The 72089-nt window shown below is 37.0% G+C and overlaps 3 protein-coding genes across 7 annotated transcripts; all 3 read right to left on the reverse strand.

Moving 5' to 3' along the window:
* Nucleotides 1-526: 526 nt before the first annotated feature.
* Nucleotides 527-18536, reverse strand: LOC115629239 (neprilysin-3). Of its 3 annotated transcripts, none has more exons than XM_030525655.1 (9): nt 18332-18536; nt 13689-13805; nt 5978-6137; nt 5793-5913; nt 5416-5730; nt 4854-5348; nt 3960-4789; nt 3741-3883; nt 527-1730 (listed from the first exon to the last, which is right to left on the reverse strand). In XM_030525655.1, exons 1-9 carry the CDS (start codon nt 18341-18343, stop codon nt 1554-1556), a joined length of 2370 nt encoding a protein of 789 aa, XP_030381515.1. In that variant the 5' UTR covers nt 18344-18536; the 3' UTR covers nt 527-1553. The 3 variants fall into 3 exon arrangements, with proteins under 3 accessions (XP_030381515.1, XP_030381516.1, XP_030381514.1); XM_030525656.1 differs by lacking the exon at nt 18332-18536 and adding an exon at nt 17881-17956; XM_030525654.1 differs by lacking the exon at nt 18332-18536 and adding an exon at nt 15765-15902.
* A 7422-nt stretch (nt 18537-25958) lies between these two features.
* LOC115629254 (rho GTPase-activating protein 26) lies at nt 25959-48682 on the reverse strand. Of its 2 annotated transcripts, none has more exons than XM_030525671.1 (12): nt 48505-48682; nt 38726-38883; nt 38496-38669; nt 33396-33611; nt 33260-33331; nt 33148-33199; nt 31387-31673; nt 30980-31310; nt 30806-30911; nt 29007-30383; nt 26122-26201; nt 25959-26059 (listed from the first exon to the last, which is right to left on the reverse strand). In XM_030525671.1, the coding sequence occupies exons 1-12, from the start codon at nt 48680-48682 to the stop codon at nt 25959-25961; spliced, it is 3132 nt and encodes a 1043-aa protein (XP_030381531.1). The 2 variants fall into 2 exon arrangements, with proteins under 2 accessions (XP_030381531.1, XP_030381530.1); XM_030525670.1 differs by having other exon boundaries at nt 31387-31700.
* Nucleotides 48683-56894: 8212 nt separating this feature from the next.
* Nucleotides 56895-68263, reverse strand: LOC115629302 (clathrin heavy chain). Of its 2 annotated transcripts, none has more exons than XR_003995876.1 (8): nt 68078-68262; nt 66903-67138; nt 65200-65407; nt 60052-64353; nt 59828-59994; nt 59197-59283; nt 58671-59131; nt 56895-57658 (listed from the first exon to the last, which is right to left on the reverse strand). XR_003995876.1 is itself a non-coding variant. In XM_030525749.1 (8 exons), exons 2-8 carry the CDS (start codon nt 66942-66944, stop codon nt 57637-57639), a joined length of 5046 nt encoding a protein of 1681 aa, XP_030381609.1. In that variant the 5' UTR covers nt 66945-67138; nt 68078-68263; the 3' UTR covers nt 56895-57636. The 2 variants fall into 2 exon arrangements, 1 of the variants encoding a protein (XP_030381609.1); XM_030525749.1 differs by having other exon boundaries at nt 58914-59131; nt 68078-68263.
* Nucleotides 68264-72089: the final 3826 nt, after the last annotated feature.

The raw sequence follows: 72089 nt of genomic DNA on the forward strand, positions 1-72089 counted from the left end.
TTCTATGTACATACGGGCATCCGGTTTTATTATATCACTTCGCAGTAGAAAGAATATCGAAAGTTTAATTCATTTTCCAGTTATAGCGCACTTCGTACAATAACAAAAAATGTAAGTAATTGGTTTGTTTACCTTTATTAATAAATACTGTGTGTTATGGTATCTGCAGAACCGACAGGACAAGATGCAGAACCGATTATGTACTTTTTATCGGTTGGTGCAAATAATTGCTGGTGAGCTTTGAGCTAAGATCGGTACAAAATCAGCTTGCCCTAAGATTCCACATCAACACTGCACTGATCGCTGATCAGGTGTCCCTGGCGAATGCGCCCACTGAGAAACTATAGCTAATATTGCAAGAAAAGTATTGTTGTTTATTATCTCTTTATTACTTAGTTTGATGCTCTTTGAAATGGTAATCGCTTTTTTAGTATCTCAACTCTATCTCTCCAAACACTGACTAAAAGGTGTGGCTATAGTTATGCACCATACCTTATATCGGTAAAACGTAAAAAGAGTTGAAAAATTCACAAAAACATTCAGTTGGGCTTTTTATTTCTGAAGCATACTTTATGATTAGGTCTCAGAATTTGGGACTTTCCTGCTGATCCCAATTATTTATGTATATACTACAAGTATTTCCTCAAATATGGTGCTACTTACACATATTGTAGCTCCACGACTATGTTTGGTTAAACAAGTATCTTTAGATTTTGTTTCGTTTAGGCACAATTACAGAAACTTGTGGAATACGAAATCAAAATATAATGTGCTGCACATTATTTACATTGCAAACTGGTCGGAATTCCCTTATTTTAGGCAAAATGTATAAACTCAAAGATGTTGTTACGACGACTTTTAATGCCGTGGTGGTTAATTAATAGTGAAGCAAAGGTATGTAGTAACTACATTAAAGTTACACGTATAACCTCTTTTGTAATTGTTGTAAATGCTCTCACACACTTGTTCTCATTAGTCGATTTGTGGCCAAGAAGGAATTGTTTTCCATAGATTAAACTATTGATGGCACTCGTTGCGACTGAAACTCTTAATGTTTTAGTCATATTTATATGTATATGTATCTATATTAGAATTCTGCCGCTAGACAATTAAGCAAATGTCCTGCTTATTTACTATTTATGTATGTACCATATTTATTGGATTAGAAAAAAAACTGGTACAATTGAAAAAAGGTAAGTCCCTTACTATTTCAAATACATACGTTTTACATCTGCTACTTACATATACAAATACTAAGCCCATTTATATTTTTTTTTAAATACTTAAAATACATAAAATTCATTTATGTGTTTGTATACAGGCGGGAGAGGGTCTAACTTAACAATATTCTTTGTTGTTTTTTAACTAAATCAACAATTACCTTAAAGAGTACATAGGAAAAATTACAAAGCTCTGGCTTTGTTTTCGGTTATTTTTTTGTTAAGGGCACTTCCGACCACTGTGCATTTGACACTAAAAATAAATTCATTATAAAGTAAACAATAACCACATTTTTTTCTTGTTGTTATTATTGGTGTCGCATGGAAGAATTTTTACCAAACTTCACATTTGTTGGTCGGATTCATGCGTTTTCCCGGTTTACATTGAAAAACATCCGCAAACTCTTTCATGTTCGATAGCGTGCCTATAACTCGATATTCGGATGGTGAGTGTGGATCCTTTTCCAATTGCAGCAGATTGGTTTCATCTGTAGTGCTGGAGCACCATACCTGTAATCGAAAAAAGATATAAATGAAAAATTATTTTTTGATGGCTGTACTGGTGCCCAAGAAGAAAATGAAATGTAACTCTTAAAACAATAATTAGATAATTCTTTAAAGTGCAAATATGGACAGTACTTCTAATACTCGTATCGTATGTACATAAACTTTGATATCTAGTATCACGTTCTATTTTCCTGTAGCTGCAGAGGATTCGAGAGTTAAGAACTCTTTGGAAAACTTTGCGTTTCCCTGGACATAGGAGATCTGGCTCTGGAGTCTGAGTTCGGTTATTTTAGCACACAAATATTACCAGGATTTATGGCTATAAATGACGAAATCTTTAATTATTTATTAAAATATATTTTATTTCCTGGAAAGTAATCCTTTCCAGATGCAATATACGTATGCCAATCCTCGAAGCTGTCAAAAAAGCCCTTTCTGGAATGCTCCGCACCTTCTTTGATTTGGCTTAAATCTTCTCAACTGTTTCAAAACTGTGTCTTCAATTTCTCATATACAAGTAGCTATAATTTCCATCCGTTTTGTTTTTGGCGAAATGCTCATGGAAACTAGTGCAGTGTTGCAGCGTTTTTGAAACCAAACGACACTTGACTTTAAAGAGGCTCGAAAGGTAATTTGAAATAGTGTTGACTGATCCATAAGAAATGCCAACCGCATCAACAATGTCTCTAGTTGTCAATCGACGATTTAGGAGCACCAATCCTTTTGATTGTTTAACGTGTCGCGAATCACTTTATGTTCTTGGTCGACTTGGACGTGGTTTGTCTTCAACGCTTTCTCGATCCTCCTTAAAAAATCTTAACGTTTTTATCCTTTACAAAAAAATGTGACAACATAAAAATACAGTATAACTTGCTTAGCTCCATCGACAAGATAGCTGTATGAAATTTTCTTTAAGCAGCATAAATGGGGGATGTCGTATGAAAATAATTACATTTTGTGGCATCCAAGTTAACAGCCTTTTGGACTTAAGCGCCCCATATCGGCTGTCGTTTTTTGTCATTTTCTAAAAATATTTCTTGTTTTTATCGTGGCTTTGGTCTTTCAGTGCACACATACATACTAGACACCTGAATGAATGGCAAAAAAACCACATTCGAATGCACAATGCTGATTGAATGAATGAGTATACACACGTACAACTCAGTCGCACTCAGTCGAAACGTAGAAAAATGAATTGAATGGAGTGAGAATACGAAAAATTTAGACGTAGATCTCGAATGATTCGAATGACAAACCGGTAAAGAAGAAAGGGGGGGGGGGGGGGGGGGGGGTGTGTATCAGAAAAAAAACACAAACTCGTTCTGCCTAGGGCTTTGGGGAACCTGAATGCCAAGTTTGGTTATCCTAGCTATTGTACTTGCTGAGATCGTTGCGCTCATACAGACAGACGGACGGACGGACAGACGGACATAGCTATATTGACTTGTCTTGTCATCCTGATCAATAATATATATACTTTGTGGGGTTTGTCACGCCTCCTTCTCTGTGTTACATACATGCGCACAAAACTAGTATAGCCTTTCACCCTTTGGGTGTAGGCTATAAAAATGTGTGGGACCCCCACAACATAATAAAACTTCATGTACATACTGTATACAAACCGCAGGAGATACAAATTTTGGTTAAAAGATAAAGGTACTTGTATGTTAGTTGCCTTTTTAGGATAGCTGCCAAAAAAGTCTGGGCACAGTATTGAAGGCAGCAAGCAAATTATACTGCTTTTTCCGTATCGTAACACCCGCTCGACTTCAGGGCATATTTCCCGGTTATACAAGTAAATACTTGTAGTTGTGCACAGTATAAGCATGTTTAAAATTTGAAAATAAATGCATATTCCGAAATGTTTCAACACCATTCGATTGATATGCATATTCGCCAATAAAATCTTATAATTAGCTATAACAGTGCTCTCACACCATGTGCTGGTGAAGACGTTATCTGAGACATCATGCCAGTATGTGTGTAAATAGGCCTTTTATCATTGGAACTTACTTGGGCAAATGAAACGAAAAACAATTGTGGATGCGTTAAATTCAGACCAGGCAATTTTAGTACGTCTGCTTCCTTTTCGGGTTTAGTGCGCAAATAGGCATGATAGGCTGCTTTTAGGCCGCCATTATCCGCAATATTCTCACCTGTAACAATACGGTAAATTAGAGAAGGAAACTTTTTACTACAAGTAGCTCTGCCAATCGTTATCAATCCACTCACCTAACATTTGCTTTCCATTCAAATTGCGCCCGTTCATCTTATAATTGCTATATTGCTTCGCAATGCATTCCGATTTCTCGTTGAAGCGTGCAATACTTTTTTCATCCCACCAGCGGTTGATGTTGCCATATTTGTCATATTCACGTCCCTGATCGTCGAATGCATGCGTCAACTCGTGCCCCATAACAACTCCCATGGCCCCAAAATTTAGGCTCTTGGGGTTGTTGATATCAAAAAAGGGGGTCTGCAGTATGCCAGCAGGAAAAACAATTTGATTTTTCGTGGGTGTATAGTAGGCATTAACAGTTTGCGGTGTCATGCCCCAGTGGGTCTTATTCACCGGCTGATCTAAACGCTGCAGGTTACTCTTCAAATTATAGATTGCCACCTGTATGTTATTTTCAAAATACGCGTTTGCTGTGATAGTCAAGTCAGCATACTTCCGATCCAGCTCCTCATGGTTAAGTATATAATCGGGAAAGCCAATCATGTCCGAAATTTCGTTTGCTTTTTCGATAGCACGTTCACGCGTTACTTTGTCCACCCAACTGAGGTTCTGAAGGTTGAGCTTAAAGGCCTCGCGGATCTCGACAATCATTTGCTCAGCGGCGGGCTTGCTCTCTCCATGAAAGGCTTGGCGCACAAATATAGCGCCCACTGCGAATCCGACTACATTATTGGTATCAGAGACGCAATACCGCCAAATTTCCTCGCCGCCGTCCGACCCCATCAACGCTTTTCGTACGCCCTTGTACGCATCTCGAAAGGGCTTGGACAGGCATGAAGTGAGCGTTCGCACAGCTTGCCAAATTAAATAGTTGTTCAATGTTCTGAAATGTAGTTAGCTAATATGACCATTCAAAGTTAAACCATCATGATAGGGGGCATACTCACATTTTGCCTGCCTGCGTCTGCCCCATGGCCTGAATGATATGTGAAAGATTCTTTAGAAAATCGGGTGCATACACTACGACTACCTCCCGCTCAGTCACGCGCCGATTAACCAGCTGCAGAGCATCGTCGAAATGCTCTGTCCAGTTTAGAAAAGGCGAAAGCACTCCCAGCTCCTTCAATGTCATTGGATGATACATTGCTTCCTCATTCCGTCGATCTTCCAGTGGTATCGTAATATTGGCAAGTTTCTTTTCAAATTCAATGACCGCTTCCATTTGAACACGTGCATCCTTCTCGTTGGCCCCCAGCAGTACACATACCTTGGTCATATATTCAATATACTCACTTAGCACCTTGCGATGTATATCCGTTTTGTTATTATAATAATCAGCAGTTGGCAATGTTAGACCACCCTGATCTATTTGTATAACATGGCGAGATGAATTCTTGTCATCCTCGCCTATGGCCCAACCAAAAAGGCAATTGAAATTGTATCTGTGAAAGCACAAATATTTTATGACGAACTTAATACGCGTGATAGGCGATAATTCGCAAGTCTTACTTATTGTGCAGTATTTTCAGTGTATCGCCCAAATTCCATTTATCCACATTGTAGCCGCTTTGCGTAACATTCCATCCACCAATTTGGACAAGCAAATCGGTCATGGGCTTGGCACCCAGTTTTTCCATATGATCTTCTGAATCTAGGCATGACTCATAGTAGGTTTTAGCCTTACGCTCAGCTTCCGATTTGAAGCTCTTTGCTGGCCTCTCAAGAACATTTCGTATGATCAGCTGATTCATTTGCTCCAATTTGCCAAAAGTTCCCCACGTAGACTTCCCCTCCGGTATTGGATTATTCTTAATCCATTGGTTACTGCGAAGCGCAAATGCAACGGGCTTATTGACTTTTACAACTCTGTTCGCCTTCAAACATACCAAGCATATCCATAGAAGTCATCGCAGGGATCAACAGATGCATCAATGGACTTAAGTATCTCACTAGACGCAAATATGCAGTGCCCGTTGAGGCAGGGCAACTCATTGGCGCTCAAGCAGTCTATTCAAAGAGTAAATTAGTTATTACAAGTAGCTCGATGTGCTACGCAATACCTGACACTCACCCTTTTTATGGGGTTGTACATGTAGCACGTGTTTAGTCTTATCGTTTGATCCATTAAAAAATATCACTATAAGCAAGTTCAGAATTATGATGAACATGACAAAGGTGGTTATAAGCAGCCATTTTTCCGTTTTGTTGCGCGAACGCCAATTCCAAGTGGCCTGAAAATAGCAAAGTGAATAAGAAATATGTATATACAAGTACTATATGTAATTGTTTAACTCAATCCCAAATGCTCGTACATGAAAACTTAGTTGTTTGCGCAACAACCCAACATTATATCAAGGACAGGTCTAAATAAAAATTATTCAACTCCCGAAAGTGGCAATGCGAAAAATCAGCATAAATAGGACCGACCTAAGGAAAACCTACCCAACCCTATTGGCTGCAAATGTGGCATGGAAAGATGGGGGCGAAAGGGATACTACGCCGTAAATGACAGTAAATGAGAGATACCGAACAGTTGTCCAGATTCACTATTACTTTTATGCGCAATACCCTACTAGCATTACGCGGTAAATTGGTCATCTGTGCCCAAGGCTTAATCCGCCACAATTTTGTTAATAACATTTAACTTTCTCCTATGCCAACAATTTCATAAATACTACCTACGAATTCGATCCAAAAAAATTTTGTACCCCTTATCGGTAGTTCCTTAGACCTATAAGACATGTACTGGTGAGTTAGTGGCAGGAATGCTTCCGTTATTTAAGTTTTGATATTTTTACTCTGTACATGAAATGTACAGAAGTATATTAGGTTTGCGGGAGCTGAAAAATGTAGCAGGCTTGATCAGCATGACAAGACGAGTCGATCTATGTCTGTCTGTCTGTCTGTCCGTCTGTCCGTTCATATGAACACCTGGATCTCAGAGACTATAAGAGATAGAGACACCAAATTTTTCACAAAGATGCCTTATGTGTGTACGCTATACGAGTTTGTTTTATTTTTTTGATTTAATATGGGCGTTTTCCCGATTTTCGATCCAATTTTTTTTTTTTAATTTTCTTAACTTTTTTAAACTCTATAATTATTGTAAACATATGTACAGAGTATTTCAAAGTCGGGACACCCGACTTTAGCTTTTTTACTTTAAGATGTTTTTAAGAGTTTAAGATACTTGTAGTAGTAGATAGTTTTTAATATTATAAAGTTTAATATATATAGTGTATTTTAAAATCATAGAATTTTACATACATAAAACAAAAGTAGAGAATTACATATACATGTATATACTTGTATGTATATATTAATCGTGTCTGCAAATTGTTGTTTATGAAATATTATTAATGCAGTGTTGACAATATTATGTAGAGGGAATCGGGCGAAGATCTCAACAAAATATAATAAGCTCGTGTTGCCTTCCGAAAACCAGACAAATGGAAGGACGAACTTTTCCAGATCGATTCCTCTCCTTATGTTGATTAGGAATATATACTTTTGGGATAGGAGATGCTTCCTTCTCCCTGTTACATCCTTTTTAATCTTCTGGTACAGGGTATAAAAAGGGTTTGTACTTAGGAACAAATCTGTTTAGTTGCAGCATAAATATTTCAAAATCAAATTGGGCATTGAAAAGTGAATACTAAGGAATTTAATATTGATCGATTCAAATTTGTCTGTATACTCGTATATGAATGGATATACATTTGTATATAGTACTATATATGTACGACTATATACTTATGTATTTGAATGTGTGTACGTTTATTTTTCTGTACTAAAAATACCGCTGTCGTTAATAAAATGCTTATACATACAATTAAAAGAACCACAAGGAAATGCTATGATCTTTTAATCTTAAATATCACGCATGCTCCGCTTATAATTAATTGTAATTGCCCGAACAGTTAACCAATATCGCAAAAAATGATCAGAACATCAGACTCTCAGGACACCAGACCGCCACCATAGAACCAAATCTCCCCAGCACCTTTCGCTAGATTAGATAAATTATGCTACGTAACATAATATTTCACTAGATGCGAAAAGGACTGGGACTAGAGCTAGGCACCACCATTGCGACTACCTCTGCGTTGATTTTTCCCTCATCACAGACCCGCCGGGAGCTTCCCAAACCACTTGCTAGCCACCATGCACGAGTCGAGGTTAGTGTCTCTCGGCAGCAAATCTTATTGGATGCACACCACCGTGACAGTCATCGCTAAATTCTACATTGTTTCCCCTTCCTCAGCACGCGATGCTCATTTTTTTCTCGCTGCCATAAGACTCGCTGTGGCATAAAACGCCAAGCCAGGGCTTCACATTGGATGATTGATTTTGATTTACAATTCCCGGTGCAATAATTTAAAGCTTTCTCACTAACAATCGCCATCTGGATATCTACTTAAGATATAACAATTCAGCGAATGCCAGTTTGTGCTGTTTCTGCAACCAAGACATCGTATGTTACCACCAGATCGTTGCGATTCCACGATAGGTCTGCGAGACTATTCAGACTCGAATAGAGTTTTATAGTATGTACTGCTAAGACATCTATATCTTTCTCAATGCTTCTTGTTGCAACATTCATCTCTCATTCATGCTCTCCCTAAAGCTTTTCATCAAAACGACCAGCTTATATAATTGTGGCCGAAATTAGCTTGAGATCTTACTTGGGGCGTTTTGGTTCTGTTACCATATTTGCCATTGCTGTTCATGCACTTCGTTTGTTACTGTTGAGGTTGTAGAAAGGTCCTGAAAACAGATATAACGGTATTATGTTACTTAGGCCTAGAAATGAAAATAAGAAAGACGGATAGATAGATAGCAGGATAAATGATAGTCAGGCATGTTGAAGGGTATAGGAGCTTGAAATGCACTTGGGGTGAGTGGACTAAGCAATATGTTTTCCAGCATAATTTGTATTGAGTTCCATGAATGCTGCTGCGACTGGATCAGTGTAGCGCCGAGGAGCAGTCAAATCAATCAAAAGCCTGTGTTTCGGTTTTTTCGATACAAATACTAGGTATACCGGCTTCGTCAACCAGATGACAGCTTGGCAAGGGTTGAGTGGCCTCCAAGTACACTGTTGTCTTTCAGGATCTGTACTTGTATGATACAAGCAACACATATGTTCTGGATTTGTTTTGTGCTCCTAAGCTGCCTGGTAGGTGATCGATCTGTGATTGGAGTAGTCGACTTTGGCGCAGCCGTGAATTATTATTTGTTATGTTGGACGACGATTCCAATCTGGGCTTCCGTTTAAAAGTGGTCTGTACATGACATATTGCTTATTCGGATGACGGAACCTTGGCCATTTCAGGTTTATATTAATCCACATTGTAAGGAAGACGGCATGCGAACGGATGATAGGATATTGCTTAAGCTCACGGAAGAAAATTGCTAGAGGGTCAGATCCTTAGTAATTCAGAATCAGAAGAGAGTATAATAGCGTGCAAGACTATCTCGACTTCACATGGCGCTTGAATACATAAAAGTCAATTAGTAAAAGAGACAATAACCTCCTAAGGTATTTATTTTTAATATTGAAATGGATCTGCCATAGCTGAACTCAACTTATATCTGGGGTCATAAAATGCACCCCTGGTTAAGCAATGTTGTTGATGCCAAAAGGTCTGCACCTTCACCAAAAAGATATCATCGGGTGCGTGTTTATATAACCGATTTGGATCTGTAAGAGCTGCTCGTTGTTGGACTCCTCCCCTAATTCCGCCGTACAGGCGATTGGGTCGGGCGTAAAGCGATGGTTATATTGTTGGATCCCAGTGTTGGCGATTTGATAGTGGCCTGCATCTTGTTGGAGCAGGAGCCCTGCGGGAAGCGCTGTTGGCTTTACATACCTTCGAATTGAACCTGTCATAAACCTGACTCAGTCCGTTAAAAAAATTAAATAGCGAGATTATTGATAAAGTAGAAGCGCATGTTCGCTCTAGATTAAGATTATCGCGTGCTACTGCACTTGCGGGTGCAGCATGGGCTTTTGACCTTCTTGACGTTTCCCCTATTGTCGCCATCACTGGCAAATGCTATTAATGGCTCCAGGCTGTTTTTGTTAAATTCTGAGTAGCGAATTCCGATAGCAAGCCATATATATTTTGACTGGCAGCGGATGGGTCTTAACCTACTTGGCCTTTCGACCAGTTTGCGCTGGAACTTTTAATAAGAAAACAAGAAAGGAATGCTAAAGTCGAGCAGGCTCAACTCTTAAATACCCTGTACCACCCCATAAAAAAGTATTTAAATTAATTAATTAATTTAATTTAAATAATTAACTAAATTAATTTAATTAATTAATTAATTAAATATAAAATATTCCATGCATGCATACATACATTTACATTTACATCAGAATCGTGCCTTATGCGTGTTTGTGTATGCATGTATGCATTGGGCCTGGTTATATGGCTATAACTTTCTTTCCGATCATTCTATCATAATGAGAATTGGTATACGGTTATATAATAACTAACCTAATATGACTACCAAATTTTAGTTCAAAATTCTAAGAATTACGGGAGTTATAGAAAATCGGTAATTGGGGGGGAGTGGGGGGGTGGATCAGAAAAAATGAACAAACTCGTCCTTTCTCGGTCTCAGGAGAATCTGTTTACCAAGTTTGGTTATTCTAGCTCTTATACTTTCGGAGATCCTTGCGTTCATACAGACAGACAGACAGACAGACGGACAGACGGTCAGACGGACAGACGGACATGGCTATATCGACTCGGCTTGTCATGCTGATCAAGAATATATATACTTTGTGGGGTCTACCAAGCCTCCTTCTGTGTGTTCCATGTGCACTCGCACAAAACTAATATACCCTTGTACCCTTTGGGTACAGGGTATAACAAGAAAGGAATGCTAAAGTCGAGCAGGCTCAACTCAAAATACTCTGTACCACCCCACAAAAAATGAATAAAATAAAATTAAATTAAATACAAAATATTCAGAATATATATACTTTATGGGGTCGGAGATGCTTCCTTCTGCATGTTACATACGTTGCACAAACCTAATATACCCTTTTTACCCTACGGGTACAGGGTATAAAAAGTTTGATCCTTTGGTATTCGAACTCACATTTACATAGGAATTGTGTCTATGTGAGTGTATGCATGTCTAGGCGTGTCTATTCGTGCCTGTGTAAGCATGTGTGCAGTACAAAGTTGAAGCAAAACAACAACAACATTTCCTGGCAGTACTTGGGAGTGATTATATGCATGGCTATAACTTCCTTTGAAATCGGCCTATCATGCAACTTATATATACTTATATATACGGAGAGAAATTCCAAAATACACATTTTTTGCGTAAGGCATATTGGAAAAAATTTTGGTGTCCCTAGGTTTTATAGTCTCCGAGATATAGGTGATTATCAACAAAATAAAAAAACTCGTATAGCGTAAAATTTGAAAGTATGCGTCGACATTTGGAGGACGCCTAAAGCTGGTCTACAATATATTGAAAAGTAAATGATTATTTTCATTTGAAATATTATGGAAAACATCAACTCAACGAATAATTTGTGTGCGTAAAAAAGTGTTAATTCTAAGGTTCCCAGTAGCTCATGATTAATTGACAGTAAAATATATTAATAAATGACTGGCATCTTAAAGCTCTGCACCAATTTCTGATGATTTCTGGTGTCCCTAGGTCTTATAGCTTTCGAGATATTATATATATATTATACGAATGGCGTTACGGAAAAATCCCCATAGGAGGAAGTGGGGGGGGGGGGGGGGAAAGGCGAAATCAAAAATATAAAACAAACTCGTATAGCGTACACACATAAGGCATCTTTGTGCAAAATTTGGTGTCTCAAGCTCTTATAGTCCCTGAGATCCAGGTGTTCATACGGACGAACAGACGGACAGACAGACAGGGCTAGATCGACTCGTCTTGTCATGCTGATCAAGAATATATACACTTTGTTCGGTCTGCCACGCCTCCTTCTGACTGTTACATTTTTCAGATCGCGCGAACCTAATATACTTACTCTTGTACATTTCATATACAGAGTATAAAAAGAGGTTTGCTGCAAAGTTTCATCACGATGGTCTACAACTTTGGTTAGTATTACAACGTCATCCATGACAACATGGGCCTCCCCGCTGACATAATCGATCAAGGCATAATCGATCAAGATTTTTTGCATTACAAATTTTGTTTGAAATTTATTTTTAGCTTCTATAATTATTGTTCTCTTAGGTTACACGTATTTCAAAGATGGGACACCCGACTTTTCCACTTGGTGTACCCTGTACCTGAAGGGTATATTAGGTAAATGCAAAGTGTGTAACAGGGCGTTCCTAGGGCTCACCCCCTTTCCACGCTACAGAATTTCAATAATAAAAACACAATTCCTGACTCTTCTTTTAAATTTCATTAAAATTTAAATGTTACTGTCGGGCTTGCTCGAGTTCAACGTTCACTCTTTTTTTAATTATTTTGTATGTATATGTATCTTCTGTATTGCTAATGGTAACAAAATACTAAGAAGTGCCGTTAATTTTTACCGATATGACTAAAAATAGCTTGCCAGCGAAATAAGTAGAATAACGACAAATAACAGAAAACATTTATTTAATATATTCAATATTTTAAAATACTATTTTTAAAACCTTACTACCGGTTCAATAAGGGTTTTTAAATCGAGCCGTTATTATTATTTATACCCATAATTATACCGGATTCCATTGAATTCATTAGGTTTTGAATAACTTTTCGATAAATTTAAGCCCATTATATACAATCTTTAAGGGCCTTTAAAGTATTAAGCTGCCTTCTTTTGACATACAACTTACTACATTTGGTTTTATAGTAAGTCTGGGCTGCGAGCAGTCCACTTGAACACATCAATATTTCATTCAGCAAAGAATATTTAAATAAGAACAATGAATTGAATATGTAAATATTTATTTGTGTTATGCAATTTGTTTCAGTGTCACTATTACGGGAGTTTAATGAAATCACTAATTGCGGTATGTATAGGGAACAAAATTCTGAAATACACATTCTTTGCATATTCATATAAGGTACATTGGAATAAAATTTGGTGGCCCTAGGTCTTGTAGCCCCTCCTCCCAGTCATCTGAAGCAAAAATGGGTCAATTTCGGAATTTGAGATAATAAGCTGAAAATTGATATACACCTTTTTTTGGCGTTCTATATGTTTCATAAATTATCGTGTCCGCGTCTTAAGATATTCAAGATTTGCTGCAAAGTTTCATTACGATAGGCTTACAGCTACGGGCAGTTTTTGAACAGGCAGATAGACAGACGAACCGAGTCATTACGGTTGATTGTGATTTGGATTCGTCTCGTCATGCCATGTCAAGTTATTAAAAATATGAAAAATACTAAGTCGGGCATCGTTTGCGCTTTAAAAGCAACAAGATCGTTCCACCGTCTGAACAAAGAGTTAATCTAACCTTTGCCTGTGTGGGTTTGCTTTAAATGTCTTTAATTTTAGTTCCTTGTAGCTTTTGAGTTGTATTATTTATTTTAATGTGCATTTTTTTCATAATACTATAAAAGAGCATATTTGAATATCAGATGTTCCAGATCAAGTTGCTTAAGGGCAATATGCAAGCAACATGTCTGACAATACAAGTATGTACGTGAATTGTTTCACTTTTTTATTTGCTTTCATTGTTAACATTGAGCCGAATAAATTCTGATACTAGAGCTGCTTTTTAGGTCACTGCCATGGGAATTGAGTACACCTCCAATTATTCTTATTTACTTACCCGCGCTGTATGGTATCTTATCTGAATACCAGTATGCCCAGTCGCTTCGTTAAGCTGGATGCCGCCAATTGAACTTGAATCATCTTCCGTAAATTCAGTTTGTTTGTAGCGAGTCATCTGCAAGATTGTTTTTTTGTATTTTTTGCATTAGACTCTTGATAAGCTGTGCATGTATATGATAAGAATAATAAAAGCTTGTGCATTGCGCAGGTCCATAATTTGGCAATAGGGGGAGGGTGTTTCAAAGCGACAACGCAAATAGAGAATTGCGTCAATCTCCTTCACCCTAATCCACTTTTATTAACAAATTTGTGCACATGTGTCGCGCCAGCGTAAATAAATGCAGATTAAAACGAGTATCACGGTACCCTGTACCTGCCCCTCTCTCCACTAAAGCATACTTTGTTGCACCAATCGCTCATATGAACTAAAAGGCCTACAAATACAAATGTTTCTGGTACTGGTAATGAGCTTTTAATACTACTTGTATAAGTGATTCACTAACCAACCTATAGAAAATATAGCATAAATATACCAATAGCAAAAGCCAAAAATTAAAAAGTATAACCGTCTAACAAGTTTCAAAAACGTATAGTTTCTACACAACACAACATTTTATAATGACCTTTTTAAAAGCTTTTACTACCTATGAATTATAGGTAGTGATTAGCTTGGTCGACATTTTTCGTATATAAGTACATATCCCTATATAAATATAGCTTTCCTCTACTTATATTTAAATTTCGACATAGATTTATTTATAAATTCGCTGTAGCATCCGAACAAAAAATGTCTATCGAAAGTGGAATAAGCAAATTGTCCATTTCCGACTTAGGATAACCTGTATAAAAAGGTTGGTGACTTTAGCTTTTGTACGTTCGGAGATGCCTACACTCATACACACATAAATCTTCCAATATGATACTTTTGGACAAAGTTAAGTCTCTAAATTATTTTTTCCCATGATCTATATGTTTCTATGAAAAATAGTCTTTCGGTGTTGAAGTTATCGAACCGAAAGATACATCTATCATCAGCATGACTAGACAACTTCATATAAACATTTCCGCCTATACTTCTGTCCGTCCATATGAACATAGGGAACTGTTAAGCTACAACAGCTAAGAACATCAAACTTCGTTTGTACTCCTCTCTTATTTATCAGCAGATCGAGCTTACCTACCGACCAAACTATACTATATATAGCCTCAATATTTTATATATGTACTTAGGAATGATCGGTGCAATGTATCTTTTAGTAAAATAACTTTTACCATTATTGTAACACCATTTGAACCCCAGTAATCGGAATCGGTGCACTATGCAACCACAATACAATAATGTCTTAAAGTTGTCAGATACGGGAAAAGATCATATACATATACATATGTATAAGTATCGAGCACTCACGACCTGAACGCTGCCTCCTTTTGCCTGCAATTAGCGCTTGGGCTTTCTAGTACGAGTTCATAATCCATATCGGGTCTACACTTGGACTAATTCGAAATGCAATAAAATAAGATTGTTTAATTTAGTTTGTGGTGTACAGTTTGAAGTCTATCGGGAGAAAAACACCTATTAGTTATGCAGTACTTAAGGGAAAATTTAAACCAATTATGGCAATTCTGTCCCCAATGCTTCGCCAAATGATGATGGATCAAGACATGGGTCCACCATGCCTTCTACTTGATATTGTATACATTGTAGCCCCTAGGATAGCTAGTTGTCCCTTAGGGTACAGCGTATAATTATTGCCGCGCTTAATAAGAACTCAGAAGGACGGGGGAAAATCAACAAAAGGCGCAAAAACAAAAGATGCGAAAAGTCCATTAAATATGCATGCATTTTTTCTTCCAAGTATAATTCATTTCACCCATTATAATCCGAATAATACATAAATATTTTTGGTCGAATTCCGACTACTGGGAAGTACCAGCGAGAAATATTCTATTTAAAGAATTACAATAAGCAAACAAGCAAAATAGAAAGGGAAACCAAATCTGTTTAGATTATAGGTGGGGTTGGCTTTTCGCGCCTTGTCCTCCCTTTCTGCGACCATGCCTAAGGCACACCTACCGTACGGCAACTGGTGAGCCACATATGTATTTAGCAAATGCAAAAAGTAGATCAATTTTTCACAACTATTTCATTATTGTACAAACACGGATGATGGCAATAGCAAACAACAAGCGTCAGACTTAGAGAGGTCAGCGAAAACGACGCGCGTCTGTGCTCATCCCATGACCGTTGAATGTGAACTGAGAACGGCCGCGATTTCCAGGAGAACGTTGGTGGCAGGCGGCAACAGTCGAAGCAAACAGCTGTGGAATCTTCTCCTCTGCTTTGAAATAGTTTTGCAGTGTAAACAAATTAATTGGCTCAATGATGTTATACATATGCATGTATATATGTACATAAGATTGAATAAAGAGGTGTATGGATGTGTGCGTCAAATATTCAGAGTCTGTTGTGTATTGTAGTATTTTCGCTTAATATTTTATGGCTTATAATCACACTTGCATTAATTAATAAGCACAACCCCAATTTAAGTACAACAAAAAATATATTTTGGATCAAAGTTTTTGATTTGGGTAAAATAAATATATGTATATATAAAATAAATATATGAATCAGAAAATGGGGCTTTTTTCAGAAGGCACAATCAGAATCGCAGAAGCATGATCGAAGCTACGAGTTCTTATAAAAAGACAATTTTTAAAAAATATTCGTTTGAAATGTATTTAAATTCTGTTTACACAAATGCTCAATTGTATGACTTTAGTTGCCTACCGCTAATAGATATTCACAATGACTCGTAAAGTAATGGCCAAGCCATGTCCCATTAAAAAGGCTATTAAAAACAATTTAAAAAGCATTTAACAAATAATAATGACGATAAATGCGAGTTTCAAAAAGTGTTCATTATATCGATCCCAGTCCTTTACTATGGTTCAGAGATGAGCGCAGCAGAGTCAAACCGACATTACATACAAGTAGACATAAAAATGTCAATGCGTATTGGACAGTTTACACTCAAGAATGATACCATCTAGCCGCATATTGAGTTCACACAGTTTAGTTTGTAGAATACAAGACAAATTTCTAAAAGCAAACAAAGAGTGCTTATTGAAACTAATACCTTTTCTTAGAAACAACTGATTTGAATGATAATTCATTGACTTGGGCTTGACTTTGTTAATGGTTACAAGATTGACACAAAAATCAAACTGCTCGATGAATTCCACTAATTTTAAATCACTTCCAAAAAGACGCTCGAATATGTTTTACCAAATATGTCCTAAGTGATTTCAGACCGGAAGATCAAGCAAATTCATGGAAATCGTTACGGATAATGAAGCTTAGCTTTATAAGTCAATGTACTCAAACGAAAGAGATCGATAATGATAGGAACACTTTTAAGACAAATAGCTACAAATTTAAGGAATATACAAGTAATACAATGAACACAAATACTTATAAAATGCCTGTCTACTGAACAACTATCACTGAACAACAGACACTGATTTATTCTTCAAGACATGTCGGTCTGAAATTATACGTGGACTAATTACTCCTCCAAATTTTTGCATAGGCCTGTCTCATCAAGGACAAACTTACTACCCTTGCACTTTTAAATGAAAAATATAAAAGCAGTTTATTAATAACCTAATTACAATCCAAAATATTTAGTTTAAATTTGTAAAACCTGCAGCTTTACCTATTATAGTAAATCAAGTCCAATAGCACGGTTTAAGTGTTTATCAATTCTCCTTTCATATGCGATTTAAATTCTTCAAATATCTCAAAAGTTACAGTTAAGGAGGCCGCTTCTGTTTTACATCGTCAAGGTTTTATATATTTGTATGTATAGAATACAGTATAGAGATATTTGTATTTGACTGACAAGCAGAATAAGGTTTGTAGCTGCTTGTTTTTATGTATTTATGTACATATACTTACTACTATCACAATATGCAACTGGATGGTTGGGTGTTTGTGTGTGTTTTCGTTAAACATTTGTAGTTCGTAACGGTATACTAATAGAAATATAGATACACATATGGTACACGAAAAAAGACCTACGCAACAGAGCGTGATTGAATGCGATGTTAGTTGTATATGTAATTATATGTATGCGTGAATGTTATTTTATTATTTAGTTAATAAATAAATGTTTGCATTTAATACTTACTACTACAGTGTGGAACGAGTCAATAAAAGCTTATACGTAAAAAGTTTCCTTGCCCATATGGGACGCACAGCATTAAATCGCCGAAGCTACACTCTCTCTTACACCACATTTGTTGCATGTGTATGTAGGCTGTGTGTTTGTTTGTATGTGTTTGTGTGTGTGTGTGTGTGGTATTAGGGATGGGGGATATGTGCTCTACTGATTAAATTAAACAGGCAATTATAGTTGTAATTTAATTTTTTAAGTAACTGATGTGGTTCGCTGTCATCGACTGCTCGCCCGCCTTTCTTTAACTTTGCTGATAACGCTCAACACAACATAGCACACACACAGAAGTCGGTTATATCGTATGGCCAAACACATGCTTGTACGCAAATACCCACTCTCATTAAACACATGGATATACACAACTAGCGCACAGGCGCGCGCTCAACTCCCCGCTCTTGCCTACCTTTGCGCTCATCTTTTGTATGCGCCTGAATAGATGCAAGGCTTTTTTCCACGTTGTTGTTGGACTTTACAGTTTTTGTTTATTAACACTTAGTTCGGTTAGCATTTAAGCAAATACTTATGTTTGTATATCGCCCATTTATATTTATTCGATTTTTGGTTTATTTATTTTTTTACTTCAGTATTAAATGCACAATTCTGTGTTCACTGTGCTTTATAGCCAAATTGAACGAGATAGTGCTGTATACATACATACATATATACACGTATGTATATGTACATTAACATATGTGTGCATACAATTTTATTAGTATGTATTATATATTTATGGATTTGGTATATACATAGTATGTATTCGCACTGTTGCATATACATTTTTACGTATATGGGTATAAATTAATAAACAAATAGATACGTATATTGTATGCACAAATACGTGTATATATAAAAGTGCATATATGTAGTACATGCATATCTGTAGCTACCTATTTATTAATTTATTACTTTATTTATCTAGCAGATGGCTGTGCCACCCAAGTTACAGAGATGCTACTCCTCTGGCTTGTGCTGCAAATGAATTTACACCAATGAATGGTACAAGAATGCGAGCACCGGCGCGAGAGCCGACATTTAAGCAACCACTACGAACAGGAACATACAAAACGCCAGGGCAATGCAAAAACGAAAAAAAATACGCACACGGACGGCAACAGTTCCGATGATGACAATGACGATTGCGACTATGGCGTCGTTTAACTTACCGCTTTTTCCAGCGGTAGTTTTTCTTACATCTTGTGCGCATCATGTACAGCGCAGTTGTGGCCAGCGTTGCCAGAGCGTTGCAAGGATTGGTTACTTGTAGCCAGGTGGCGCCATTTTATAATAATGCGACCTACCTATGTACCTTTTGCTCAAATGTTTCGCCATTGAAGGCTTAAGAAACATTGGAAAAATCTTATCAATGGCATCTATGCATAATTTATGCTAATCGGAGGCAAACAAATTCAAACTAAAGTCTTACAGCAAGGCGTTGTTTTTTAAAGCAATACATTTTTGGCATTATTTAGTTGACCTTTGTAGATCATTTAATATTTGCATATAAAAATGTTATAGAAACACTAACATGGAACACTTTCTGTTTTTTTATAGCCTGTACCCAAAGGGTGAAAGGCTATAATAGTTTTGTGCGCATGTAACACACAGAAGGAGGCGTGTCAGACCCCCCAAAGTATATATATTATTGATCAGGATGACAAGACAAATCGATATAGCCATGTCCGTCTGTCCGTCTGTCTGTATGAGCGCAAGGATCTCAGGAAGTACAAGAGTTAGAATAACTAAACTTGGTATCGAGGTTGACCTAAGTCCTAGACAGGTCAAGTTTATTTTAATAGCCTGTACCCAAAGGTTAAAAGGCTATACTAGTTTTGTGCGAATGTATGTAACACACAGAAGGAGGTGTGGCACAAAGTATATATATAATATATATATGTATATTATTGATCAGGATGACAAGACAAGTCGATATAGCCATGTCCGTCTGTCCGTCCGTCCGACTGTCTGTATGAGCGCAAGGATCTCAGGAAGTACAAAAGCTAGAATAACTAAACTTGGTATCGAGGTTCCCCTAAGTCCTAGGCAGGTCAAGTTAATTTTTTTATTATGATACACCCACTCCCCCGCAATTCATGTTTTTTATAACTTCCGTAATTTTTGAAATTTTGAAATCAATTTTGGTAGTTACATCCAGTTAGTGCTTATGTGTCTGTGTGCCAAGGTCCATGGTCATGATAGGTCAATTCTGAAGAAAGTTATAGCCATACATAACATCGCTGTCCATGCTCTGCTTGTTGCTCTGGCCGCAGCGCAGCCCGCACCTGTTGTTGTTGCTGCGGCTTTGGTTCAACTTTGTGCTGCATACATACATGCATATAAACACGCATAGACACGATGATGTAAATGTATGCTGTTAAAGGTGTCTTCTGTGTACGTATTAAATAAATTTTCTTTATTAATTCAATTTTTTTTTAATAATTTGAAAGAAAGACGCTGCTGAATTAATATGGCGTATAATGGTATATACTTTGTGAGGTCTGCCACGCCTCCTTCTGTCTGTTACATTTTCAGCTCCCGCAAACCTAATATACTCTTGTACATTTTATGTACAGAGTATAAAAATAAACTTGACCTGCCTAGGGCTTAGGGGAACCTCGATACCAATTTTAGTTATTCTAGCTCTTGTACTTCCTGAGATCCTTTCGCTCATACAGACAGACGGACATGGCTATATCGACTTGTCTTGTCATCCTGATCAATAATATATATACTTTGTGGGGTCTGCCAGGCCTCCTTCTGTGTGTTACATACCTTCGCACAAAACTAGTATAGCCTTTTACCCTTTGGGTACTGGCTATAAACATAGCTGAAGTTATGTATCAAAATGATCACATAGACCCGAGTATTTTTATACCTTGTACACGATGGGGAAAAGGATATAGTACGTTTGTGCAAACGGGGTAACAGGGAGAGGGAAGCATCTCCGACCCCATAAAGTATGAATATTTTTAATCAGTATGATTACATTGACCAAACTTGGTATTTAGACAAGTTTAGTCCCAAGGCAACTCGATTTTATTTTAGTTTTCCCCCTTTTCACCCGCTACAGAATTTCGTCAATTTCATAGCTATACTATACAAGTATGAACTAAACTTTGTATACGCAATAAATACAGTAGAATCTCGAAAAAATTAAAATCACTCGGATAATTTTTTCAAGCTGTTCTTATAAAAACGTGGAAGAAGACAAAACAAAGTGGGATAATGATCAATACGATAGTGAAGACGGCATTCCGTTGTCTGAATTGAATAAATAATTTCTTACCACGATACCGCTCAAGAGGTTCAATAGTTGATGTCATAGGTGGGTAATAACTTAAACATCAACATTGATGACATTGAAAGTTGAAGCAGGGCTCAAACTACGGAAGAAGACGTCGATACGGGTTACTTATCGAGTAAGACATTCCTTTTTCTTATTTTTGCTTCTAATATGCGCGCATATAACGCACCTGCGAAAGTTGCTTGGGTACAGGGAATTTCTCTGCCGGGCTTGCTCAACTACAGCCTAGGGCGTATGCAAAAAATTTTTACATCAAAGTCGACCACACGTTCAATATTAAATCGCACTATTTTACCATATAATGGAACTGAGTTGGATATGTTCAAGTTTTTTCATTGATCATATGCATAAATTATTTTTTAAATGCATCGTGCATTATTTAATAAAAATCTTAATTTTTTGGCCCCCCCTTTGGTAAAAACTGCGTACGCCCTTGACTACAGCTATTGTTTATTTCAGATCAGTGTTCAAATTCTGCTCATATATGTGCTCATATCGACGAGCAAATCATAAGCAAATACCCAAGAGTAATTTTTAAAGGAAGTAGCGCATGCTCGAGGGTTAAAAGAGAACACTCAGGAGTGAGGAAGTAAGAAACCCATGCCATGGCGTCGCCGCAGGTACATGCATATGTACAATTTTTATAGATGACAGGCTTGTGTGGTTCTGATAAGGCGAAATGTGTGTGGATATGAATGTTGTTTTAATCAATTTCATTACACGGTAGATTGGTTCCTAAAAAAGTCGTATTAAAACAAGAGAGAACGCTACAGTCGAGCAAGCCCGACAGTGTAATACCCTGTACCCAGGTAAACTTCCGTCACTGATATGTGCCCATAGCAGCAGCAAAAAGAGGAAGAAGAAGAGCAAACTTGTTGCTGCAGTTTGGTGGGGTTGTACTGGCGAGAATTTGTTTCGCTAATAACTTTTCTTAGAATTGACCGAATTGAATAAATTTTGAACAACAGTAGACAATTATATATAAATTATGTGTTTGGTTTAGGTAGCATTTGAAATGTGGGCGCTATTGACGAAATTCTGCAGCGGGGGAAGGGGGGGAAAATTAAAAAAAAAAAAATAAACTCGTCCTTACTCGGACCTAGGAGAATCTGGATGCCAACTTTGGTTATTCTAGCTTTTATAGTTTCTGAGATCCTCGCGTTCATCCAGACGGACGGACATGTCTAGATCGATTTCTCTCGTCATGCTGATCAAGAATATATATACTTTATGGGGTCGGAGATGCTTCCTTCTGTATGTTACATACTTTGCACAAACCTAATATACCCTTTTTACCCTACGGGTACAGGGTATAAAAACCGTGTAAAAAAGACATTGATGATATGCAAAATGAATCGTGCAAAATGGAATAAAATCGTGTACATTTTTATACCCTGTACTCGTAGGGTAAAAATGGTATATTAGGTTTGTGCAAAGTATGTAACATACAGAAGGAAGCATCTCCGACCCCATAAAGTATATATATTCTTGATCAGCATGACGAGAGAAATCGATCTAGACATGTCCGTCCGTCTGTCCGTCTGGATGAACGCGAGGATCTCAGAAACTATAAAAGCTAGAATAACCAAAGTTGGCATCCAGATTCTCCTGGGTCCGAGTTAGGACGAGTTTATTTTATTTTTTTTAATTCCCCCCCCCCCCCCCCCCCCCCCCCCCCCCTTCCCCAGCTACAGAATTTCGTCAATAGCGTCCACATTTCAAATGCTACCTAAACCAAACACATAATTTATATATAATTGTCTACTGTTGTTCAAAATTTATTCAATTCGGTCAATTCTAAGAAAAGTTATTAGCGAAACAAATTCTCGCCAGTACAACCCCACCAAACTGCAGCAACAAGTTCGCTCTTCTTCTTCCTCTTTTTGCTGCTGCTATGGGCGCATATAACTCAGAGACGGAAGTTTACCTGGGTACAGAGTATTACACTGTCGGGCTTGCTCGACTGTAGCGTTCTCTCTTGTTTAATTTTCAAGCCGTGTTAAATCAAAACCGTGTAAAAACCGAATTAGGTGTATTTAACTTTTGAAACAACTCATACAATTTATCATTTCCACACGTGTATGTGTGGTTGGCCCACATGTTTTTTGGGAATATACATATGTAAATAGATGAGCGGTTTTGAAGTTTTAATTTTAAACTTAAGCATCAGGTAGCTTCGGCACCCCTCCCCTCCCTGATGATGCCGGTTGGCTTCGTGGGTGCTTTAATATAATGGCCTGCGAAGATGATCGATCTGTGGAGCTGCATAGACAGGCCATCGAGAAAGTCGGGGAGGTCTATCCTGGCGCATAGCTTTCTGTGGTGGACCCCACAAGAAGGCTACCATGCAGGTGGCACTCCTCCTAAACAACGCATAGAGCAGCTGTCTAGTAGCCATAGGCGCCTAAAATATGGCTTCGACAAGGTCAAGCTGAATGTGTACAAGGCTTACACCGAAGCCTGGTAACTAACAATGACAACATCGAGCCCCCCAGCGACGATGATATGTAAATCAACGTAGAGGATCCCAGCGGGGAACTGCGCGACGACATATCAACAGGCTCGGACTACGGAAGGAACTGAGGAGGTTGTATACGGAGCAGGAGCTTCTCGACGTTACTGACGGTGAGGCCGATGCGACCCTTCTCCAGATTAACCTGCACCACAGCAAAGCGGTGTCCGCGTAACTATATTATTAGTAGTAATTTGTTGATTTGCAACAAAGGTAGTACCCTCGCCTTTATTGCAAGGAACTGTAGCGAGGTGTTGGACGCTTGCGCCTGACACCCTAGCTGATAAAATACAAGAATGGAGGGTCTTTGAAGAACATTCGTTCTCGGACCATAAATTTATTACTTAGCTATTGGGACCTGATGGGGCTTCCTTCCTCGTGTGGTTCACTGAATCTACCAGGCCATCATTCGACCGATCGCACTTCATGGGGTTGTCGTTTGGTGGCCGGCGCTGGACAATTCCTCTGGACTCTCTGCCCTGGATGATCTCTCAGAGCTCAAAAAGATTGAATTTGGGAATATAGTCAATTTCATTATAAGTACCGGATGGCTGAAGTAATGCAGTGGAGATTATATGGTATCACAATGGCCCTTTTATGCCTAAGCGTGGGGTAAACACCGTCACCTCGGGCATTGCAACCTAACCTAACCATTCAGTCCGGCCCTATTCAATATTGGAGATAAAAGTGTTTATCGTTTAATGAAAAAGCGTCGTCCCTGTTGGCTTTGAGTAAAGTTTAATTAAAATTTAATATAAGAAAGACAGTACCTAGTATATTATCCAAATAGCGGTTAGTAAAGGGACGACTTTATAAAGCTAAGAAAGGGAAACTCAACAACCGCTTTTATGAAAATATCGAGTGCGAAAGGTGGTCGTATGGTACTTATGCTTATTTAAAAATCATGCCTAATGCATGCATAAATTATAATGTGTAACGTAATATATTATAAACACTCAGTTCGGTCCCCCAAGCTATCTATATAAGGTGATACTTTGTCTTGGTCGATGGTTTCAATGTTTGTCTGACTTTTCGCGATAAAGTTTACGGAAACGGTGGCAGAAGAACTGCATTTAAAATCAATGCTTCCATTGGTCTACTTGGTAATACATTTCTAAAAGTCAGCCGCAGGTTCATAGTAGTGGTAGTTCAATACTGTAGGTACAAGCACTACTCAACACAACTGATCTAAATTAAAATCCAGTATTAAATTAAATTAAATTAGTTATAAAATCAAAAACTTGCTATGTGGGAGAGCTATACAGCGCGAAATAGAAATGTTTGATGAGGCAAAAAAAAAGCACCTCAGTAAGTTTGTTTGCTACTTATTTAATAAGTGTACTCCCAATATTTTTCCCACTGCTACTTATATCACTCAATTATTTCTTTGTAAAATAAAACTGCATCCACCGAAAAATAGTTGGCAAGTGTATATTTTAGACCTAGGGGGTGATCAAGGTGAAAAGAACGATCGCTATAATGTGCGAACAACTGACTAAGTCTCAGTCAAATCGTCGCTCCCATTAAATTCTTATCCGCAGAAGTACGCCACACCTGCCGTTAACCCATCTTCCATTACTTTAATACCACACAATATACAATCAGTACATTAGTATATCTAAAATTACATAATCATTGATACAAATAATAATCAAATGTACACACACACATTATATATAATCATATATATAATTAAATATATGATCCTCCCTCCCTATTATACTATGCATATATGTACATTTTAAGATAAGTTTATAAACATAGTACATATACCATATGTTCAATAAACTTCATCAACGCAATAAAGGGTTGGCTTGCTCCAAAAAGATCAGCAGTTCCTGCGACGAATTTAAATAAATATTTGGAAGTGTATTTAAATACATTGTATGTATATTGTAAATAATTTAGTTAATTTCTTTTTAATTTTGAAGTTCTCTTTTTAAATATTACTCAACTTAACTGGATGTTTTCAATGACTTACATTTAATACACTTCATAATAATCAACGTAGCTAAAATTTAGTTAAATTAAAGAATGCAAAAATGTACACATATTATGTTGTATTATTTTGTTATTAAGTATTATTGGTTTGTGTGTTTCACATTTTACTTTGCTTGTCGGTTAAGCTAATAATTTACATCTAAACTAAACGCGATTCCGGTATATATAAAAGACATAGAGAGACACAGACAAAGTTCTAGAACGAATGCTCCCGTTCTAATGGTATGGCTTCAAATGCTCTACATAGTTTTCGGGTATCAGGCCCGTCTTCCCATTCAGTGTGCCCTGCAGCCATCCGGGCTCATGTGAGAAGCGCACTGCAAAAGCAATAATATATTAATTCAAGAATATTATGGACTTAACTTTTAGAGTTACTAACCATTGGTTATAATTTGATTTGGTTCAAAAGATAGTTCGCCTTCGCTCTCACCCATGCAGGCATAAAGGGTGCGAACACGTCTAAAAGAGAAATGAAGCAAATAGTTTTATTAGATTAAGGACTTTCTTGTTATGTATATATTATGCTGACCTCGAATTAATAGTATGTAAATAATTATTTTATAAAACACAAAAAAAAAGTTGTGATTTTACTTTAGTCGATTTCGTTAGAAAGACAATAATATCGAAAGTAGACATATAATAATCCAATGTTTGTTATCAGACTTTGAAAGGTATGGCGCCAGGGAAGCCTCGAAAGCTCAAATTACTTACAATCGTTCACTACACACAGAGTCGCTATATCTCTCGCTGGAAAAGTCACTAAGCATTAAGTTTCTTACCTCGTCAAGAAGGTTTTTATATTGATAAATCATTTATTCGTACAAACAACAATGTTTTTCGATAAAATGGCTTTTCAAAACCTTATCATTCCTATGCCAGCTTATGATATTGTAGTGCCATTTGGATCAAACTCGATTACATGTTAAATCCAGCCGGGCTTAGCAAACGGTGAAAATAATTCGCATAGGAACAGACAGAAGGGCAGCAGAAGATGGCTTTATCTGTTCGTCCCATCCGGCAGATCATTTATGTACCTAAGTATAACATGGCGTCATATCAGCATGTCTTTTTCTGGCCGTTGCAAATAATATATCAAATGCCATATACACTTTGCGATGGTATAAAAGCGGAAATGCAGGAACATTCGATTAAAGAAAATGGAATGGCTTCAAAGCGAGCAGGCATCCCATTACATCGATGGTTAGCTGAGCTGGCATAGGGTATGAGTATCATGAAACGGAATCCACAGACGAAACGAAAGAAGAAATAGACGGGAAAAGCGCACTCAGTGTTCTCACCGACCCATTTACGCAAAGAGAAAGAGAGAGAAACAGAAAGAGAGAGAGGGAGAAACATCAAAGAGAGTGAGACAGAGTGAGAGAGCTGCTGCTTGACCTTGTAAGAGCGCTCCATACTGTGGTGCACAGTAAAGCAGCCTAGGCTGCGATTTATTTACACATAGCCCAGGACAAATTATATAAAAACCATGGATAAGGACAAAGAACCTGCAAGCGTAAATTGTAAAAGCCCAACTGTACCACGAGCCTTCGCGGGTATCCCTTTCGCAATACGAATCTCACAGACTTTTCAGCTTGTATATCGTTTACGTTCGAAGAGCCTTAAGCTGATAGCTTTTGTTAATCCCATTTTCCAGAGGCTTATAAATAATAACAAAATATGAAGTATTCTGAAATCCAAATGGAAAAAGTGAAGTTCTCAATTTCTGCGTATGTATCTATGAATGAATGTACATATATGTTTATGGCAGCATGTTTCGAGAAACAGAAAGCGTTGAAGCACCCAAGCACTTGACTCACGCAGAGAAGCCATTAGGCGCTTTCAATAATTTCTTAATCTTACGATATTCCTTCGGAAATGTATGGCAATCTAAAGATTGGTCCTGCAGCAGTAAAGTAGTGACACGATCAGCATACTGAGGAATGTTGTTACAAATTGTTCATGTAAAGCTCTACCCAATCTGTTTTTAAAGCACAAACGCGTATCCGGCTGAATCAAAACCAAGAAGTTAAGCCTTAGAAGGGAAACCTGCACGTTGGGCGCAAAAAAAGTTCCAGCATTATTTGTTGGGCATGTGCCTCAAATTGGAGATGAGTTGCATCGGTTTTAAGCAAACAATATAATCAGAATATTCTATTTACAAGACTTAATATGTATTTGTACAAGGTGCGTTCGAAAGTAAACAGGACTTTTTGAATCTAGCGCCCCCTGGTGGCGCTATCTATATGTCGACTGGTGCGTTAGAATCTGCTATCTTTATCGATTTTCCAGTGAGAATTTCATGACATTTCATCGATTGGAAGTGAAGTTATTGCGTTTTAAGTGTCAGTATGTTTGTGTTATCGGTGCGAAAATGAGCTTCGAACAAAGAGCCAACATTAAATTTTGTTTTAAAATTGGTAAAACTTATACCGAAACGTTTCAATTGATGGAACAAGTTTATGGAGATGATTGCCTATACCGTAGCAGAGTGCACGAGTGGTTTCAACGTTTTCAAAGTGGTCGTGAGGACATAAATGACGATCAACATGTGGGCCAATCAAAATTCGTAATCACCGAAAATTCCATCAAAAATCAGCCGAAATCATCATTGAAATTGATGGAAATGGAATTGAACATCTCCAAAACATCGATTTATCGCATTTTGACCGAACATTTGGGCTTACGAAAGGTGTGTGCATGGTTTGTTCCGCACAAATTGACTGACGACCAAAAATTGCTCTCATCGATCGACGCTTGTGTCCGATTATTTGACCAAAAATCACATTTTAACCATTAACCACTCGCCGTATTCACCTGATATGGCACCGTGGCATTTCTACCTTTTCGGAAAAATGCATTTGCCCATGAAAGGAAAGCGTTATGCAGACGTAGAGGCCATTCAAAAGGCTTGCACCGGCATACTGGCGGCCATACCGGCCAACGAGCTAAAACACTCTTTCGACATGTTTTTGATCGTGCAAAAAGCTGTATTGAAGCAGAAGGAGACTATTTTTAATATTGCCGAAAAAACCATTTGTTCTGTTTTTTTTTTTTTTTAAAGTCCTGTTTACTTTGGAACACAGCTTGTAGAACAACGTACAGCAAAAATATAAAACATGTTCAATGGAAAAAATAATAATTTCGAGTGTTATATTAGTTGAGATGAGTATGACTTTCCAGGTCAGTAACACTTTCATTTGAAAGCAATTAGGATACATGAAAGAATTGAGCCATATCTAGTATTTGGAAATTGGTTGTACTTACGCCGTGCCTGCGGAGAGATCGCGCTTTATTTGATTTATGTCCCGGTTGCGATGGACTTTAGTGGGTGCAAAATCGGCGCTGTCGTTCGTGTTACCGCTACCGCTCAAGCTTCCGATGCCAGCATTAGTAATCATTGAAGGAGCTGCAGTGGCTGTCACAATATCATCGCTCGTGGAACCCAGGAGCGTGGCGAGCGATGGCGCTTGAGTTGAAATGGCTGCATAGTCTATGGAGCTCCGTGGATTCAGTAATCTCGGCACACTTGAACCACTCGCAGGCAACAACGCCCCACCACCACCTCCGCTTGTTCCGTTGTTCGAACTAAGCGAATCGCAAACACTCTCGTTCGAGCTGGAGGTGGAGGCGGCAGCCACAGGTGAATAATGCTTTGGCTGGCCATAGGAAAAGTTGCTGCGGTGCACGGGTGGATGTTGTTGTGGGCCAGAGCTGGTACTTCCAGCTATACCCAGCAATCGTTCCTTTCGGGTGGCAGCCGTGGGCGGGGAAACGTTATTCAGACTTACACGATTACCGCTCGATGCAACATTTGTTACATTCGTATAGATGTGGCAGCTGGAGGCCGACTGAGTTACCGGTGTGGCAGTAGTCATCAGGAAGTCCGTGTGTCGCAAATTGGTTGCCGCAGTTGCTGGCTTGGCATGGTGGGATTGCAAGGCTGCATTGCCACCATTGGTGCTAGCACTGACACCCAAAATTCCATAGACAGCTGCGGCTGCAGATGTCGCTACATCAGAGCTGGCCCCTGTACGCCTACTGCTCATATCATTCTGTGTCACAACATGCAGATTTTTCATGCTACCCATTTGTGAGGATCGTGCGCTACCTTTGTTGGTATGTGGCGATACAGTTAATGAGGAGCCACCACTAGCTCCGCCACCTCCATTCGTGCTCCCGCTACCTGGCGGCGTGCTACTGCTATTGGTGGTTCCGTGTGAATAAATCATACCATTTGGAATATTTTGCAAACTCGACGATATGGGTGGTTCGGTATAGTTCGATTTTGTCACAACCCGATACACTTTCTGCTGCGGCGAGTACATAGATGTGCGGCCACCGCCCCCGCCACCACCGCCCGTGGACGCCGCTTTGGCAACCTGCGAAGCGCGCGGCATGCGCGTGGGCGGACTACAAGATCCTTGATGTACGCTGGCAACTGCTACCGCACTGCCTGTGTGGCTTGGATCATTCTTAAAAATGCGCTCGTAATTGTCGATTAGAATGTTAATGACTATGTTATTAAATTTAATGTCCAATATGGCGGCAACGGTCTCTTCGAGTGGGCGCAGCAGCGTAGGACCAAATACCACGCCCAGATTAAAAACAGACATTTTATTCTTCTCGTATTTTCGCGAGACTCTGTAAGAAATAATAATAATTTCATTTTTATTTTTATAACAAACAATTAACATATTAAGACAATCGGTCGCATAAACGTTTTTTAGAAAGGGGAGCAAAAGAGGGGCGCTTTTTATTCATTTCAGTTTTTTTTTTTTGGTAAGGCATGGTGGCCATCGCGTCAATTTATTGCAATGTTGAATGATTGATCCTCAAACGTGGCGCAAGACAGACAATAGCAATCGCTATCTGAAGTGCTCACCCACATTTTTGTACGTGTATTTAACATTGATAATCGAATTGTTTGAATTTAATTGCACCATTAAGCACTGAACCATTTGACCATTTAACAGCAAGAAAAATAATCATTCATACACAAAGTTGTATGTGTATTGAAAAGGAACCCCCAAAAATATATATATATTACAAATGTAACTACTTACTCAGTCAAATGCCGTATAACAATGTCTAACATCTCAAAGTTTGGCTGTGGGAGCTTGTGTACCAATTTGTGCACCTCATTTACCCGCTGATTGAGGTTATCTTTTTCTGTGGGCACAAATGAGTTCGATACGATATCATTGGCATGAGGTGGTTGTAATAGAAGATCTACTTACTTGCTGCCTCAATAAAACTACTATGATAATGATACGTCATCAGAGGTTCGCTTAGATTTCGCAGATACATCTTTAGTGCACTTGCTATCGTATTGCTTTCCATTAGATCACGATAATTATCATCACAAAAAACATCGTCGGTGTCTTTGCGTTCCATACCCAAGACCAGCAGCTTATTGATCTTAGTACCTACGCCGCTCTTTCGGTAGATACCCTCATCCTCCAAGCCACGACTTTCTAGCACCTGAATGCAGCGTCGCACAAACATAAAGCCCGCCTCATTCAGTTGGTAAGCCTCGCTGGTTTTCATCTTTCCGGGCGCCGAGTAAGACTGTAAAATTTTAAAATGTGTTGCTCAGTTAGTTTTAGTTTTTTGCGATTCTCACAATTTATCAAACGAAACTTACTGGCTCTGTGCTATCCATGGCGCACAGCCACGACCGATGATCCTTCTCACTTAGCGCTTGAAATGTATACACAATACCCGGCTTCTCCTTAAACGTCAGATCGAAGCAGAAGCGCTTCTCAAACTCCGAAGCGCGGCGTTGGCACGAAGACAGAGTGAGCTTTTCATCTTCACGCGACTCGGGACGTGTAAAACTGTGATTCATCTGATTGAACTGAAGCATAGTAAACTCGCGTTTTTGTTTCTTGAATGTACAATAATACTTTGTCCATGTTGCTTTGAAAGGCTCTAAAAGGGAGATTTTCAAAAGGGAACCTGAGACATAATTGTAGTTGCGATTATGTGTCACATTAGTTTGTTTAGATGTGGGATGTGGCAGTCGTAGTTGCATTTGATACCAAAAGCACATAAAGCAGCGCAACAAATACGACATTAGTTGTAGATAAGTGGAGAAAAGAGACAATAAAAATGTAAAGTCAAAAAAGCAACATGTATACGTTATATCGGTACATTTCAATATGTTTCGATAAGGATGGCGCAAATACTTATAGGTGCAATTAATAAAACGTATTGGCTTCATCATAATAAAAATCTTAAAAGTACCTCATTAAACCACCATGTACGACAGTCTACTTGTATTTAGTGCCGAAACTTCCTGCACATGGTGTGATGAAAACTACCCTATAATACAATTAATTTAGAGCTTTCATTGGCTGCACCATACAAATACATTTTTAAAATATGAACGAGTATTTAGATTTACAATGTTTAAATGAATTTTAAGAATTGTTTTTCTTTTATCCTAGGATACTACAGAGCCTATACGTTACCACTCTTTATTTCGCATACCTGGCTCAAATTTTAAACATTTAAGGAGTTGATTTTATTATTGTAGGTAGGTAGTATTTTTTTATAACTATATTAACTTTTTGGGTATACCGGGACTGCAACCTACTCTCTAGTTATACCCCTTTAATGTTTTTTATTTATCTGTCTCAGCGTAAACGCAAATTCATGAAATTGATTACACACAACATTTGATTATGATTTTTTAGAGCTCGAATGCGTGCTTAGGACCACCATAATCCTGAGAAAGGTTTATCCCCTGCATCAGGTAAGAGAGATGGTGCTGACTTTTCTAAAGAAGACCTAGGAGGAGTCTTTGGGTCTTTAATGTTGACAGCAAAACAAATTACAATCGGGAAACTGTTTTCTTGGCCCAGGAAAGACAAAAGACATATTTTACAGATTGAGAAATCTTTAGCGGGGCCTGGCGTAGCTCAACGAGCTAATAGGAATCCCACTACGAGTTCGTTCCTGAGTATATGACACGGTTTTAAATATTATGTACTTGCTGCTTAAAAAATTCTGTAGAGTGGTTTCAAATCTGCCCGCCGATTCCGCGACATAAGAATAATAATTAAAAAAGAAATCCCCAGCGACAAGTCTAAATTTGATTGCACCTCAGGGCAGGGATTGTGAGTGCTAACCGGGTATAGTTAAACGAGTAAATTGGGTAATTAATTTTAAGAATTACTAGAGTGTATTCAAGAAACCCACAAGCTTCACCATTCTCGGATCTTAGGAATTAAGAAATAGTAATAAGAATTCGCGACAAGATGATCCTCTCGCCTAATCACTGGGAATTCATCCATAATCTCATATTCTATTTAATACTATGTACCAAACCTATGAAAATTTCTTTAAACTTTTTCGCTCACTGCCATGTTGAACATTGAATCAAAGTTGAGAAAGTACTTACTTTTTTCCATCAAGAAAAGGTATCCGCGTTTAGTGAAGGTCTCTTCGGACTTCTGTGCAGTTTAAATAGCAATACATTAGGTGGGGTTTTTCCACTTTAGAGTCAAACTTACCGTACGTTTCTCCATATACTTGGTTTTTAGCTCAGTAACCTTTTCCCGTGCTTCCTCAAAGTTCTCACGCGTCTATTTTTGAAACATTTACAATTATTGTACGACTTGGCATTCAACGAACGACTTGCAAACATACCTTTTGCACCTTGTGTCTCAAATCCTGCAGATAATCGCGATGATCTTCTGCTTGTTCATGTGCAGTATGATAGAACACAAGCCAGCCGGAAATGAACGCCAATAAAATTTCCACAAATTCGAATTTTATTCGTTCCTGTACCTCCTGGATGCGGAGCACATAGCTGAGCGACTCCTGTATATATTCGCGCTCATGCATGCCCAAGCTGGCATCGGCCTGCAAAGCCACATAAGAATTAAAAATGAAATGAAAGAGATCCAATTACGAAATATTTGATATGCGTTGAAAATCATTAGTACTTAGGCATAATTGTGGAACTTTAGCCTTTGCCGATATCTTTGCATACTGTTGTCTGCAACAATGTTATTCAGTTTATATTTTAAACTAACTAAGCTTTTGTATACTAACGAAAGTACAGGACGTCGAACGGAAGAGTCTCCTATACTCTGTACTCAAAAAATGAAATTTTAATTAAATAATCCTATCAATGTTTTTCAAACTATTTACTGCAGCCGAAGGCCATATTATGATCGTGCAAAGTATTTAACAAACAAGAGGAAGCACATCCCAACAGATATGTATATAGAAGCATATATATGTGTATTGTAATTGGCTGGGGAATTTCAACTATTCGGAGTTGTCTCCCTGAAGGCAAGAAAATATACTGTAAATATTAATCTGCACAGATAAGGGTCGAAAAAGCAGAGAGGCAACATGGTGCTTAAATTTACAGCGGTGCCCATCTTTCTGGAAGAGTTGTGTCAGGCAACTCGTCTTGTTGTAATGATTTAGAGTATACAGGGTGCGCCATCTTTTATGTCGGTATGTAGATATTGAATAACTTTGTCATTAGTGAACCGATTGACTTGAGTAGACCAGTGTTGAAAACCTCAGTTCAAGAAATTGTACAGAACCAAATTAAAGAAAAATATCTCATACTTGAAAATCGGTTGTTTATTTTCAAGGATATTCAATGTTTGCATACCGACATAAAAGATGGCACACCCTGTATGTAGTATATGTATATGCCTTGTATACCATAGTTGTGTAAGAACTGATATCCTTCTATCCTTCGGGTAGAGGTAAAGCATCAAGTTAAGTTGACTACAACATTTTCTTTTTCTTTTTTTAAGGTGTGGGGGAAAAGTGGCAGATATATGTACAATATCTAGAAAACGATAATCTACCACTGCTTTGTGTACCGCTAGTGATTTTAAGACATTATTATATATTTTGTGCATCTGAAAATTTGTTAAGTTGATTATATTAATTTACACCTTTCATCGTATTATGACCTTTTGAAAAAGTCACAAATAACTGCTAGAGCTTATTCCATTTAGCGGTATACAACTTGCCAAATAGTGCTTGGAAACTGCCTTAATTTACACTAGGAATAGGTGTTACCACCAAATACGAATACATACGGTACATACTGTACAAGTATGTACAAGTACTTATGTATATACCTACATGTTTGCGGCCGTATTTTCATAAAAATGAAAAAAATGGCGATACCCCGCTTCAAACCACATAAAACCAAAATTCGTAGTACTATGAAAACTTGGCCTCCCCAGCTGTAGAACCAAGCCAGCTAATTTTGGCATTCGATATACATACGTGTAGCAAACAAAATTTGGGTGGTTTGGTTTCAAACGGTCTTTAAGACAGGACTTACAGCCAGGAAGGTTTTTCTGTGTATTTGGTACGAATAGAAGGGCTTGTCAGATATTCAAAGAGCATCCATAAAATAGTTCGGATCTGGCGCCAAGTGATTATCACCTTTTTTAAGACAATACTTGTATAAATTGCAGAGCACGAGAAACTAATTTTTGATGCCCAAAAAAGCATTCTGAACATTTAACATGTGTTACTCAAATATATATTATGCCATCTAATGCTGGACTTAAAGAAATATTTATATTTCAGACTAAATTGTCTTGAAACACAATTGATACATGTCAGAAATTTTGAGAGTAACAGTGTTATCTTTCGACACAATATATATTAGACATTTTGGTGCAGTCCTACTGCTGCCACTAAGTTTATTCTCTTGTCGGGAGGTTTTTTTGTTTGACTATAGTCTAATGCAAGGGTCGCGCACGATATGTTTCGATGCAACAATAAGAATCTTCGTCGCATATACACATAGTTTACTTACAACATTCTACCACGGTCTACCATTGTTCGGTAAACACCGAAAGCAATATATTCTGTCACTTTTTGGTGAAGGATGTAAAAAAAATGTCAAAGGTCGTTATCATTTGTTTTTGTTTTTTTGCATTCCCTAAGCCAAGCCATGCCCATATTGGCAATATTCCAATTTTATTACCTACTGTTATCAGTGGTACTTACCACAAATACACTCAGCCGCAGCACACTCCATTTTACTTTTAGGCAAGTTAAAACGCCTAAAGTGTAGCATAATATTGAGTGATGCAACTATATATGTAAGCACACGGTTAAGAAGAAAACTTTGATACCGTCTAAAATAAAAACAGGATAAATAAAGATAACAACCCCAAGAACTAGATGCACTTTTATTTGAACTTTAACTTTTCACATTTGAAGACCTAAATATTGTTTATGTTAAACGTTTTGTATTGCTTTTTTTTTTTTAGCAATATTTGTCCGCTTGTGTTACATTGTTTAATGCTCGTAAAAAATTCGCATCTCCTGCTGATTGTTTACAACATATTCAACGTTCCTTGCTTTTGAGTAAAGGCAATTGAATTTGACTTAGGTTAAGAGTTCGAGTGGAGTTCATTTTGGACTGTCATTTTACGAAAGAGAAAAGCACGCACTACGACTGGAGAGCTATGTACTACAAGTATAAGAAACAACACGCACGTTAAAATTCTGCGCAGCTTTAGGTTTGTGTTGTTTTGAAGTTATTACAACTGGTATGTGTTACATTTCTTTTCCTCATTATTTAAAAAGGCAACTTTTATGAATTAGAAACAGCAGCAACAACCACTGCAGGAGAAAAACAACTGAGCTACCAATTGTTCTCCGTGGGCTAACAGGTAAAAGGGTGCGTGCGAACAGCGCGTGCGCTTTTCGGACTATAAAAAAGGTACTGATTGCAAAATGTTCCTGGACTCATAGACTCATAACTGCAAGCGAATTTACTTTATACATATCTACAAATTGGCAAAAAACGGCATTTTGTGAACACATCACGAACTATGCAGCATAGTATTTAAAGATTCCTTCGCCATGCAACAGTTTAAATTGTTTATCATTTTTAGACCCGTTTTCATTGTGTACAGTAAATCAAAGCGTATATGAACTAGTATTTGTTTAAAAAAAAAAGGCCTGGCATTACTTGAATACAACAACCCTAACGTCAATCAAGGCGCCACAATATGCCAGCATCCGGGGTTGGCAACATTTACTTAATTAACGGTATTTACGAATATAATGGCCACAAGCAAAGTCGGAAATTTGTAAATTGTGGGTCATCTGGAATACATACAGAGCTCACTGTCAGCAGTTTTGAACCAAAAGTGGTTGAAAAGATTCGTTGTCGAAAAGCAAGGATGCAAAGATTTCAGGATATACATATAAGACCTGAAATAACAAAAGTGTAACTATTCTTGAAACGAACATTAAAAAATATGTACATCCTGTTAATGCATATCCTCGCTTCAATTTTCATCGTAATAGGTCATTTCAACAATGTTAAATGTTACCTTCGCCAACAAGTAACAAGTTCCGAGGCGTTGCCACAATATGTGCATTGTGAAGGATAAGTGTTGCCACTTGTAATTTGCCAGGCGGATAAATTTAAAAATTGTGCAGTATTATGTATCCAGAGTGTGTTAGTCTTTGCAAATTATTGGATTTAGCGCAAGAAATTAAGCAGCCAGAAAAAATACTATACACATTTCTTCGAATATTACAAATTCCACTATTAAAGATAGTAGTAGTATTTGCTCTCAAATTCGATACAGATACTTCAAACTCTTTTAAACACCAAAGTTCGTTAACCTAATATTTATACGAATTTGGTCAACTCCGTTCATTTTGCTGCCTTTGAGAAATTTTGTGATTTGAATTTTCGTTAATCCTTACGAAATCTATGCGATTTTTCAGGCCTTCGCGATCACATACGTTTTTTTAAAGAATCACCAAATGCACAGCTGTAGGAAATCTTTAACGTAGATAATTCAGGCCTATTTGAAATTAATTAATAATGTTTTCCTCCGTAATGAAATGTAAATATCCAAATAAAAATACCCAAGAAAAAGGAGTGAAAAACAATAACGAAACAACTTCTGCAGTTTGGCTGGCTGGTTTAAAATAATTTGGTTTATATTTATACGGGCGGGCGGAAATGCTTCCTTCTGTCTGTTAAATTTTCAGTTTGCACAAACCTTATACCTTTAGGTACAAGGGATAGTAAAAATCTGCTGATGATGGGAATACATGCAATTAAGTTTAGAAATTTTGTAAAGGCATAATAAAATATATAAATACACTTCTATTGAACACCAACTGTTTCTCATAGATCCATCACTAGCCCTTAATAAATAGCTTATATTAGGAAATTTGTTTAAAAACCAATAATAATAAGAAAAGCACCAATATTCTCAATGTTTTCGCTAACGCAAGAAATTTACAAATGAAAATAAAAGTTAGGTTCTTCTTATTTTTAATGCGGTTTGTATATGTAACGTGCAATTAAATAATTTCTGAACTTGCCTAAAACTAAACAAGCATTATAGCAGCTCATAACAACAACAAATTGCGAATTTTGTTAGGGTTTCCCTAAGCGTGGTGTCGTAAAAATCGATTTACAACGTGATTTATTTTATTACAAAGACTTCGACTTTTAACCAAATCGTTCGTACACAAAACATCGATACGAGGTGGTCACTTGTTCCAACAAATCTGGAAATGGGAACATGGCTGAACATAAATGATTGCTACCCCATCTACCTATTAGTTTTATAGAAACGGTTATAAGCGGACTTTTTTAGACACGAATTCGTTAACCGAATTTTTCTAAGGTGCAGTCTTTGCACTCACCACTTTGATTTTTACTTCTTCGAGAGGTTTTTTGTACTGAATTTACTTTACTCAGCTCGCTCAACTCACCTCTTGTATAGTGTTTTCCGGCTTTTTGGTTGACATATTTAAAAATCGCTCCTGCGACTGACAAAATTTCTCCGTCTTTTTGTCAAATTTCTTTTTGTTTTCTTTAACGCCGCCAATTTGTTTCTTGCGAAAATCCTCAAGCGATTCGATAATGTGCTTATCGGCGAGTGTTAGCTGCAAGCGCATAGCATTTTACTGGCATCAAGCATACTTACGTACTTACTACTTACCATTTTCTCACGCTCATCCTCAATGGTTCCAATAATGGCACCGAAACGCTTCAAGCTCTCACAAATCACATTTTCATCATCGGTCTGAGCAGTGCCAATGCACTCGAAATTAAAATCATTCAGCAAAATCGCCAACTGTTTCATGCGAGTAGACAGCACTGAAAGCGAGAGATAAGAAACATTATCATTAGGTACATTATACGAGTATATCAGAATTACGAGTATATGCTTCGCCCCCAAATTCATGTACGTATGTATTTATAGCTCGATCATGTCCCAACGCAGCTTGAATGGCCAACAAAATGGACACCAATATTATTATACTCTGTACATGAGATGTACATGTTTGTTTTATTTTTTTGATTTTCCCAACACTTCCCCCTATGGGGGATTTCCCGATTTTCCTTTCGTATAATCGCCTAAATCTAAATTTTTTTTTGCAAAATGCTTTATACGCAGAAAATTTGAATTTTGGAGTTTTCCACCGTCCCCCCTTTCCCCGGCAATCACTGATTTTCCATTACTCCCGTATTTCTAGGAATTTTTTTTTTTTTTTATTAATAACGTGCTTCAGTGCAACTGGATTCGCCCTTAAGTCTACATTTTCTCTGATGTTTATCAGGTAGACTCCAAAATGTTGATTTGACTACTTCACTTCCATTCAAAACTTCATATATGTATATACGCTGATAACAATAGGTCATTCATGGACTTCATGACTCCCCGATAGTTTCTCAAGTACGTGTACAGTTCGTCTGAACCTTGCCCACCGCTCATTATCTTAAGTAGTTTCCGTTAGTGGCTGTTCGAGCTATGGTTCAAGGCCTGACTCACTTTGAAATTCCAATAGGCCAGCAACGGCTTAACGGGATCAAGTAAGTCAAGAGTGTTTCACTTATTATCAGGGTTCGCATTCTGTCCGTTTCTGTGCGCAATACGCACGAAGAGCTCGTGAGTAAATTTTAATCATGCACATGAGCAGAATGCGATCACTCAGTACCGAACAAGTGTTTCGCTCATGAATGAGCAGCACATGAGCAGAATGTGAGTAACAGTGGCCACACGTTGTATGATTTAGGAATTTTGTACGATGGCATGTCTGTGTTTGTTTTTGTTTGTTCTGTTTTTCTGCGTCTTTATGGACCAAACTTCAACTAGAATTTCACTTAGGAACAAGTACTAGTAATCCCAAAACTAGAACCCGTGTATACTTAGTCACATACATAAATCTGAATGTGTGCGAAACAATTCTAAACACTAGAAAATTGTTACACAATATTTCGCATTCACATACATTTTATGGTTGATTAGAACACTCGATATCATCGCTATGAAAATAACGTAATCTTATCAGGCGATGCAAAGTTTAAAATAGTAGACAAGTATTAAATAAGAATGGAATGCTAGAGTCGGGCGGGCCCTACTCCTAAATACCCTGTACCCGTCCATGCGTGTCTGCGTGTAAGAGTTGAGACAAAGCAGGAACAGCAACAACAGCTGTGGGCAGAGCATGTGCAGAGTTTACATTTGTGGCCATAACTCCGATTAGAGTTTACCTATCAAAATCAAATTTGACATCACGGAGGAGTTAGGGAAAATTAATCATAGTGCAAAGTGGGGGTGGGGTTGGGGCAAAAAATCATAAACATTACGTATCTAGGGGTTAGAGGAACCTGGATACCAAGTTTGGTTATTCAGCTTTTGTTTTTAGACGGACAGACAGACGGACATCGCTGTGTCGACTCGTCTTGTTATACTGATCAAGAATATATATACTTTGTAGGGTCTGTCACGCCTCCATCTATGTGTTACATATTAAATTCGCACTAAACTAGTATACGAGTACACTTTTACCATATGGGTACAGGGTATAAAAATCTACCAAAATATAATTAAATTTATTACATCAGTTTCCACGCAGATGCCTCATACATACATATGTGTGAGTGCAATGCAGTTTCTGTTTTTCTGATTTTAATAATTTAATGATTTAATTTTATTGCTTTTAGAGGCAGAAGAAAGCATCTCCGACCCCATATATGTATAAATATTTCTAAATATAGGTACAGAATATTTTGAAGTCGGGGCACAAGAACTTTTCCACTTCTTATTAGTTATCCGTCGTCCAAGGACGAAACAAACGAAAGTGTATTATAACATGGACTTCAACAATAATCACATTTCTCCAATTTTTTCCTAAAGGAAATAGTTCAATAGATAGCGGAATCGAGGAACCCCCAACTTGACGACCACCGATCATCCATGAAAAAGGATACAACTTAATTTCCGTGACATAGAAGGCGCCTTTAACAGCATTGCTTTTAATACAATCATCGAGATGCGCACAATGAGAGACGGGATGCAAGATACCACCGAATAAATCGGTAGAGGACAATTGTTATGCACACAATCTAGCGTCAGGGTAAATGTCCAAGACCGGCACCCACAAATACTACGGTTTCTTCCGAGCTCTTTTTAAAACTAGGAATCAAAATCTTTACCTCTTCTGATCTTTCTCTGAACAAGGATTGGGCGTTTTTGTCCAATCTTCTGATATCTAATCTATAACAAAAAAGTATTGTAGTAAATCGTAATACCAGCACTTCGACGGACACATTAGGCTAGTCTTCTTCTATATTAAAAGAAAAGCAAAAGAACTTTCTTACTATCGACATAATTTATACATAAATCTTTTCCGAACTATATTCAAGCATTAAAAAAATTATTATTATTAAAAATAAGTGATTTTGAATAAAAATCATTTTGAAAAAGTCCAGTTGACTTTGATCACACCTTTATATTTTCATGGTCAGCATAACATAACTATTTGAATGATAGAAATGTATTCGCCTGCTTATATAAACCTTAGAATTTCTGAAGATGCAAGAGCATATTCGCTCTTCCATAATGACGTCCACTTATCAGAAGCATTACTGATACTATCTCTTCACTTCGGGAAGTGGGTGTTGATTAGGAATTCTAGTGAATCTACCCCTTTTTGGGTAAAAGTTGTAAAAACATTAGTATTTAAAATAATTTCTGAGCCGGGATTAGGATATAAGCATACAGGCATTTGATTCATTTAATTATACCCTGTACCCTTAGGATATATTAGGTTTGTGCAAATTATGTAACATGCAGAAATAAGCATCTCCGACCCCATAAAGTATATATATTCTTGATCAGCATGACGAGAGAAATCGATCTAGACATGTCCGTCCGTCCGTCTGGATGAACGCCTGGATTTCGGAAACGGTTGAGCGCACATTAACCAAACTTAGTATGTAGACGCTCCTAGTCCCTAGGCTACACGAGTTTATTTTATTTTTTTGATTTTCCCTCCCCACCCCTCGCTACAGAATTTCGCCACATTTTTGAACCTATAAAAACTTTGCACACGTAATCTATTCACAAATATCTACTTTTGTGTGGCAATTGTTTTAATGGCATCCAAATCGGTCAATTCTAAGAAAAGTTATTAGCGTAACAATTTCACTCCAGTAGTACGCCCACAAACTGCAGAATTAAGTTCGCTCTTCTTCTTCTTTCCCTTCTTCTAAGGGCGCATATAACTCAGTGACGGAAGTTTGTCTGGGTACAGGGAATTTCACTGTCGGGCTTGCTCGACTGTAGCGTCTTCTTTTGTTTTATTTTAAACAATTAAAGGTATGTGCATGTAAAAAGTTAAAATAAAAATAATGATACTAAAATAATTATTCCCGAAGTGCTATAGGGTGATATAAGTGTCTTCTGCGCACGACTCTAGCATCCGAATCGTTTTTATTATTATATTTTTAAGTTTACCTCTTTATTTTCACCTATGTATGTATGTAGATTTGCTCTAGCATTAAATATAGATTTACTTCATGCAATTGCGTCAGCCATGCCTTTTCAAGAAATATTTCTTGCTTTAAAATAACTTTTGTGTATATTTACTTCGATCCGTTCCATCTGAGTGCTAAAACATTCATTCATGAGCACGAACTGCACGCATCTGTTGCCGACCAAAACAATATTATTTACCACGTATTCGCTCTTATGTATGTATGTATGTGTGTGTGTGTGTGTGTGTGTGTGTGTGTGTGTGTGTGTGTATGTCTGTGTGTTTGTGTGAATACAGGCCAATGTACAAACACATGTGTTTATTAATTTTTCCATAAATGTAAGCGCAAATTGTTTTTAAATTAAAATGTACATAAAATGCCCTTCAATTACAGTAACGAAAAGCAAAAAAAAAAAATATATATATATATATATATATAAAATGGAATGCTAAAGTACTGCGCGCGGGCTTTCATATACCCTGTAACCAATTGGAAACAATGATACAACATTTAAATAAATTACCTTTAAACTGGAAAATATAAAATAAAAATAATTATCGAAGAATTGCATTCATTTTAATTGGGTTAGTGTACATATTAGGTATACGTGAACCAATGCAGCAAAATGGGTTCTATGTGCTGGTTTCAAAATATCGTATCATATTAAGTTCAGAAGCCCATGGCAGACCCCGCAGAGCATAAATTTGTACAGGGTGCGCCATCTTTTATGCCGGTATGCAAACATTGAATATCCTTGAAAATAAACAACCGATTTTCAAGTATGAGATATTTTTCTTTAATTTGGTTCTGTACAATTTCTTGAACTGAGGTTTTCAACACTGGTCTACTCAAGTCAATCGGTTCAATAATGACAAAGTTATTCAATATCTACATACCGACATAAAAGATGGCGCACCCTGTATTATTGGTTAGCATGACTATACCTATTTTTCATTCTTCTAACACTAATTATTAAGATATTCATATTTAGTATGTTATTTCGATCACTGAATAAAACAGATTGGCAGACGAAATTTGCGAAGTTTATAAATACAAGTATCTCGGTAAAGAGAAATTGTTAAGAGACGAGGTACTAACAATCCAAAACTCATGCATGGTACAAAGAATTGCTGGCCAAATACTTTCCTTTTATACAACTCCTTTGTTGCCAGAAAGAGTTAACTATTTGACTTTTTAAAATAAATATCTCTAATTTAATTATTCTGTATTGTATCCTTAATGCTTCGGCCAACCTACCAATATTAACTAATCTTCAATCCAGGAAATTGGTCCACACATTTGACCAACATGAGATTGAAAATAAACACAGACAACACCAAAAGAAATAAAAACAATTGATTATATTAATTTTTTTATTATCATTATTTCCGATGGGATAAATACTAATAAAATACATCTTGTGGATTTTAAATTAAGGCCGAAACCAATGAAATTAAAGATATAAAATATAAAAGCAAATATACGAATTTCATAACAATAAATCAATGTATAAATAAACAAATGGTGCATTATCAATTATAGTAGACAAAAGCAGCTATAATCGTAATAGAGTATCATAACGACATATAGTAGCCCCAGCCACAAAATTAGTCAAATACCTCGCTTCACAAACAGTGATTAAAGAATTTCAGTAAACTGTAATAGGATCTATGAGTATTTTAATTATATATATGTTAGCCTTAGAACGATTCTGTAGGACGTATATAATCGAGACTAATGGGGGTTTCTGTACTTCTTTATGGAATCGGAGTAGTAGAGCTTAAAAAACTTGCTTACGATTTTTCCCGCTTCAAAATCACAAAAATTCAAAATCGATCACAGCATTTGTGTAACTCGTTGAAAAAGTTATTAGGTAGGTTTTCTAATGAGCGAAGTCAAAAATAAATAGCTTATATATAGCTCGTTAGCTTATATATAGCTATATATATATACATATATTTCAGGTTTTCCGCTGCGTGTAGACTACTAATTATACATTACATTTTTATGCAGGTCTTAGTACAAACGTAAAAAGGTAAACAAAAGTGAATGTTACAGTCAAGCCCGACGGTGAATTGCTTATTAGGCTCCGAGTGTGTAAAAGTCAAATGCAATGTGTACATAGTTGAAGTTCATTGTATTAATTTTTTTATTCACAAAATATAAATTCAATTACAAATTACTTACAACCTAACTAAATATATATCTTAGGTGCCAATATACTTGTATAAGGCCTTAAACCATAACTGTTTAAACATAAAATACACATAAAGTTGATTGTAAAATCATGTTTTACTCCCGATATACAAATAGATGAATGCGAATGGGCAACATTTGGTGCGTCATGCAATACAAGCCTTATTGAAAATTCGTTTCATTTTTCATGGAAGTCCCTTTTCTCATCATATTTGAAAGCCTATGACAATTATGTAGAGGGCTCGAAGCTAAACCAAACTATAAGCAGTACCCTATAATTCTTATGAAAAATCTCTGCACTGCCAAGATGATTATACAGGAACTTGGCGATTTAAGTCGCAGCAGGTTCAAAACTTCCGAAGTATGGACAAATTATAACAGGAAAAAGATTGAGTCCTTTTAAATAGTTTCTTTATTCAATTGCGTTTTTCGACGCCTCTAAAAGCAAGTTCCTTGTTTTCAAGTTCAGGCGAAGACTGAAGTAGATTGATCGTCATGAAGAAGTATAATGAAACCGCTTGCGATATAATATCTTTATTTTTGTTCTCTTTTTTCGCGGAATATAACAGGCAGGAAAACCTTCCAAGCGTTACTAGAATCCGCAAAACAAAATTTCCATTCATCCATTGGTGCAGTTAATTGCAATTGTTTTCATGTTGTATTTGCACACCTAATCGGGGAAAAGAATCCATTAATAAATACGGAAACTAATAGAAACAATGACATTGAATTGGGTGTATTTCTCTTCTTACCAAAGCCATTAGAAAAATGTCCTTAATGAATGCTTAAATCTGAAAATACACCATTGGTGGAAAATGTGAGCAATCAAAAAATTCACGAAAGCTGTTCTATGTGTGTATAAAGATAACTTACCGGTCATTTAACATGATCGAAGCACAAATATGTATGTATTTTCCCGCAAATGTCTCATTTCGTAGATCGAATGTTTTGCGTCTTTCAAAGCTGAAACTGCAAATGCAAACGACATATTCACAAAATGAATAAGATCGATTACAACATTTTGCGGCTTTCGGAGGAAGCACGAAAAACTGAAATCGCGTGCATAAAACGTAAAAGCTTGTGGAAATGTAAGCATAAAGTAAAAAGTAATTCACGTTTTCAATTTTGAAAAACTTATTCCCTAATTATACAGTTCACATCCAGTTACAGTAAATGGTTAAATTCTGATTTCAATTTATACGGTCGGAAAAGAGAATATTTACAAGTGGTATTAAAAAGTGCGAGAAACTGAAGTTACAGGTCATAAAATAATTGTCGATATCCGCTTAGTACACGGCGGGAACAACGAACCGCCCGAACACAGCAGAGATATAAATAATATGAAATAAACTTAATATTATTGTTATTATATAACTAAGAACATCTACAAAATTATCATCTACTGGGTTCCAGGTCACAAGCGACGAGGCATCGACTGGCAATATAATTTATACGCTTGCTGTGAGAAATAATTAAGACAATTGAGTTGCCTGTATAATACTTGTAGCCCTGTTTTTCAGAATACTCTTCGAGTAAGACAGTTTTGATTTCCAGCTTTTTTCCGTATTCAAATTGTACCTTCTACTTGCAATAAATTTAATCTCTTACTTGCAATTCTAATGCAAAAAGTAAAACAACGACTTAGCTTGCTAATGACGCTATTTAACATAGAAATAGTGCGACATATAGCCTTATAGTCGAACAAAAGTACTGATAAAATAAGTAAACGCTTATACTTTTCCTCGAATTTGGAAACTTTACAGAATATACGGAATAACGGAATAACTTATCAATAGCATTTTTATTTCGCATGAACTTTCGTTTCTAGTGAAAAGTGGAATATATCTTTAGTGCATCAAAACATATCGAGTTGCTCACTTTTGGAACGGGAAAAAACCAATATCCACTGATGAACTATTAAACTTAGTAAAAAATGTGTATAACATTTTAAGCTTATTTACCAATTTATTACATCGAGCTCATTTACAATAACATGGACCCGGGTAACAAAAAATATATAACGTGTGAAGGGAATGGAAGAAATGACTGAACATTGACGAATTATTTTTATTGGTTATTTGATAGAAACGTTTGGAACTATGGAGATATGGAGCGATCGCAATAATGGAAATTACAATATTATTTATCATGAGAACAGGCAGGTTGTCTACTCGTATGCTCCTGCTAATTAGTTGCTCCTACTCTACAAGAGAGAAACTAGCTATGAGCAATATAGTTACTTTGAAGTTATCTGGGTCTGCTCCTAGCCATGAGCAACGTGCGTTCGATTGTGGTAGGTTTCCAATCTGAACGACCGATGTACATAAGCATTTTGAGCGACGACATGTTTATGTGTGTGTGTATTGGGTGCGTATTTAGTGGGTGAAAGCGCATTTGTATAAGGTTTTTTGCGAAAGCGCTGTATACTCGTACATAGTAGTATGGTAAAATATGTTTGAATGCGTTATTTCCATAATTTACGAGTAAATTTGTTGCAATTTCATTTCAGGTTATTCCAAAGAAATTTTACATGGTAATGTCTATCATCATTGTCTAAACGCTAACTTACTAAGTGAAATTTTGTATGTCAACCAGAAAAAGAATTGATAAAGGGTGAAAAATTCGAGAATGTGCGGTCACTGCCTTAAAAAGAAATGGGAGCAGTTTTGTGAAGTCATTGATTACAAATAGATCCCGAGCAATTTTGCTACTTCAACATTTCTTAATAGCGCCTTGCCTACAAGATACACGACTCGGAGCAGCTCACTTGCTCCCTTTGTTCATGGTTAGGAGAAACTCATGAGCAGAGCCATAGCAAGAGAGAATGCTACAGTTGAGCCAGCCTGACAGTGAAAAACCCTATACCCGGAGGGCCAACCCGGTCCTGTAGTTTGTAGGCATACTACCTTAGTGAAAGTGTTTCCCTAATAACAACCGATTTGGATGAAACAAACGTATAGTAATAATATTTTTATGTTGAATTATGAATTATATTCGACCATCAAAGTCGCCCTGAATACCTTCAACCAGTCCCACTTCCCATCGTTCCTCAACGTAAATAACGGTTATACCAATATCGACTGGTACAAACCTATAAATGCACAGGCAGGTTTAACGATCATTTCTCGCTTGTAACAATCTTGGTACGCGTATGGACAAGCAAAGTCTATATGACAGGTTTAGCGTTTAGAGATATTATGGTTCAAAAGCTCCCGACGACGGACAGGCGTACATGTATGTATACATACATTAGTACATATATCTATAACATTGGGCCAGCTACGACTCCTTCTGAATTTTACAAATATTCAGACGTTTGAGTATAAACTTTGGTCAAATAACCAAACAGCGGGCACTACTCAAATGACTTATTTTGTAAAAATCGCAAAATAAAACTGACTTTCTTTCAATTTGTTTAAACTATAATTTGATATGTGTGTATGTATGCAAAACTGAATAATGTATACGTACTAAAAGCACGACACAGGTACATACATACATACATATATTGAAAATGATATACGAGTAGCTTCGCAATATTATTGAAGAAAAAACTGATATTTTCTTTGTCGATATATAATTTTTCAATTTGAAACACTTGTGTACGAGTATATTAAGTATAACATAGAAGTATGTACAAGTATGTATAACACAAGAAAATGCTAGCCCCCGCCTTATTTGGCGAAACATGAGCTGCTGTTGACCTTAAAAAGCGCGCAGGTCAGGTGATCGCGAGAGAGAAATATTGATTGTACTCACCTTTAGCCGCACTCATCAGATCTTTGACTTCTTTAATAATGCGCTTTATTTGATTACTGGTGTGGTCTAATTCTTTCTCATGACGATTTAAATTATCACGAAACTCTGGACTATCAACGATACATTCCTCGAATTCCAATGGCTCCAGACCGCGGCGAATATCTTTGCCGCCACCCATTTTTGAGATGACTGCTTTGCTGCTCCAATGTTTAATTTTTCTTTTTTTAGCAGCCGTGTTGTTTTCAATTAGTATTTCTTTTTTGCGATGAGTTGGAGTTGAGCCGCAACCGACGACGGACAAATGTGTTTATTTGTTGGATTACTTTTTTAAGCTGCAACTGCAGTTAAAGCTGCTGTTCCGTTCCGCAGAAACTCCCACTTTAATATTATTGATGTTCGTTTATTGCTGTTGCTGTTTGGTGCATTACAAGTAGTCTGGTTTTGCTTTTTAAATGTTTTTATCTATTTTTTTTCTTTCGCTAGTGTTCTTTTTAAACTGTAATGTTTAATGTGTTTACTATTTTCAAATTAACAGTAATAGTGTGTGTATATTTATTGTGTGTCTGCTTTAGTATTTTTAATATTTTTATTTAACACATGCATACACATACATATGCAATTTGGGTGCATCTTTAAATGTATAGACTCATACATATACAAAAACATGTTTGTACGCTCATATCTGTATGTACTATACATACACATGTATGGAAGTATATATGTATGTATGTATGTACGTATATTAAGTACTATACATGCACGTGTTCACACTGAACTTCAACAGGTTGTTGTATTTCATGTTTGTACGTTATTTACTTGCAATATGTATTAACACATAAAATTAGCCAGACGGGTGACTATTATTTTTCCTTTATTATTTTCCACATCTTAATGTACATATGTACATACTCGTGTGTGTAGATACGTTCATATCTCTAGCTTTCATTTCTCATGTAATTTATACCGAGCACAGCGCAAAAATAAACACACTTAAACCACAATGGTGTTTATAGTTATCAGTTAAAAAAGGTTCATAAATTTTTATAGTATTATTGTAGCTTTCGTGTATGTACATACATCCGCAGCTATTTCATTTCGTTGACATAATCAAAATATCAAATTTTTGCCAAGGGTCTGACTAATTCCAGCTACACATCAGATTAGCGATGCGCATACTATATATGTATGTACATATGTATATATATATATACATATGTATGTACGTATGTATTTAAATTGTGTCACGCCAAATACAATATACTAGCGTGAAATAAATAAACGTAGTTACTGGCAAAATTGCTGAAATGCATTTATAGTCATTAGCAGCTTTAAAAGAAACTGGTGGAGGGCTACGGCGACAGTGAATTCATTTATTTTGTTCATTGTTAACTACAATAAAATGACTAATCCCTAATTTAACATTGAAAAATGGTTCCTTTGAGCCCCGTTCTGATGTTGCATTTAAAGAAGCTGTGCATGTGCATATGATATTAGGAACGTTATACATACATACATACATATATGTATGTATGTAGGTGATATATGCAACGACGATCGGAATTTTAAGGATTGATAACAAGCTTGTCTAGCTCTGATAAAAATTGTTTTCATGTCACAGTGTTACGGCTGATTCGTGTATCGGAGGCTGCTGTGCGACTTATTTTTATGACATTTGACACGATACATGGAATAACAAGGCGTTTAAGGGCTGCGTCTGGCCAGCATTCACGATGCGCACTCGATATTGAAAGTGCAAAGACACTCATATGTACATATGGATGTGGATATATTAACAACTGTTACAGTTTTCTCAGAACTTTGAATGTTCGATTTTTCATTTTACTTTTGCACAGACATAGAACCGTCAAGCAAATATGTATGTATGTATATGTATGTATAGAAAAAAGTGCGGTATTATTTGCCAGAATAGCGTTCTGGTGGGTTGCTGGAGTAAAAAACAAACATACACAGGCCATTTGTTTCTTAAAGGCCATCAACGAAATTTGTTGTTGTAGACGCTTAGTGTAAATACACGGCACTATACTACGAAATGAATATGCGCATTCTATTAGTTTCGATTTTTATTTACACAAATTTTCGCACAATTTACGCCCATCTCTAATTCCGATGACAACAAATGTTTTCGCTTTTTTTTTGTTTAATTCAGCATTGGAAACGGCGCGGTTAAAATATACATATACATACACACGTTCTCTGTTTATTTCATTTCAGTTTGTGCAATTTCCTTTTTTGCTTTTTTTAATCAATTTGCTAAAAATCACAATTTGCTCTATTTCACACATAGCCGCAAGCACACATACATACAAATAACATGTACATATGTATGTGTGTATGTAAGCATTGGCATGCTAGCAGTTTTAGCAGAAACTTGTTGAGTGTACGTTTATACATACATACATATGTATATAATATGCACATACGCATATACACGTGTGTGTAAAAACTGGTTGCACGACAACGGCGCCCACAAAGTTACACATACAGACACAAAACGATCAACTTTAGTACGTTTTTCGTTGATTTTTTTACTACATTTGTAAACAGACTTTTTATTTTCCTATTCGAACACATGCAAATATGCAACAGCAAAAAATAAAAATAATTGATAAATATCTTTGGAAAAATACTACACACATTGTTGCATAATAATATCTACTGCGATGGCTGCCGTTGCCATTTTTAAATGCGCGACTAACAACTATGTAGATACGAATATTGAAAAGCGATGTACGCAAAAAAAAACAAAAAATTTCCGCCGTCCTGCACCCGGGCCAACCAACAAACTCCCGTGATAAAAGATGAACAGTGAATAAAAAACCGTGGTGGTTACAGTCAGCTGTAGCAACTTTCTACTCACCATGAGGTGGGTAGCGTAAATTTGCGGTGATTGTGGTGAAGTGGGTCAGCTGTTGTGATAGATGAAGTCATATTGTAATCATAAGAAGGTGACGCATTGTGCAAGTCCATTAGATGGCGTACAAATAAGGTGAAAAATAAACCATGAAAACATGCATACAATATGAAATCTTTCTTGTTTCTATAGTAATTTAAGATCCCGCAAATTTTAATTTATTTATGTATGGGTGCTAGCTTAAAGTTAAAACTATATAAGCTTGCCTAAAGTGTATAGCATAGCTCCTAGGACATTAAGCCATATTAGGTTTATGCTTCCCTCATACTATTTTTAGCAATATAATTATAAAACGATAGATAAAATTACAGAACTAAAACTGAATTGAAGGAACGAATTCCTTTGAGTATGTGATATTATCTTATTATGTGAGTGATTTACAGAAATTGTATGTAAGTACATAAGTACCATCATTCTGAAGGACATGCCGGCCGATGGCTTTAATGCTTCTTGATCATGCAAAGGCGATTATTTTAAATAAAATAAACTCGTATTGTTAAAATTGTAATTCTGTGTTTTTATTTTAAAATAGTTGTTTACTTTGATTAATAATAATTATTCTCTGCCAAATAATTATATCTCTGCTATTGGGAATCGAGGCGGAAAGTATACGACTGAGAGTCATTCATACCTTTCTTTAAGATAGATGGAAATGTCTCCCTCTCTCTCTCTCTCTTGAAGGTGGATATACGACTTCTATTGACGTACATTGACAGTTCAGTTCCTTGTAGACTCGCAAGGGACTATTTGTGTCTTCACACAATCAGATGTGCAATTGATTTCTCGCAGCACAATCTCTTTCTCGTCTTTTTTTTAATTGGAACGATCTTTCTTATCTGTTTCCAGCCGAACTTTGTCTCACTCTTCTACTAAAATCTCAGGCAGAAAATAACCATTTGAATTAGCATTTTGTCGGAAGGTTCTATAGCAACTGGTAGTAAAGCCGCTCATCTAAGAAGTGCGTGGAATTACAAGGCCACATACATGTCTTTAAAAATAATACCAACTCATGTGCATGTGAGAATGCTAATCCTGTTTAGAAGTAACAAAAGGTGTATTGATAGTACATAGTACTTTTGTTTATCTTTGCCACATGTAAGCCGGAAGTCTAAAACAATTTACACTGCTGCATATTTGCAAGTTCTCTGAAAACGTTAGCTGGTTTAGTCAGAACAATTTCAAGCTATTCACACAGATTTGATAGGTCTCCTCGTGATAGTGGTGTCCATATGAATCACATGACATAAATAGAGCACCTGCATTTATAGTACTTATGATAAGTATGGATTGCATTGTGCTACAATCTTTTAGATATATAGTATCCATCTTTGGCTTTAACATTTTATATAGCACCTTCCGGTACGCTCTAACAACGACATTCTATGTTTGAAAATTATTTACAGTCTTTAAACCATTTTGTTTTTCTCACGCCTGGACAGAATCTATCATTGGATTTTTACCTTTTTAAAAACTACAGATGAAATATTAGAGAACTCAAAGGGGTTTAAGAAAACTATTACAGATTATGCAGAACTATTGCAAATCAATGTTTTGTTAAATATTGTTAAATAGTATAAAAGCACGTGAAATACTAACACTAAGCTTCTTTTACTTAAACTTAGCTTTTTGGGGTTCCCACTAAACGTATACATTGGATTTGGTCATAATTTTCAGAATATTCTGATACAGTGTTTCTTTAAAAAGATACCTTCGAAGCTTGTTAGTAGTTTTTCGAGAGGAAAAGCTTATTTTCACGTAAAGTTGTGTATTTTTTCTTATGATCCGATTGATCATGTACTTCTGTCGATAAACTTATGTAGATTACCTAAGTTATTGACTAAAAACTAAATAATTTCCCTTTATTGAAATCTTATTTTTTGGACAATTAAAATCTGGGGGAATTCTCTCGTCAATAGTTTTCGACTCCATCGTAACTTTAACCGTTATGACAGGATAATTTTAACAGAGGAATCTTCTGCTAAAACTGCTTGTACTTAACTTTTAAATAAACCTACGTCCCGTATACATACGTATGTATATGGCCTACAAAATCAGAAGTGATTGGGCTTCAACTTGATAATTTTGGAACATGGATTTTAATGAAATATCATTATCGACTTATTGTCGACCGGCTAGTTCCGTTAAGCATGCCGTTCACGAGCAATAAGACTGATGTTGCACGTTCAGGCCCAATACCGCTAAAGAGCCGGAATGAAAGCTCTATTGGCTTTGGATGACGATGTCATGAAAAGCAGCAATCAAACTTACTATGAGCTGGAAAGAGACATCGAGATGGTCTGTGAGCTACGGCAGTTACTCTGAGACTTAAGAAACGGTTGCATTGTCTACAAAAACAACAGCTCGAACAATATGTATGTATGTATGTGCATTCGGCAGCACAAAACAAAAATGGTAAGAAAAATAAAAGCGTGAAATACGAAGAAACACTTTAAAATAGAGAAAGAAAAAACGAAAAAAGTGGGAAACATAGTGTAAGTGGAGGTGGGTTTGGAGAACAGTGGGGGAGCGTAGTTAGCAGCGGCTATAAACTGTGCCAGAGGCTGCAGCGACATGGGGGAAGTGTCAGAAGGTGCTGAAGTACAGTCGAGATATCATGTGATATCACTGATTTGGCATTGGGGTTTGAAAAAGAAGCGCTTCTGAAGTAGAATGTTTATTTGCGAATGTTATTTGTGGCTTAGCTAACCTGTACTGCCAAAGGAGGATCTATATGAACAATTGGAAGACAAAAATTGAACGGTGAATAAATGTACATATGTATGTACATACATGCATACATATGTATGTACATATACATATGTAGTTGGAAAATGCAAAATTGCAAAAGTACAGCATGTGGACTTTTTTAGTGAATAAAACGGTGAAATCGTTTATAAATGACATTCTTGCGGATGTGTGTGATTGCAGATTGTAGGAGTAGTAGTTGGCGCATGGGTTGCCGGCACGTGGTGGATATCGGCATAGCAGCTAATTACATATGTACATATGTTGTATGTATATTTTCTAGTCTATCCTGAACCTAAACGCGTCTCTCATAAGCCAAAGGATTGGGGGTGTATACTTTTCTCCGAAGATCACAGCCATACTTCCAATTCCAATAGATATCTCGTTTCTGATGCTAACAGTATTCTTGGTTTAGTATATGAACCAATCTCCAGCGATTAAACTAAGTATTGCCCAGTTTTGCTAAATCTTCAGCATTTGCTGTGGTTAGACTGGAGGGGTGCCCGGGGGATGGTCTCTATTTCGGCTACGATCGTCTCTACCTTTTTCGTGTTAGGGATACCCAGCGGCGATTTTGACTAGTACCGTCTTTGCAGACTTCAGAGCAGGCTAAGCAGAGCCCCCTTAAAAGTAAGGTTTTTGGGAAGACAGAAATGAGAATGTATGGTCCGATCGCTGCATTTTCGGAGAACGTGGTGTTTTATCTGCTCAGAAAACATTGTTTCAGCATTGACAAAGTTTGGGGAGTTGTCGCAGTATACAGCGGTGGCACCTTCCTGTTTGCTGGTAAATCGCCAGAGTCCTGTGGGAAATGCAAAAATGTTGGTTGCAATACACAGGAAATGGTCAAGTATATCCCGTGGGGTCTTTTGTCGTTTAATTTATACAAGCAGTAAGCCCACTACAGCCACAGCTGTTAAAGATTCTTGATTGGAAAGAAATAAATTGGCTCACTCTTTGCGCAGGAACATCGTTTATTATTTATTGAAACAGACCGAACTTCGCTCGACAAGACCGTGTTCATTGAATGTCTGTTGATCGTCTCGGCTACCTGTTATCTATTAATTATCCAGAAAAGTAGTGCCTAAGGGTGCGGGAGAGCAATGCAAATTAGTTGTGTGTTCAGATTTGATGAGCAATTTGGCTAAAGAGTTCTGATGTCGGTTTAATTTTTCTCCGTATTTTCATTCGTAACGCCTAGATGGTATGTAGAGCGACGTACATATCCTACGGGACAGCGGCATATATTTCATCTTGCAAAAATTAGAGGGCGTGCACCCATAGCGTGCTGTCCCTTAACCGAGCTTCAGAACGCGGAACAGCGCGTGCTGATATCTAACAGTGCTCTCTAAGCCGGCACGGCTGCAGCTATTAATTTGGATAAGTATACTAGCTCGGGTTTTGCGCCTGGCAGTGGACATGCAGTTGCATTTCCTCAGTGGTACCGTCAGCTCCTTTAATTCGATGAGTCTAGCCCTACAAGTTTGCCGCTGATCTCTAAGCGTAATTCCGTGTCGTGTTCCAAAGCTTCTACAATTGTTGCATGAATATTTCTGTGGTACTGACCATCAGACTGAATAACGGATCAAATATGTCTGCTATTTCAAGCTCCAAGCTCGGCATTTGGGTTAATGAGTAGTTGTAAGATAACTGTAGTTACGTGAGTCGACTACTAATGTTTTTACTACAAGTATGGTGTTTTTGCTTGTTTCGAGTCGAGGCTGACTTTGCAACTCTGTGCTGGCAGGGCTTGGAATAGTTCAAGGTTCTCGTGTTATAACATAATCTTGCTATTGTCACTAATATTTTTTAAACCTTGTACACACTTACTGCAAATGTATGTAACATTAGATTGACGAGATGTCCGTCATGTTATTCTATATGAAGGAAAGTGTAAGATCTAGAATAATTTATGTAACCCCCACGCTATTACCTAGTCCCTAATATTAGCACTTATTTGTCATCATGTGATCATCGCGAAAAGCCAATTCCAAAGAGAGTTATACCCAGAAATACAAACTCTGCCAAGCGCTGTTGTATGTTGCTGTTTTGGTTCGACCCTGTACTGCACAAAAGAGCAGATACAAACCCTACGCAAAATTATGCTATTTATGGAGTACATCAATTAATGTACGTAGTTATTTAATATTATTTTATTATTTGCATTTAATCAGTTTTAATAGTTTAACATTAAAAATTGTGTCAAAGTGGGTACAGGGTTTGAAATATTGGGCCCGCATGACTCTATTTTTAAACCTCAATTTTAAAGAGAAATATATTATTACACTTATCATTATAAAATACAAGCCTAACGACGGTTCTGCCAGGAATATTTGGGGATACAATATTTAGCTAATCGTTTCTATGCTGGTGGCATTATGATATTAATAATAATTTTGTTTGTCATAAGGCTTAATTTATTTTATAAAATGGAATGTCAAAAATGTTTTCAAAAACAAATTCAACAGTGCATTCAATTGAATAAATCGAATCTCACGGGTCAACTTTATGCCACACGAGCTAAAGAGACCCAAAAAATTTAACAGCTTTTAGTTGTTGTTTTTTATTTCATATTTAATGTATATATTTGTATGTATATAATAATAGCAGTTACATAATTGTAGAATAATTATAACGTGATAGAAAAAGAACAACAGATATAAATAGCTCTGTCAAATAAAAAAAGTATAAATCATATAAAACTTGCTATGAGTTCCACATTTAATGTAAATACGAGATAATTTGCAACTTTATTAAATATTTATAAGAACATGTTTTACGTATTTCTTCGAATTAAAAGAGAGAACAAGAATTATCCGGGAAATAAAGTTGAGCGGGCGAAAATAAGACCTCACAACACAAATACATAGACTTTTGTTGCATTACATATAAGGATATAATTACCATTGAATATCGTATATATGCGCGCATATTCATATATGCACATATACACACATATATATCTTTACAATTAATTATTAAATTGTTTAATAATTTTAACCGGCTAATTTAATGTGATCTTTTTTTAAAATTTAAATTCTAAACTTTTGAAATTTTCGAATGTGTGGTTTTTTTGATATCGATATCGTGAATGTGTAATGTTTTAATAATTATTTAATTCTGTGTGAATAATAAATTGTATTTCAACACATGTTGGCGTACTTGTACAACTGAGCTTTGCGAGCTTTTATTGAATATTGTCGCTTGCTTGTTTTTGTTTCCATTTCGTTATTTAATATATATATTAAATGTGTGCATTTATTCTTTTTGCTACCTTTATGCTTGTTTTTATTTATTTTATGTATTTAGTTTCCTAAAATTAAAATAATCAATAACAAATTGCGCCCCTTTTTACACTGCTACACAACATTGCTAATATTCCACTTTTTGTTGTTGTTATTGTTGTTTCTCTTGAAAGTTATTGGTGTTCGTCCCCTGTTGAATCCGCACGCATCTTAGTTGGTTGTAAATGTGTTGCTGTATAAAAAGAGAAAGTTCAAAGAAAGAGATTAAATTATGCCATATTTAAATTGAGAAATACGTATGTAACAGCATAAGCAGAGTGTACATTGAAATATTACAAAATTAAAGCTTCTGATATATATAGGCGAAATTAAAACGTTGCAGCTCTAACAATCTAAAATGTCAAATTTATGAAAGAAAAAATACATAATCGGTTATGGACAAAACTATCTAAATTGATCCATATCCATTTACTTTCAAATGAGTCAAAAAATACAGTGTATTGAAGTTCCCCATTAAAAATGCCCAGATAAATGGCAAGTAGTACTTTTAAGTAAATAATTGACTAACTTCCGCTCTTGCACAGATAACATCTCCGCTCGCAAGTGGTTTAGAGCTTATATCATGCTGAAATGAATATGTTTTACACGCATGTGCAGTCATTTCAATACAGTCTGCACGAAAGAGACTGTCGGCACTTATCGCCATTTCCTTCAGGCATAGTAAAGAAAGAGACAACAAAAATTAACGCTCTCTATCAACTAGAAAGTGTAGCGTATAATGCATACAAACAATTTTCTGGCTTGAGTTAAGTACATGCTAAGTAAGTTATTTCGCTATATATCAGAAGGTAGTTACTATCCTATTTACTACCCCAAAAATATGTATTTGCTTCTGCATTTAATTTAGTGGAATAGTTGCATAATTTGCCCAGATTAAAGCATTCAACCAGACTCACAGACATGCATGTATCTACTCATCTCGTCTCGCTTATAAAGGATTTTAAGATGTTGCCTGTTAAAAGAACCTACACTCCGCGTACAGGATATATATATATATATATATATATATATATATATATATATATATATATATATAAGTCATGCAAGCTGTCACCTGTCTCTTATGTAAGTCTGGCACAAGCAATGATAGAAACATACATATAATCAGATTCAGATTTTAGGGAGGGATATGAGGTGCAAACAAATACGAAATTAAAGGTTCAAAATTCAAAAAAACAACTAACCGAGTTGTGTTAACGCAATATTGATGTTTTACATAATCAGCTGAATCAACAGGTAAAACTACATATATATAGCGCATGTAGTATGTTGTTGGTGTGTATGCTATTGGTCGTTTGGCGCGCATGCAATTCGTGGGCGTTGTTGTAGTTGTGACAATGCTACTGCTGCTACATTTGATGTTCTTGTAGTGATTTTTGTGGGTAGTTAAAGTTTCAGTTGTCTTTTTGCTCTTGTTGGATGCCTACAAATATGGATAGCCCATGTTTCTCGCAGCCGATGCGGCAGCAGCAGGCGGATAATTTTGCGCATATTGTGGCGGTATTCCCATGGTCGGACCAGCTGTAATCATTAATTGTGGCTCCATGGATATTATGTTTTTATGCTCCGTGGTATCATCTTCTTTTTCGCGCTGCGCCTCAGTCAGTTCAAGTTTGTCCACTTTAATAGTGTACTCGCGCAGAACCTGAAAAAGAATAAAAATTAAATTAATAATAAAAACGTAGAGCACCATACAATACTAAACATTACCTGTATCAAATAGGGCATGGCGAAGTCCATGATTTTATGTTTCCATGCCAGTTCGAGGATGACATCAGGACGAAGCAAGTCATAACACTGGAAAATAACAACACATTAATGAATTGAATACATTTAGTAAATATCTCTTCACTTTATACGCAAAGACGCCTCTTAACCATGCCGGTTGAATTGAACTCTAAGTCGTAAGAGTAGGACCATTCTCCTCACTTCATTACCTTCTTTATAAATGTGTGTGTTGTGTGTTGTAAACCATTTTTTGCCTTCGCGTTTAAAAGCTTCATTTGGTTCGGGCTCTATTAAATGTTTAATTAAAACTAGCGAAACAAATTTAGGGATGCTTGTGTTCATATACTATATAGACAGACGGACGAATATGTCAGCACCAACGCGTATTTTCATGCTGATCATGAATATATATACATCGTGGGTTCTGTGATTTGGGGATCCTCGTCATATTGATGCAATATAGTAAGCAATTGCCAATAAAGTGTGGTCTACCATTTTTCCTTCTGGGCACTACCTAATTACACACAAAGAATTCTATATCTTACATTTTAGGGTCTTAAAACTGACTACTTTCAAATCTTGTTTTGCTAGCTAGTGTACAATTCACGCTTACCTGATAAAGACACGCCGCAAAGCAATCGTGAGCGCTGCGTTCCAGGAACCAACCCAACAATTCCTCAGCGATTTCCTGTTTGCCTGACTCGGCAGCATATTCCATTGCGTCCTTGTACAATTTGTCCTTTTTGCAAAGCTCCACGCTTTGCTTCCAGCGATTGTTTCCTACAATTGAATATCAGCTTAAGTTAGTTGAACCATAAAGCGAAAGTAGACATTTACCTTTGTACAAATACGCTGCTATGCGTCTGAATTCGGTCAGTTCGTGTTTCTCCAGTTTCTGTGCTAGTGCAATGGTATCAAAATTGTCAAAACCATCAATGGAATTCCGCAATCCCTGGTAATCCTCCTCATCGATAAGCAGACCGTTAAGTGATTCATTGATAGCTTTATTGTTAAGCGATTGTACAGAACGCAAGTAGGGCTTTACAAGCGGCAGGTAGCCCGTCTTAGAGAAGGAGCTTACGGCACGGGTGTGATCCATACGCGGCGCTAAAACTAATAACATGTCGTTCAACAGCAGCGGTTTGAAATCCAAATAGAACTCAATTGCCTTGTAGTAAAGCTCAATGTTAGCCACCTTGGTAATAATGTCTTTGAAGTGACCCTCGCGCCATGCTTCCGTAGGGTGGGCCATCATAGCCAGCACAGCATTATCGTATTCCTCATACTTGTCATATAGGAAAACCAACTCGGACCACAAATGCGCCGATTCGGCAGCCCTTAGTACCTTGGGTATGTTGACGCGCGACCAGAAAAGCTCCAAATGTTCGCGCATCTTTGACGGCTTGAATTTGGAGTACAGTATTGCCAATTCGGTAAACATGCCCATGTGTGCACGCTCCAGACCCAGCGCAGATTCAAGAAGCGCAATTAGTTCCTCGAAATATCCACGATTTTGATAGTAATTTATTAGATCCTCCAACTCATCGGCATGAACAACAATGTGTAGGCCGCACATTTGTGCCAACCTAAACTCCTCAGCATCCACGCACGCAAAGCAAACTTCCTTCCAGGTGCGCGTTGAATTGGCCTTCCGTGCTGAATCGACAGCACCTTGAAATTCCTTTAAATACACCAGGGTTATAGCTAGTCGTGCAAAGTTACTGACATTGTTGTACAGTAATTTTGCCGGTTCGTACATGCGATCACTGAAGCATCGATCGCCAATCTTTTGTATATCCGCATGATTAGGGCCCGATATGAACTCTTCTAGATCGGCCAGGCGATTGGTGCGGGCATAGGCATAGATGAGTTCGCTTTCAATATAGGATTCGCGTGCCTTTTTGCGGGCCATTTGCAAATAGCGAACCAAATCGTCCCATGAGTCCACCTTAGAGGCCACATCTACCACATCCATGTAGGCACTAGGATCATCGGCCTTGATATACGAATCAATGGCCTCCTTGACAAGGCCCTGCTGAAGTTGAGCCTTAGCCAGCTGAGACCAAACAGCAGGCTCATTGCAACGCTCGGCAAATTCATTTGCACGCTCCAAATTGTTCACCTGATCGATAAGCACTTGAATGGCTGATGTGTTCACATCGAACTTCTTGAAAATGGCAAAAGCCTCCTCATAAAGCTGATTACTAATCGCAATGTTGGCGATGTCAGGCGCATCATAATTGTCAAGCCTATTAATGTAGTCCATAACACGGGTACGGTCAGCTTTAATCGCTGTGAGGATAAGTAGATTTTGCAAATTGCGATGGTCACTAAACACTGACGAATCAAGAATGATCTTCTCCAGAAGCTCGATTAGCTCATTTGGCAGATCAGCACGCATGAACGCTTTCACCGTCACGGAAATATCATCCGGATCCTGGGTTTCAGACAATGCAGTTTGAACCACCTGATCGATTAGCTGACGTTTATACGGATTAGCCTCGGATAGGACTTCGGCCCACAGTTCAGCATCACGACGACCCACCAAATAACGCGCCTCGCTTTTAAACAGCGAGTTTTCATTGCATACGGCGATAAGCTCGCGATCGCACTGACCACGTTCATAGGCGACACATGCTAAGTGGGGATCACGCTTCTCGCAATAACGTCCAACCACGCGACTGTCATAGTTTTGGTTCTCCTTGAGGAAACGCTCGGGATTATTGTTTGAATCAATGTAGATTTTGGCCAGGGCATTGTGTGTTGCCGGTTCCACACATCCCTCGTGAACGCGAGACTCCAACCAAGGCAGCAACAACTTCAGCCTATTCCGTTTCTCCACTTCCTCCACCAATTCGTCAGTGGAAAACTGTCCCTTAACGACCAGTATTAGATTCTTGATAATGTCCTCGCTGCAATCCACGTCCAACAGACCACCAACGACAACAGGCAGACGTGATGGATTAACCTTCTGCACATAAATCTCAATATACTTTTGCAAATTGTTTCGATATAAATAAAGCACCAGATCATGGACAAAATCAAAGCGATCGCACACAATGATCAGAGGTAGCTGGTCTGTCAACTTGGCCTCCTTAAGAAAGTTCTTAACACGCTCCGGATTATAGCAGTTTGATTCGCGACAGATGCGCTCCACCTCCTTGATCTGATTGGTCTTGCAAGCAGCCTGTATATACTTGAAATGGACCTCGGGATCTTGCGAGAAATTTACAATGGAGCTAAGGAAGTAGAATAGGCCATCGTAGCTTTTGAAACTCTCAAACAAATCAATAAGCGCCTTTGTAGTGAGTTGTTCGTGGTATTTGGTGGCGATTTGAACACAAATTTGCAGATTTTGCCGCAGATTAGCCGTAAGCATAGCCTTCAAACACTCCAGAGAATCCTCCACTGATAGTGTACCAAAGAAACTGACTAACCATTCGGCATTTAACATATGCGTGTGCACCACTGCCCGCTTAATGTCATACAGATCCGTATAGTGCTCAAGGGCGCGTTGCAGCAGTCCGGCCTTCTCACAAAGCTGGGCAATGTGTGCCCGATCGTAGTGAGTGAACATCGCATTTCCTAAAATGGCATCTGCCACCTGAGGTGCTGACATAAGATTCATCTCAAGAAGACGTGTCTGCAATGCCCCTTCGGCTGGTCGATTGTGCTTGAGGGCGTCCAGCAGGAAAGCTGTGCATTGCTGCACCATAGAGTGCTCCATAAAAATGTCTACAATTTGATTGATGTCCGCCAGTGGTTCTTCCTCAGCCACTAGCATTGAGGCGAAACCAGCTCCTTGCTCTGGATTGGTACGCATTACTGAGCGCAACAAAAATATATAGTCAGGCGTGTAGTTAACCTTTTTGGCATAGAGCACAATCTTCTGGAATTGCCCCGTCTCAGCAAAGCATTGTATAACCTTGTTGGGTACATTGGCACGTAAATAAATCGACAGAGCCAATGTTAGATCCGAGGTTTTTGCAAGATCACCCAACTCTTCACTGCATTCGAGTTTTTCCTCCTTTAGCCACTTCTCACATAGCTGCTTTTTACCCTGAACCAGCACTGGGCGGCACAGCTCTAGTGATTCGTACTTATTCAGTTTGCCTTGATCGAGCAGTATGCCAAAGTATTGCAATAATGGCGGCGTTGTGGAGCCCGCTGGCGTTTGCACCTGCTGGAAACGTTGTATTGTCTGAGGAGTACGCAAAATTCCCTTAGGCGCCAGAGCTGCTACTTTAGCAGCCTCGGCATATTGACCGGCGGAGAAGAGTTTATTGAATTTGCGCACGAATAAATCTTCGGCACCTGCAAGATTATTGCGTACTGCCATGCGCAAAGCTAGATCGGGATTTTGAAGCACTGTGTTTATATAGGGAATGATCTGCTCTTCGTCGACGGTCACTGACAACACTTGACCTTTTCGATTGACGCCAATGATGCCACCGCTAGCCTCGTGCGGTGCAGTCACAAAAATCGTATCCGCCGATATGCGATTCATGTAGATGCAAGTGGCAGTTTCCATGTCGTACAGATGTATATAGCCATATTTGGTTATCAAATAGATGGTATCGTACTTAGCAGAGACCTGCATGGCGACAGGGAAATCATTTTGCGCTTCGGGCGGGAAAAATACATCGACGGCCTTCTTCGGGAATGGTTGATTTCCATTTGGTGGTGTTCCCACCTCAATTATGTGCAATTTACCGCCAGTTGCAGTGCGCACGGCAAAGCAGAATAGTGTCGTTGGCTCCTTGTTGCCTTCGATTTTAAAGGTGGCAAACGAGGCGGCATGGCCCTCAATAGCCTGCGACACTTTACGCTCCACAGAATACAATTGCATGGCGCCAGCAACGCGAGTGGAAAGTGCAGAGATCCCAACGAGCAGTAACCATTGCTGTGACGCATTGCAGCGATAATTGATAATCTGGCAGCCGCTTAATGAAGAATGTCTATCAAACATTTTCTGTGGCATGGAGTCACCTTCCATGGACCAATGATAGACGGAGGTTTCTGTCACCAAAGCAAGCGTATTAAGAGAGATCCATTTCCAGAACACTACATCTTCGTTCATCGTATGCGCCTTCATTTTCGATTTCATTTCAATGTTGAAAATTTGCAGTGTCTTTTGCGCTGGAAAATAAAGAATAAAACCATAATGAGCATAAGATTGGTGCGTTAAATATCTAGCAAAAATTCAAAAACAGGAAGTCAAAAATATCTACAATTAATAGTAATAATAATTATTAATAGTAAAAATTAATAATAATAATAGAACTTTGGACATAATTTTAGTGCCACTTTCTAGCTCTCAGTTTGCGATTACAAACGAAGTCAAACACAAACGTATTGTTTATTGTGTCATTATATAAAATAATCACATGCTTTAGTCGATCGTTTGCAAGGCACACCTATTATAGTCCTCCGATCCGGCTGGTTCTCGCACGGATAAGATGTTTCTCTGCACGTGCGAATTCGTTATGTCTAAAGCACGGCGAATATTTTTAAATAAATACCTAAATGTGTGTTTTCACATGGGGCTGTTAGATCAAACAGTAAGTAATATAAATAAGCAGCTTTTTGGCAAAAAATTTTGGTGTGTAACAATATTGTTTTTCTTTCGGCATACATTGATTAGGAATTTTGCGAGATTCAGTATTACTTTTACCACTAAATTAATTTCTTACCGCGTTAAAACGTTTAGCATACAATAGTAGATCGTTCAAGAGAGCGAATAGTATATGATCAAATGGATTGATGTATTTTAATTGTATCGTAATATTGTATTTGTTGATAATTAATTTAAAGGAGTTTGACGCTTTTTGCTATTCACTACTTAACTAACTTATCAATATGCGGCGAGGATGCCAAAATTATTTATTATACCACGTACCCAAAGTGCAAAAAGTATCCTTTGCCCCGAGGGGCAAAATTAATGTTTCTGTTTAACTTCAACTTTATCCCAATTTATTTACATACCTTTGAGCGCAATCACCTTGCTCGCTGGATTCATGATGGCCGAGTCCGCTGATATGGGACGCCTCGTGGGATTGGCCGAATCATTCATATCGATGATGACCACTTGAGCGGTATCATTGACCTTCTCACGTACGCAAATAAACTTATCCGACTCCATCGTAAGCGTACTAAAGGAGAACGAGTTTGCATTGATACCAACATTAGTGAGCTGTGAAAGAGTAAAAAAAATACATTTTTCGATTTTTAAAATAGTTTGTTATTAGAGTCAATCAATAATTTTCAAAGCTTCTGTCCAAATCATCGCCAATGATCAAAAATACAAATTTCCAAGTTCATAGGCCTTAGACGCGAAGTTATGGTACAGAACTGTTTTCATTTCTTATAAGCAGCATTTTTTTTTTATCCTCATGTTGGAATTATTTGGACTGATTTGAAAGAATAACATACATATAACACAATTCATGTACATATGTATAAAAGGCCATGAGTAAATGGTACAGTTGAGCGTGTCCAATTTCTCTACTTGTTATATCCAATCCACTTCAAAGGGTAAACATATTAGGTTTGTGGAAATTCGGAATTTATAGATTTCTCTCCTCCCTTACCCCCTCCAATTCAAATTTCATTCAAATCGATTCAATAAACTCTACGCCCACAAACTGCAGCATTTTGTTCGTTCTTCTTCTTCTAGCTGATTGTGCTATAAGCGCATAATACAGTGATATGTATGAATACAGTGAATGTACAACTGCTGCTGTCAGAATATAGAATAAATAAACCAGAAAAAAGAGTGGTGGATAAATTTGAGAATATTATTTCAAAATTTACGGGAGTTTCAATGTATTATAGTGGGATGGAAGAAAAACGAACTTCCCCATTGCTGGACATACTTATATATGTACATAGCCTGCACAGAACATTTAGTGATAAGACTTTTATTCTTGTCAAGATCTAGCGTTCATACAGACAAATGGACACGCCTAGATCGGCACGTTTGGTCATGGTAATTAAGAATGTACATACATATGTATACATATATATACTTTGTGGCGTCTGCCACGCATCCTTATGGATGTTACAAAGCTCACTGATGTCATAATACCCTTTATTTTTATACATATGTATATTTATACATATATAGGTTATCTATGCACAAATTTGCATTAAGGTCGAAATTGTCGATTTTGATTTTGTTTCGAAATCCGCCGGGTAAATACAATTTTAAATTTCTAAAACTGACTGATTCAAAGAGTTACCACCTAGTTCAGAACTTTCTTTTTATGATCCGATCGTTGAAACTAGTTCAGACATGGCCGAATTTTTGGCTTTTTGCTGATGTGGAAGAAGACAGAATGTATAACACAGATTGTATACACTAACCAAACAAGCAAAATAATATAATAAAATGTTTCGGAATCAGAGCTAGCATTGCACTCGCCACCAATTATGCATATACATACATCCATATTGGTGCAGGGTATAAAAATATATGCTGTAGACAGATAGCGTCTTTAATATATTAAGAATTACAAAATATGAATGTATGTATGTACATATGTATGCGTAGTGGCTCGTCAACAAGTGTTTTGGACAAACAAGCCAACGCTCACGTCCACCTCTAACCGATTAAAATCACAAACATTAAAAATAAACCCACAAAAGGGGAAAAGAAACAAAATGAAAGCTGGCCCTTAAAAACTCACCTGCAAATGCTCCTGAAAGCGAATGGGCAGCGGTTGCGTCATCTTGGATGGGTTTACAGTTGTAATATTTTATGTCCACACTATTTATTACTCAGAATACCGGCTGCAACGAAACGATGTTGACTTCGTTTTTGTATTTATACATACAGCTTTTTGTGCTTATTCTTTGTAGTTCGTTGTTTTTCTTATAAGATTTGTTTTATAATTTCGTTTGTATTTCTTATAATACACCACAGCTGTGAATGAAAGCAAATAGAAAGAAAAATATGTAACTAAAGATAATATTGATATCGATAATAGTCACTAAACTAGAGCTGCGAAGAACAATGTTGATTCCGCAATAAATAAACGAGCTCAAAACTAGTGTTATAACAAATTTGTAAAATATAAACAAAGTATTTAAAGAGTATTTATCGCTTTTTTCGGTATTCCATTTATCTTTTTTTAATATAGCCGTTTCCTTTGCAAGAATCTTCGTAGTATGTTAATTAACTTTTAATGGTCTCCTGTTTTCTCAGCGGTAGTCTCCGCCCCTTAATAAAACTACACCAAAATAAAATGAAAACAGTGTATGTAAGCGATTGTCTTTGTATGTAAGTCACTGTAAAGAACACAATACATAGTACTATTGAACTGTAACACTTTCACTTTCTTTATTAATGAACAGTTTTAACTATGAGAATATACATACATATGTATGTACAATTTCAGATATATTTCACTGATTCGGTGATTCATGTCCACCCATTTATTCGAGTTGGATGTGATGCGCAACACTTCCCCATCGGTTAGTGGTGTAAGAAAAAAAAACATCGATGTTTTTATTGAATGGAAACGTTACCGATAACTACTGGTGTAATGGTAGTCCACCATATGGTGTAAATAGCACAGCCACCACTGAAGTCAGCCATGTTAATTTACCTCATTCTCTCATACAGACACATACATAGATTGGTGTACAACATGAAAATTGCTGTTGAACCAATTTTTCCATCCAATCACTTCATGATGTACTGATAGTAATTACTGAAACTACTCAAACTACACACATACAGTATTACCTTACCACACACTTTAATTGGTATGTGTAAATTGAACAACTCGGAAAATTCGGAAAAAAAATTATCTTTATATTTACAAAATAAGATCAACTAAGTTTTCTCAAGTAGACTCACCGCTCGTTTAATTTGGGATGTGTGTACGATATTGAACGAGAAAAATGCTTTTACATAGCACTTTGGGTGTTGCGTACCATTTCAATCATGACGCTCTAGTATAAATACACAAACATACGCGAAACACACAAATAACACATTCTTATCCGTTTCAAAGACACTTCAGAAAGCGAAACACTACGTTTACATTAGCCGAAGCTGAAAAAAAATTATGAATGACAAGGCCAATGCAATATAGAGATGTGAGAAGAGTCACACAAACAGATGTGCTGATAACGTATGTGGCATCACTATACACATTTATAGCGATAACCGAGTATCCAAATGAATATGGGACCTGTGCACCAAATACATATCGAATAATATTTTTACCCTCTTTATAAAGAAATGAAAACTATTATTTAAATAATTGAAAAGGCTGTACATGTTATGGCAATTTCTAGTGTCATTCTGCTACAGTTGTATTAATTAGGTGGTGGTTGGGTCTACGTATTACTCAATGAAAACCAAACTAGAAATTATAAACATTGTCAGCGGTCGAAAATTAACAACAATGATAGTTACACTTATATTTATTTTAAAGAAATTTCGTTACATGATGAACGAATTCGTAACTATATATTAAAAACTATATTTATGGTAATATAAATAAACAGGCTTCTTTCGAAAAGAAATCGATTTCAGATATTTTATGAATTTCAGTTGACTGAAACTTTGATAGCAATAGTAAAAGAATCGAATTTATTTGGGAAACAATCGAGTTGCTTCTTGTTAATGTCATCACAGTATGTTGCGATAACGATAGAAATGAGATTTGTATCGACGAACCGCAACCATGCGACTTATTTTCAAAAAATCGTTCCTTTAGCAGCGTTATGATGTTGTAATCTGATCATGCAAGTTTCGATAGGTCAATTGCATTTCAGATTGTGCTTTATAATGACGCTTCATTCTCAGAATTATAATTTTATTAATCATATATACTACAATGTAAATTATTCCGTCAAGTTATACATCCAGAAGGAATTAACATAATTGCTAATATCTGATTTTGGATACGACAGCAGGTGAGTTTAAGCAGTTGAAGACTCTTGCAAACAAATATCATGACAGCATGGCTGTGGTCTGAAAGATGATTAAAAAGATAATGTGGTAGAAAAAGAAGGAAACGTAAGCCATTGAAGTTAGTTATGAGTGTAGACTATGTAGCTTCCTGTTCTTCGGTTCTTTCTTATATTAAAATATAAATATACCGATATTCTAACATACTAAAAAAGTTAAGTCAACAGAAATTTGCATCCTATGGTCAGAACTCACATCATTAAAATTGCTGCGTAAGCGAGAATACAAAGTGGAAATTATTTTGAATATACTGTAGTGCAAGCTTGTATGTATAAGATTTAAATAAATACTGGTTTCATTACTCACTGTTCTTTGATTTGCTTATATGTGATATATGGTTAAAACTTAAATGGAAGGAATTCGTTTTATTTGTGCTATCTTTTAAGCATTTGTATACATACATATGTATGTTTTGTACTCGTGATTAGAAACTTGTTGAAAATGAATTCTGTATAATTTATTTAAGTTTTTACTATCCCACACGCATATTGAAATAATTAAAAACAAAGATGTTAGGATTTTTTTTTTTTTGTATTTTATTGACAAAAAGTAAGGATCATGTTACGTTTCTGCTAATCAATGAAACAATACAAAGAAGAAATCTTCTTCATAAAGTACACCTAGCCCTCGCATAACACGGGGGTTACGTTCCTTGAAAACGTCGTGTTAAGCGAAATCGTGTTAAACGGGCCATGTATTTCTATACAAAATAAGACGTTACGTTCCTAGACTTCGAAAAATGCATAAAAAATATTTTTTATGTCTAAATTTATTAGTTTTAAATAAAATGGTTTATTCGAATGGCAAAAGTTTTTAAAAGTAAAAAGAGAACATGTATTAAAATAAAACGGAAATTCATTTGGTTGCATTTATAATCAGAGCAGTTTTTGTAATCAACAGTTTTCTTATATTGTGGCTCCCCTTGGGTGGCAAAAAAACGAGTAATTTTTGATTGTTTAGTGGCTCTTTCATTCAACGGTTAAACCATTTCACTTATCTCAAAAGTTTTAATCGTACAATGTGCACGTCTGAAGCAGTAAAGTTTTGCTCACCTTAGAAACTATTTACATACATACATACATATGTATGTACATACGGGTATGCACTCGTTCTTACTCTGATGGTGTAGAAAGTGGGACTTCCCTTTTTCTACACACATCTCATGTGTGGTGATATATCTATACTATATACAAAAATATTTACTCATCAATTGACAAAATAAAAAAATCGATTTTGTCAATCGTGTAAGAACGAGGTTTTTCACCGTGTTAAAAGAGAAAAGGTAGCAATTTTGTAATCGTGTTAGACTGAATTCGTATTAAAAGAGTTAGAGTAAAGCGAGGGCTAGGTGTATACATATCAGCGTTGCCAGATTTTTTGAAACTTATTAAGTGAAACAAGAAAGTAATGCTTAAGTCAACTCTTAAATACCCTGTACCTCCCACCAAAAAGGAAAATAGAAAAAAAAATTAATTAATTTTAAAATTAATTATCTCAGAAAGTATAAAAGCTGGAATAACCAAAGTTGGTATCCAGATTTTCCTAGATCCGAGAAAGGACGAGTTTATTTTTTGGAATTTTTCCACCCTTGCCCCGCTACAGAATTTTGTCAATACTGTCCACATTTCAAAAGGCACATAAACACACATAATTTTTATAATAATATCTACTTTTGTTTCAAATTTCATCTAAATCGGTTAATTCTAAGAAAAGTTATTAGCGAAACAATTTCACTCTGGTACTACACACACAAGCTGCAGCATTAAGTTCGCTGTTCTTCTTCCTGTTTTTGCTTCTGCTATTGGCGCATATAACTCAGCGACGGAAGTTTGTCTGGATTCAGGGTATTTCACTGTCGGGCTTGCTCGACTCTAGTGTTCTCTCTTGTTTGTTTAAACAAGAGGCAATTCAATTTATAGCTTTTTCTTTCAAACATACATAAAACGTGAGCGAAGAGATCAATATGCGGATACGATATCCTGTAGGCTTTGCATACATATGACTCCCTATTGAAAGATATTTTTCTCTCTCAATTGCAGTTAACTTCATCCTTAATACAAACAACTGCAGCAGTCAACAGCGTCCAGTCAAGGCTGAGCCAAAATAGGAAGCCGGAAAACGGTTAAACCAGCTACTTTATTAATGAAGATGACTGCACCGTACTTAATTTTATAAATGCCATGCGCCTAGCGATTATCGTTTATACTCTGAAATATCAGCGTGAAGCGGCAAATGAAATTCCAATGGCAGAATGGCAAGAACAGTGAAAGAAGACTGGCCACAATTGAAGCCAAACATCAAAAGGCAAAGGTCTCTCTCTTGTTACAATAAAATTATCATGTGCTATAATGAACACAGTAGGGTACTACAAGTCCGCGATGGCTGTGCTGAGTAAGTTTATCCAGAAGCACGACCGGAGGTGGTCGACTGGAGAGACACACTCGGCAAACTACGTGCGCGACTGTTGGTCCTACGCATATAATCGATCCGATAAAGATCGTGACAATTGCAAAGTTTGCAACCCCAGTATACCCTCACATAAATGATTTTGAACAGACAATGCCCCATATCGTCCTCCTGCTTAACAGAAGTTATTGGAGTCAATAGAACCAGAAGGCGGAATATAAGGCTACTGCTTGGCTATGGATAGAAATCGTTGCCTTCCAACAAAACAAAGGATATTGTAGCCGTCTACGCAGATGATCAATACAGTTGATAAAGACAATTTCAACGTAAAGTGTTGTACCGGAGGCAATCAACTTTGGAACTAAGTGCGCAGTCTATATATATTGTGTCTACATATATGTCACAGGTCAGTCATGCGTATTTCGATTTTCGGTAGTTAAGCTTGTAAAATCAGGTTTATTGAGTGCCATGCAATTGGAGACCT

The sequence above is a fragment of the Scaptodrosophila lebanonensis genome, unplaced genomic scaffold (genome assembly GCF_003285725.1).
Source record: "Scaptodrosophila lebanonensis strain 11010-0011.00,11010-0021.00 unplaced genomic scaffold, SlebRS2 tig00000138-arrow-arrow-pilon, whole genome shotgun sequence".
Taxonomy (NCBI): Eukaryota; Metazoa; Arthropoda; class Insecta; order Diptera; family Drosophilidae; genus Scaptodrosophila; species Scaptodrosophila lebanonensis.

What these genes read in the sequence shown, in the direction of transcription:
- LOC115629302 (XM_030525749.1), bottom strand. Translation starts at nt 66,944, where the DNA reads ATGACGCAACCGCTGCCCATTCGCTTTCAGGAGCATTTGCAG. An exon ending in TTGCGGCGTGTCTTTATCAG is followed by an intron (nt 59,284 to 59,827) that starts GTAAGCGTGAAT and finishes GTTATTTTCCAG; the next exon opens with TGTTATGACTTGCTTCGTCC. An exon ending in CCATGCCCTATTTGATACAG is followed by an intron (nt 59,132 to 59,196) that starts GTAATGTTTAGT and finishes ATTCTTTTTCAG; the next exon opens with GTTCTGCGCGAGTACACTAT.
- LOC115629239 (XM_030525654.1), bottom strand. Translation starts at nt 15,788, where the DNA reads ATGTGGCTCACCAGTTGCCGTACG. An exon ending in TGTACAACCCCATAAAAAGG is followed by an intron (nt 5,914 to 5,977) that starts GTGAGTGTCAGG and finishes CTCTTTGAATAG; the next exon opens with ACTGCTTGAGCGCCAATGAG. An exon ending in GAATGGAAAGCAAATGTTAG is followed by an intron (nt 3,884 to 3,959) that starts GTGAGTGGATTG and finishes GTATTGTTACAG; the next exon opens with GTGAGAATATTGCGGATAAT.
- LOC115629254 (XM_030525670.1), bottom strand. Translation starts at nt 48,682, where the DNA reads ATGGGTGGCGGCAAAGATATTCGCCGCGGTCTGGAGCCATTGGAATTC. An exon ending in CCTTTTCTTGATGGAAAAAA is followed by an intron (nt 31,701 to 33,147) that starts GTAAGTACTTTC and finishes ATTATGTCTCAG; the next exon opens with GTTCCCTTTTGAAAATCTCC. An exon ending in AAATCAAATTATAACCAATG is followed by an intron (nt 26,060 to 26,121) that starts GTTAGTAACTCT and finishes TTGCTTTTGCAG; the next exon opens with TGCGCTTCTCACATGAGCCC.